General features: G+C 32.5%; 8 protein-coding genes and 1 pseudogene across 15 annotated transcripts; 7 read left to right on the top strand and 2 right to left on the bottom strand.

Moving 5' to 3' along the window:
* The first annotated feature begins 104 nt into the window (after nt 1-104).
* On the top strand, nt 105-957 carry LOC114369786. Its single transcript, XM_028327040.1, has one exon. It carries the CDS (start codon nt 237-239, stop codon nt 717-719), a length of 483 nt encoding a protein of 160 aa, XP_028182841.1. The 5' UTR covers nt 105-236; the 3' UTR covers nt 720-957.
* Nucleotides 958-7,325: 6,368 nt separating this feature from the next.
* On the top strand, nt 7,326-11,627 carry LOC114372011 (ubiquitin receptor RAD23c-like). The gene is made up of 12 exons (XM_028329378.1): nt 7,326-7,556; nt 8,479-8,640; nt 8,834-8,887; nt 9,034-9,125; nt 9,236-9,337; nt 9,480-9,657; nt 9,863-10,015; nt 10,087-10,155; nt 10,249-10,296; nt 10,379-10,488; nt 10,639-10,717; nt 11,150-11,627. The coding sequence occupies exons 1-12, from the start codon at nt 7,491-7,493 to the stop codon at nt 11,267-11,269; spliced, it is 1,233 nt and encodes a 410-aa protein (XP_028185179.1). The 5' UTR covers nt 7,326-7,490; the 3' UTR covers nt 11,270-11,627.
* Nucleotides 11,628-14,368: 2,741 nt separating this feature from the next.
* On the top strand, nt 14,369-18,097 carry LOC114370526 (ACD11 homolog protein-like). Its single transcript, XM_028327903.1, has 4 exons — nt 14,369-14,808; nt 16,226-16,398; nt 16,620-16,765; nt 17,666-18,097. Exons 1-4 carry the CDS (start codon nt 14,599-14,601, stop codon nt 17,770-17,772), a joined length of 636 nt encoding a protein of 211 aa, XP_028183704.1. The 5' UTR covers nt 14,369-14,598; the 3' UTR covers nt 17,773-18,097.
* A 4,014-nt stretch (nt 18,098-22,111) lies between these two features.
* LOC114369481 lies at nt 22,112-24,242 on the top strand. Of its 2 annotated transcripts, none has more exons than XM_028326714.1 (3): nt 22,112-22,416; nt 22,502-22,583; nt 23,799-24,242. In XM_028326714.1, exons 1-3 carry the CDS (start codon nt 22,300-22,302, stop codon nt 23,945-23,947), a joined length of 348 nt encoding a protein of 115 aa, XP_028182515.1. In that variant the 5' UTR covers nt 22,112-22,299; the 3' UTR covers nt 23,948-24,242. The 2 variants fall into 2 exon arrangements, with proteins under 2 accessions (XP_028182515.1, XP_028182514.1); XM_028326713.1 differs by having other exon boundaries at nt 22,114-22,416; nt 23,796-24,242.
* A 2,083-nt stretch (nt 24,243-26,325) lies between these two features.
* On the bottom strand, nt 26,326-35,043 carry LOC114369480 (serine/threonine-protein kinase prpf4B-like). 6 transcript variants are annotated; one of them, XR_003657641.1, is made up of 16 exons: nt 34,514-35,043; nt 32,822-33,972; nt 32,509-32,681; nt 31,959-32,125; nt 31,782-31,850; nt 31,452-31,524; nt 30,778-30,934; nt 30,385-30,676; nt 30,158-30,272; nt 29,883-30,046; nt 29,555-29,629; nt 29,035-29,439; nt 28,651-28,715; nt 28,103-28,154; nt 27,969-27,995; nt 26,326-27,783 (listed from the first exon to the last, which is right to left on the bottom strand). XR_003657641.1 is itself a non-coding variant. In XM_028326712.1 (12 exons), exons 1-12 carry the CDS (start codon nt 34,859-34,861, stop codon nt 29,251-29,253), a joined length of 2,973 nt encoding a protein of 990 aa, XP_028182513.1. In that variant the 5' UTR covers nt 34,862-35,043; the 3' UTR covers nt 28,911-29,250. The 6 variants fall into 6 exon arrangements, 1 of the variants encoding a protein (XP_028182513.1); XR_003657639.1 differs by having other exon boundaries at nt 26,326-27,995; XR_003657640.1 differs by having other exon boundaries at nt 28,103-28,715.
* Nucleotides 34,935-41,532, top strand: LOC114371862 (annotated as a pseudogene).
* A 1,234-nt stretch (nt 41,533-42,766) lies between these two features.
* Nucleotides 42,767-46,349, top strand: LOC114370947 (aluminum-activated malate transporter 4-like). Its single transcript, XM_028328351.1, has 6 exons — nt 42,767-43,315; nt 43,685-43,825; nt 43,924-44,193; nt 44,460-44,596; nt 44,672-44,818; nt 45,279-46,349. Exons 1-6 carry the CDS (start codon nt 42,937-42,939, stop codon nt 45,888-45,890), a joined length of 1,686 nt encoding a protein of 561 aa, XP_028184152.1. The 5' UTR covers nt 42,767-42,936; the 3' UTR covers nt 45,891-46,349.
* Nucleotides 46,350-47,659: 1,310 nt separating this feature from the next.
* LOC114371203 (serine/threonine-protein phosphatase 2A 65 kDa regulatory subunit A beta isoform-like) lies at nt 47,660-53,447 on the top strand. Of its 2 annotated transcripts, none has more exons than XM_028328646.1 (13): nt 47,660-47,899; nt 48,407-48,820; nt 49,230-49,476; nt 49,624-49,736; nt 50,391-50,470; nt 50,732-50,873; nt 51,012-51,092; nt 51,770-51,874; nt 52,087-52,269; nt 52,363-52,455; nt 52,632-52,771; nt 52,865-52,931; nt 53,013-53,447. In XM_028328646.1, the coding sequence occupies exons 2-13, from the start codon at nt 48,434-48,436 to the stop codon at nt 53,130-53,132; spliced, it is 1,758 nt and encodes a 585-aa protein (XP_028184447.1). In that variant the 5' UTR covers nt 47,660-47,899; nt 48,407-48,433; the 3' UTR covers nt 53,133-53,447. The 2 variants fall into 2 exon arrangements, with proteins under 2 accessions (XP_028184447.1, XP_028184448.1); XM_028328647.1 differs by having other exon boundaries at nt 48,410-48,820.
* Nucleotides 53,448-58,140: 4,693 nt separating this feature from the next.
* Nucleotides 58,141-59,429, bottom strand: LOC114370467 (probable carboxylesterase 6). The gene has a single exon (XM_028327828.1). It carries the CDS (start codon nt 59,356-59,358, stop codon nt 58,309-58,311), a length of 1,050 nt encoding a protein of 349 aa, XP_028183629.1. The 5' UTR covers nt 59,359-59,429; the 3' UTR covers nt 58,141-58,308.
* Between the last annotated feature and the right edge of the window lie 1,519 nt (nt 59,430-60,948).

Raw genomic sequence — 60,948 nt, forward strand, 5'->3', positions numbered from 1 at the left:
GTATCTGATGGGCTAAGAATTGGGTCCCACGCGCCTGCGACGTCAGCATCATTACACCGTACTCTCTCTCTCTCTCCATTGTCCCCCTTTATATATAAGCCTCACCAGATCTCTTCGCCACCACAACCCACCGTGTCAACTCTCCTTCAAACACCAGCGATTAAACTTGTCTCTCTTTAATCTCTTAATACCAAAACGCTACCGTTTTGCTCTTTTATTTCTCTCTCTCTCTCTCTATGGATTGCAAGAAGCGAGTTCGGGATGACTCGGACGAATCAATTCTGGAATCGCCCGAGGCGAAACGACTCAGGGACGATTTACTCGAGTTCTTCGACGACGCCGATGATGCAGCTTCCACTCAGGACCTTGACTCCGTCATGAAGAGCTTGCAGGAGGAGATTTCCGGCGTGACGTCAGATTACGGCGAGTCTCAGGCGCAGATCGGATACCTCCTGGAGGCCTCCGACGACGATCTTGGGCTTCCTCCCGCCGGAAACTCGTCGGCGCCACAGGAGAAGAACGTGGAGGCCGAGTTGGTCCGAGTCGCGTCTGACTCGTCCGGAATCGGCGAGTTGTGGGAGTTTGAGGACCAGATTCCGAGATATGACTCGTTCGATTTGGGAATGGGGTTCGGTTATGAGTGCGATGCTACCGAATACGCTGCGTTTGGTGAACTTTTCGATCATTCTGATGTGTATTATGACTCGTGGCGGCAATAGAGATTTAATGAAAACTAATGGGAAAAAAGGGTTTTAGAGATGTAAATGTTTCTTCTCAGCTTTTTTATTCTTTTAGATGAAGGGAATTACAGAAGAGAGATTATAAAGCAGGACTTGGGATAACAAGATGCAAAGGAAATTGCTTCGTTATATTTTTTTATATTTTAGTAAGGGAATGCTTCTGGCTACAAACAATTTCTGCCTATGGTACTTGAAAAATTAATTTTGGTATATTGAACACCGGAGTCTGAACATAATTTTGGTCTCTTAAAATCTATCTAATTATCAAGGAGACAACCGGCCCAACAGAGGACCTAAAGTGAATTATTTACTTTTAAAAGAGAATAATATGCAGTCTTTTTTTTTAATATATATGACTTTTTTTTATCTATATATGTGATTTTTTTAATAAAAATCCAGTAATAATTATTCTTTTTAGATTTAAAGTATGTTTTAGTTGTTTTATTTTTGTATAGGTCTTGCAAGGAGATTGTGTATGTAATTTTTTTAATAAAATATTAATTTTTAGTTTTGTAAATTAAAAATAAGTATTAAAAAGTTTTACACTTTTATTAGCTTGAACGAGGTTATGTAAGGCTAAATAAATCCTCCTTATAAAATTTGTAATGGAGTTTTAGGGTGTTTGAGTGTCTAGTTTTGATGTTGAAGAATTGATTTCAAATTTATAATTTATTTTGAATAAATTTTTATATGTTTCATTTTATGTTGGAGAATAATTTCAATTTGATTCTAGGTTTGAGTAATTTTAAATAATTTAAGTGTTAAATCTAAAAATTTGTACTAAATTTATCTCTTAATTTGACTTTATAATAAAAATATTCAAAAGTATATTATTTTGAAATTAATTATAACCAAAATCAATTTTATTTGAAATTAATTATGTCAACTTTCATCCAAAATATGTATTGAAATTGGAGGTGAGTTAAACTCATGATTTTTTAAGAGTACTGAAATTGGAGGTGAGTTGAACTCATATGATTTTTAAAGAATTAAAGAGTTGTTTTGTGGTGAATTCTTGGCGATTTTCTATGTGTTTGCGGATGCATAAAATTAAACACAATGAAAAAACAATATTCAAGTTGATTTGGCGTTTTTGCATTGAAATGTGTGATTTTTAGCATGTTTGACTAAATGTTGGTGAGACTAAGCATAATTTTGTCCACAGATCAAAATTCTTCCTTTTTGTTTCATTTTGTATTGAATCGTTTGATTATTTTTTTTGGGTGAATAATGGATTGTTGGATTTATCTCAAAATTCGCGCGACAACAATTTAGTTGGAGAATCGAACATGCACTTTCTTATTCGTCTCAGGTGTAATGTTTTTTCAAATATTACCTTTATCTGTTTATTGCCTTAAAAAATCATGATAAGTTTAACTCTATCAATCCAAACACACACTTACTTCATTGTTAAAATTGATGGACAATATTTTTATATAAGCAAGGGAGAAAAAAGGGATAGACATTGGTCTTAAATTTTAAAAATAAAATAAAACTAGTCCATGTGATTTGATCTGATATCTTAAATTTTAATATTTTATTATGATATTAATTTGATCATTTTCCCCCTAATATTTAACACAATTATATATCAAATACTCTAATATCTTTGATTAAACTATAACAACCCAAACCAGTTGATGAAATTGCTCGACAAATTGTGAAAAATATTATAATTTATGGGTATTTGACATGTTTTTTTTAAAGAGAATGTGCTAATAAAATTTAATGTTGTCAGTGTAAAAAAAATAAAACAAAGAACATATAATATTAAAATAAAAGCTTTTAAACTAAAATAATAAAATAAGATAAAATTTACCGCAAATGTTTAACTAAATAAATCTCTCAAAGTCATGTTTAATTATATATTTTTTTAACTTTTAATTTAATTTTTAATAACAAAAATATGTATAATATACTGTAAATGAAATAAATTTATTTAATGTTTACTTTTTATTTTTGTAGTTATTTTTATCTTTATTCACTTTTTTTTTTAATTATACAAGTATCTCTGTGGCTAACTACTTTCTCCCATCCTCACCAATCACCATTGCTCTCTCTCTCTTTCCAACCATGTCACTCCTTCCTTCCCTTTTAGACTAAAACGGCTCTTGAATGCTTATCTTCTCTTCTCCTCTAACCTCCCTTTAGGTTTTAAAACAAAAACTACTTCATTATTTTCTTTTTTCTTTTTAACGGTTAGATTGGGCGGTAGGTTTGGTGAGGGTGGTTGTAGACAGTCATTCATTGACAAGAAAGAAGGCTGGTGGATTTTGGGCCTAACTTGTGCTGTGTTGGTTCAGTTTCTGCTTGTTGCTGAATCGTACAATTTGGGCCAGTTTTTGGTAAGTAAGCCACTGTAGCTTCTATTAGTAGGCTCACACCTCACCGCACTTAAACTCGTATCCAATTGAAGGGTTACTCAAAAATAGTGCAAAAGAGAGTTGAATTGTACAAAATAACAAAAAAATAAAAATAGTATTGTTCTTGCAAAGCACAGATAAAAAAAAAAATTCTAATTGGGGCGGAGAAGTACATGGTATTTAGTTTTCTTTTCTGTTCCATGTAATCTTTCTTATGGGAATATGGCTGGGGAAGAGAGTAAAGGTAGGCACACACGACAGGTAAACCTAACTCTTTGAATTCGACCCTATGCCAAAATAGAAGAAAATGAATTAGTTTGGGTAATCCAGTTGAGGAAAATGACGCCGAATACTGCAAAAGAAAAATATAAATATAATAAATAATATGATGTAATAAAGAAATAATAAATATTAATGGGTTGTTTGGAATCATCACATTAAAATATCATTATAGACGAGTTAAATTACCTTCATTTAGTTAAAAAAGTTAGTTTAAGATCTCAATTTTTTTTACCATAAGTCACTAGTTCTTAACATTGCAAAATACTTCCTCTAAAAAAAAAACATTACGAAATACCCTCTCCAAAAAAAAAAAAAACATTGCAAAATATATCTTCTACTTCCACGGACACCTTTAATTTGTCTTGTTATCAATCAATTGCTAACGAAAAATTTGAATCCTTAATTCTTTGATAACCACGATTCTGATTCTTGAATTTGAGCCTTCCCCATTGTTACACCTTTGGACTTATTGAACATTTGCATATGCATACATGTTAGAGTTGTTAAAACTTAGGAGTGTTCACGATCCATCTCGTCCAACCAATCAAATCCAACTCAAAAAGGATTTTTTTATGAGACTGGGCTTAAGAAAATGGTAATTGTAAAAATGAATCAATTACATAAAATTTACAATTAACTATACAATCTGAACTGGTAATTTTGATTTAATATTTATAATTAAACATTTTTTATTTTTCACATTAACTTAAGATTCTTACACAATATATTTATAATGGATGCAATTGATGAAAACAAAATAAATATTTTTTTTTCTTTTTTTAAAAAAAATACTTTCATGATGCAAAAGAAAATGTTAATTGAACTTTCATAGCAAATTGTTTTATTATTTTTTCAACGCTACGTTAAAAATTATAAAGAAGGCAAAAGAAAATAGTAACTAACGAGAGTCGAGGAATAAATATTTCAAATTCTCATATTATAAGTTAATAAAAAAATATTCAAAAAATCTGGGCAATACGTTGTAAAATAATACTTATTAGTTTTTAATAAAAATATATTACTTATTTGATTGAAAGTAAAAAAAAAAATAGTACATAACATTTTTTTTACCTTATTGATTAAAAAAATAAAAATCAATAATACTTGAATTAAGATTTTTTTAACATAAAATTGGGAAAATTTTGTTCCTTTTCATTTGGATGTACAACTTTAGATGTATATACATTTGTTTGTATTATGGATTTCTCAGATCATAATACAAACAAACGTATTATGGACTGCTTAATTTATAATATATTTGTATTATATATTACTCGGTCCATAATTGTATAAGACTAGCGCGACATAATAGTGGTTTGATGCAGCGTGGATGTCCATGGGTCATAGTAATGCATGTGGCGGTGGTTGGTGATTGGGTGGCACTGAGTGGTTGCGGTGGTGGTGTTTGGGTGGAAGTGGGGTGCTGTGACCATGGAGGTTTGGGGAGAGGTGGTCATGGATGTTTGCTTGGGACAAAATCAAGAGGGGATTTTTAGGGTGCTCCCTCAAGAAATGAGGTGCATTAAGTAATTGCCTTATTTTGCTGTTTTTATAATTGGTTTTATTTTGTTGGCCTGCTCAAAGATCGAAATTGAGGGAATTACAACATTATGGGTTTTATTTTGTTGCCTTGTTCCATTTGAAATATCTAAACTTTTGTTATATCAATAGGAATGAGTTGGATACTCTAGTCAATATCATCAGCATTTGCAATAACTTTATTGGAAGATGTTTTATTTCTTAAAAGATTTAAGTTGTGAGTCTGATTAACTAGTGTTCTAAAAATAATAATTAAAAAATTAAAAGATAATAATTTATAATAAAAATCACGTGAAAATACATCTAAACGTCATAAGAGAATGTATTTGCCTGGTTCTCAATAAAATATATTTTTTCTGCCTTGAGAGCACTGATTAACCTTTATCTTAAAGTATTTTTGTAGAAGAAATGCAATATTGAATTTTTCTTAAGCTTGGAAATGGTAAAAGTTGATGCTTCCACCTACTGTTGAAAAATAAAAGAAAATAGGTCAATAGCTCCCAATATATCAACATTTGAATTTCAAATTTCATCCAATACCAAATAAGTATCGAAGAAAAAAACTAAAGACATTCTTATCATTAGCTTATTGGATAGCATTTACGTTGGATGAAGATTTTTCGGGAAAAAAATTGACAAAAGATTTTTCGAAAAATTGGACCTAACATTTATGTGATTGAAATAAATATGTAAATGATTTTTCGGAAATTGGACCTAGCATTTGCATGATTAATTTAGATGAAATATTTACAGAAGGATGATAGAAAGTTTGGAGTAATGTACGCATTTAATGCACATATTGGAAGAAAGATGGATTATTTTTAATTATGGTTTTAATCAAACTTCTCCCAGACTTGCAAGAATATTAACAAAATTATTACATATTTCTATTCCAGTGTGTAGGCCATATTTGTCATGCAAAATGTACGGGAAAAATATATGCAGAATTTATCGCGTTAATAATAAGAGATATGGTAAAAAAATATATTTATTATTATTATGTAACATTTTTAAACATCTTAACTAAAATAATTAGTAGAAAATTATATTTAATTAAATGTTTTTTTACAAATATGTATACGTTATTTCATTTTTTTTATTTATTTTCATTTGATTGGATTTGGTCGTAAACATCCTTGTAGAATTAGCCCTGAATCTTAATGTGTTTTAAGTAATCATTATTTTCTTATCTTATATGCAAAAGAACAAAGCTACCATTAATAATTTTTTATCATTGATGAATTTTCATAAATATTCCTTTTTTTTTTTATCTATAAGAATTGAATATGGTATCAAATATTTTACAATACTCACACATATCCTCCTCGCATTTAGACCACTTAGTTCATAAATATTTATTTTATACAACTGATTTTTTTTAGTTCATAATAAATAAATAATTTTAATATTTAAATTATATTTTAGATTTATAATAAATAACTTATGTCGTGGTACATTGTTTTTTTTTCAAAATTATTGATAATTTATTTTAAGAGACATTTGAAATTAAAGTTAAAACTAAAGATAATAGAATGATAAATTGAAAGAGATAAGAAATTAAGTTAAAATGTTAAATTGATATTAAAAATATAAAATAATATATCATATGGAAGTTCGAAATATATTTAAATTTTAAATATCAAATTTATATATATTTGAAATTAATTTTTAATATTCAGTTACAATTTATTAAACTATTTCGTTGATATTAAAATTTATAAAGTATAAGAAGAGAGGATTCGACTCATATTAAAACACTTTTTTTTGTGATAATAATTAATAAAGAGAAAAAAACTAATGAGTTTGGTATCTTTAACTTTTTTATTTCTCATACTTTCTCTCCTCTCTAGTTTATTTTTGCTTTACCAAACAAATATAAGTAATATAGATATAGAAGCCCCTCACAATGTCTTCCACATTTTCTTTTGAGAATGCATATAGCCACATATCCCATACATGAAATGGTATTACTAGTCGACATATAATTTACCCTATTTTAACCCCTTATTTGTGAGTGCTAGCCATTGTTTAGGCCCACCATTTTCTTTTATCTAAGGATTAAACACATTTAATCTTTAAAAAATAGAAATAGTGGCCATCTTTATTTTTTATCTGAAAAAAAAAAACAAACACACGATCCAAAAAATTTGATAAAAAGGTTTCAAGTGCGGAGGCGCAACAGCGCAGGATAGATAAACACCGCCCCCCATGTCAGACACATAAATCCAGCTAGTTCTCCACTTCAATTCCCATCCATCTTTCATCTCCACCGTCCACGTGGCCACCAAAATCCCATCGAAGGAGCGCGTTCAAGCACCCCCCCGTAAGCGCGTGAGGCTCATCAGTCAAATACTGCCAACATAAACTAGTATATTTTCGGGTATATCTCCTTTTATTTCAGAAAAAAAAGAGGTTTTTTTCTTTACACTTCGCCTCACTCTCTTTTATTTCGTTCCTCTATTCGCTACGTCGTCGTTAGGGTCGTCTTCGGATCGGTGGAACTTGACTGCGCCGGCGTGAATTCCGACGCTGCGAGTGGCACCGAATTGCGATAGCGGTGACGAATATGAAGGTTTTCGTTAAGACTCTCAAAGGCACTCACTTCGAAATCGAAGTGACGCCGCAAGACACGGTTTGGCCCTCGAAACTTCTTCCGATTGGTTTTTGTTCCGTTTTTTCTTATTTTCTTTGTGTAGCCAATCGGATTGTCTCGGAAGTTTCGCCTCCTTCCAAGAGCCCTGAAATTGACTGTTAATTAGGGTTTGTTTGGTGTTTCGCTTGTTCGAATTGTTATTGAATTTTGATGGCAATTTGGATTTTCTTTATTACTTAAATGTTAAATTCTGGTTTTCAAAGTGATGACTGATTTGGTGCGTGGAATATGCTGTGGAGCGAATGAATGAACTGTATTATTCTCGGCGGAACATTTTCTCTGGCTAGATGGCTTTTTCTTTTAAATAACTTTAATCTTCCGATTCATTGCTTGTGGGAACTAATGACAAAGTGTTTGCTGATACTCCTCTGGATTCTAATCATTAGTGGGAATTATGTTTTCGGAGGTTTGGGATTCTTGGCACATGATAGTGAATAAGTTCCACATTACACCCTTTGGCGCATTACTTCATAGGACCATCAAACCAGTTTGTGCTATGAGAAAAATCTGGACAGATACTAGTTCTAAATTCTGATTGCTATTTCATATTCATGGGAATTTCAATAATTGAGCATATCTATCTTTATATACTGCTACAGTTGGATCAATAACCATGTTATCACTGGTTTGTCAGAATTGGCACTGTCTTAACAACGAAAACTGTACTTTATATCTGAGTAATGTGTGCTTTTTGTCTTTTTAAAGGTTGCATGTTTCTAACAATTGAGATTTTCCTAAATGCTTTATATGACCCAAATTTGGAGTTTTATTTCAACAAATGCGTCAATGCTTCATCCTTTAGTCAAGTGGATTTCGTGATCTGTTTCTGCCATCCTCTGGTTTTCCTGAACTTCAATAATCAGTCTGTTACATTTGTTGTAATTGCTGCTATTCTTTTCAGGTTTCTGAAGTGAAGAAAAATATAGAAACTGTTCAGGGTGCAGATGTCTATCCTGCTGCACAGCAAATGCTAATTCATCAAGGGAAAGTTCTTAGGGATGCTTCTACCTTGGAGGAGAATAAAGTAGTTGAAAATACTTTCATTGTAATTATGCTATCAAAGGTAATTTTTTCTTTTATTTCTTTCTTTTTTAAAAACTACTACACATTGGCCTTTTGAAGTTATCGAAATATATTCCATTATTTTGTTGCATATATTATGTTGTTGTTTAAATTTTATGAACTACTACTGGTTTGCAATAATTATATTCATTTATTCTGCTCTAAATTAGAATTATGTGCTTAAAATATGCTAGAGTAAGAGCCCATCCGGTGAAGGATCTACTACTTCAACTGCACCATCAACCAAGGTGAGAACAGTTTGCTATGTTATGAATATTTTTAATGTTACTATCATTTTGGCTTTTTCCTTTTTTGGGATATGGTAAGACAAAAAAGCTTAATCCATCTTTAGGGGTTATGTAAACGTTATCTAACAATTATGCATTCATTGCAGGCCCCACAGACAAGTACAGTTCCTGCTTCAACCCCTCCAGCGTCAGTAGTTCCTCAAGCTTCTGCTCCTGCTCCTGCTGCAACTGGGGCACTGTGAGTGACTGATTCATCATGAGATTTTCTTGATTTGTTTTGTTAAATTTCAGTTCCATATATTTTGAAATGTATAGTATGCTATCTAAAGCTTCCTTTCAATTTGACAGGCCTGCATCAGTTACTGCACCTATATCTTCACCTTCTCCTGCTCCAGCCCCAACTCCTGCTCCAGCCCCAACTCCTGCTCCTATATCTTCAGGAAATGCTGTGTAAGTATTTTGTTACCTGTGATTTTTGGAATGTGGAGTTTGAAATACCTGTTAATTCTGTATCCTGAAAGATGGAAAACACTCCAACTTGATTGATTCTTCCTTTTAAATTTTGTTGTTAAAAGAGACTTTTATGAACCAGGGAAGGGTCTGATATCTATGGGCAGGCTGCATCCAATCTGGTTGCTGGAAGCAACTTGGAGGGAACAATTCAGCAAATTCTTGATATGGGTGGAGGGAGCTGGGACAGGGATACCGTTGTCCGTGCTCTTCGAGCTGCCTACAACAACCCTGAGAGAGCTGTTGAATATTTGTATACAGTATGTGGATTTTAGATGTTAAATTCCTTGCTTAATGATTTTTATCTGCTGTATTTCAGTTTATTTTATTTTTCAAATCAGTTCAGCGTTATAGTTATTTGGGTGGAGGTTTATGTTTAGATAGGTGGTTTTTTTTCTTATTTGATATTTTGATTCTTGCTTCTTTTTTTTTTTTTTTTAACTTAATATCATTCATAAATGTTAGGGTATCCCCGAGCAAGCTGAAGCTCCACTTGTAGCCCAAGTGCCTGCAAGTGCTCAACCTACAAATCCTCCTGCTGATGCTCCACAAACAGCACAACCTGCTCCAGTTACCTCAGCTGGACCTAATGCTAATCCATTAGACCTTTTTCCCCAGGTAGCTATTACATTGTTTATTATTGAAGAGAATGAAACCTTCTGGGTGGTTCACTTAACTTTGTGTAACAGGGTCTCCCTAACGTGGGTTCTGGTGCTGCTGGTGCTGGTTCATTAGACTTTTTACGCAATAGTCAACAAGTAATCACTATCTTTCTCAGCATTTACCCCGAATTTCTTACTTCATAGATATGTTTTAAATAGACTCTTGAATTTTGTTCATTTGCATTTCAGTTCCAAGCCTTGCGAGCTATGGTGCAGGCTAATCCACAAATATTGCAGGTTTTCTTCTTTGCCTTAGTTTATCATGGTGTCCTATATTATCTTCTTCAGGGTTCCCTGATTTTTGTTCTTGCTACTGCAGCCTATGCTACAAGAGCTTGGCAAACAAAATCCCCATCTAATGAGATTGATTCGAGACCATCAAGCTGACTTCCTTCGCCTGATAAATGAACCTGCAGAAGGTGCTGAAGGGTAAGGGATCATCTTTTGCTGTTCTTTGCTAATATTTTGTGCATTTGTGTGTGGTGAGGGGGTGGGGAGGTGGGAGGGGGAGGTCTTGTTATCCTTTTTACCTATCAGCCTCTGTCCACTGGCTTATTTTTTGCTGTTAATATGCTTCAGGAACATATTGGGGCAGATGGCTTCTGCGATGCCACAAGCAGTAACCGTCACTCCTGAGGAGCGGCAGGCAATTGAACGTGTAAGTTTGACTTGGCTATATAAAGACTTAAATGATAGATGTTTTCTTGCTCAAGTATTTTTTAGGACTATGAAAACACCAGTTTAATTATTAAGTTAAAACTACATACATCTTTCTAGTGCCTTGCCACTATGTATCATGGTTCCTTGGTAGGATGTGATACATAATTTACATATGTTGATTGAGTCTGTCAAGAATAATGATAGTTGTAGTATTAGCATTACACATTTCTAAAGCTGGATTTAAGCATAATTAGATCAAATTTAGCCCTGTTCCTTTTCCTCAGAAACATCATGGATATTGTTTTAAAATTGAGTCTATGCCTTTTTCCGTAAGTATTTTTAGATAGACCCATGCTGTTTCTGAGGAACACCAGGGGTTAACTAGTTCCTCTGTAATTTCTCTGTTTTGCAATGTTGTGTTTAACCCCAGCTTGAAGCAATGGGTTTTGATCGTGCAATCGTATTGGAGGTGTACTTCGCTTGTAACAAAAATGAGGAATTGGCTGCCAACTACCTTTTGGATCACATGCATGAGTTCGAGGAACAATAGATCTCCTTTCGAATTTGCCAAATTATTTCGTGTCATCTTTTTTCTCGATGGGTCTTTGTTACACACTATGTTTAATGAGGTAATGCTTTTGATAATGTCAAATCTCAAGTGGATAAGGGATGTTTTATTCTCCTCCATATTATTGCCCATGTATTTATCATTTCCAGCCCGTCGAGGGTTTCTTAGTATTTCATATACATAGTTGTTTGCCTTGTATTACTGGTATTGTGCATCCTTTTAACGTGTGTAATTGTGCATGCTTGTTCATTCGCAAGTCGATAGATGTGTAATTCGTTTGACACAGACTGTTTCTGGGTTCAGTTCATGTTTTTGGAAATATAATGACTTTTTGCTGTCAGTTTTATATAAAATAGTTCTGTTTTTAAAGTAGAAGGGCATTAAACTTGTTTTGACAAGACTAGTTTTTTGCTTTTGTTTTCCGAAAACCTTACATTCAGACCTCTTCCCCTATTGTTGTGTCTTTAGATCATTTCACCAATTCCAACTTGATGCACGACTGCACATCTGAGCAGCTGAAACCGGCAACCAGGTTCCGCTGCGTTTCACTATTTTCGTTTTTAACAACTGTCGTCCCATGTTCTTAGAACCAATCATTGTTATCTGCTCGAACCACCACACCTCATTCTCATTCACCGCCGTATGGGCTCGTACATAATTCGGTGAAATAGCTGAGCAAAGAGAAGAACTTGTCAAACACGTCTTACTTTTTTTTCTTTTAAAAACATTATATATATATATATATATATATATATATATATATATATTTTAAAATTAAATAAAAAACAGAATCAGTCAAGATCATAGTCGCATTTAAATTTTGAAGTGAGAATTTCGCTGCTTAGTCATATTCACTTTGACTAAAATTAATTGAATATCTAATATATTTTTTATCCATAGATTAAAGATATGTATCATAGTTTATAATAATAATTTATGCACTTTTATCAATCAATTAAATTAGTCTCCTTTAGTAATTGAATGTCTAATATGATGTCTGGATTCTAATTATTTCAAACAAAATGCAGACATTCAAGAAAATAAGACAGGATCATGATAACTACAGAACGTTGTATCTGCTATAATTTTCAAATGATAAATAAAAATAAAAATATTGATTGTAAGATAGCATGTGATAATCTTAATCTACATCCACAAAGTGATGCTCCTAATGTATGAAGTAAGGTTAGTATTCCAGCTTCAAACGAGAAAAATGCGCATGTCCTTTTTTTCGTGGGACATAAATTTTGTTTGAGAAATGATCAATTATTTTATACATGATGTTTAAAATAATTGTTACACAATTCAGCTGTCTTGCATGATAATCTACCATTGAGGGCAAAAACACCAAAAGGGGGTACTTTTACAAATTATTTACCAAAAAGGGGCTCTTTTGCAATTATTTTCGAGGGGGGTCTATTTTTTTATTGCAAAGCGTCCCCCACCCAGGCGCCTCCACTGTGCACGTGACACGTGGCACAGGGAGGTAGCGCCCCTGACGCAGGCGCCTTTGGTAGTACCCAGGGGTCAGGCACTACTGGTGGCGCCCCTGCTGGCGCTACGGCTAGCGCAGGGCAGCCAGGCGCCTGCCCCCCAGCCTCTTCTTCTCACACCCCCCAGTCTCTTCTCACACCCCCCCACCCCAAAATTTTATATTTTTTATATTATTTATCAAAAATTTAAATTTTGTTTCATCTTTCTTATTAGTATTATTTGTTATTTTTTTATATTCCCACACCCCCCACCCCAAAATTTCAATAAGATTATTTTTTATACACTCTAAATTGTATATTTTTTGATTTGTTTATCAAAAATTTAAATTTTTTTCATTTTTATTATTAGTATTATTTGTTATTTTTTTATGTTTTATTATTCTCTCTTTTTGAAGTATATATAAGTACATTTTCAATAAAATACATTTTCACCTAAAATACATTTTGAAATCCTAAAATGTTTTAAAATGCTTTTTGATTTGGTCAATTCTTTTTTGATTTGGCCATTAAATTACGTTAGAGATCATTTTTATTTATTTTTATTTATTTGTCGTCTCAATCTTATTGTGCAATGCTTTTAAAATAAATAAAAATAAATAACCATAATGTTAATGACACATAAATCAAAAGTGATCTCTAACGTAATTTAATGGCCAAATCAAAAAAGAATTGACCCAATCAAAAAGCATTTTAAAACATTTTAGGATTTTAAAATGTATTTTATTGAAAATGTACTTATATATACTTCAAAAAGAGAGAATAATAAAACATAAAAAAATAACAAATAATACTAATAATAAAAATGAAAAAAAAATTAAATTTTTGATAAACAAATTAAAAAATATACAATTTAGAGTGTATAAAAAATAATCTTATTGAAATTTTGGGGTGGGGGTGTGGGAATATGAAAAAATAATAAATAATACTAATAAGAAAGATGAAACAAAATTTTAATTTTTGATAAACAATATAAAAAATATAAAATTTTGGGGTGGGGGGAGTGTGGGAAGAGACTGGGGGGTGTGAGAAGAAGAGGTTGAGGGGGGGGCAGGCGCCTGGCTGCCCTGCGCTAGCCGTAGCGCCTGCAGCAGGGGCGCCACCAGTAGTGTCTGACCCCTGGGCACTACCAAAGGCGCCTGCGTCAGGGGCGCTACCTCCTTGTGCCACGTGTCACGTGCACAGTGGAGGCGCCTGGGTAGGGGGCGCTTTGCAATAAAAAAACAAACCCCCCCGAAAATAATTGCAAAAGAGCCCCTTTTTGGTAAATAATTTGTAAAAGTGCCCCCTTTTGGTGTTTTTGCCACCATTGAGTGACCATAAAAAAATGTTACACTTCAAGTGTATTTAAATTAATTTTAAAGTTTAATAAAAAAAATATTTTAAAATAAACATAAGAGTTCTTTTTTACTTAATCTTTGAAATATTTTTTATTAAATTTAATTTCTAAAATCTAAAAAAAATGTGAAGAGAAAAGAGAGAGATGGAAATAGAAATTCCAACAACATACGCATGGTCATAATGGGCTGGGCTATGGGCCCAATGGTTGCAGTTAAGTAGCGTGATAAGGAAGTAATGTAAAAGGCGCGAAGGTTGAATCGTAAAGCTCCACGAAGTTAGCAGCGGTGGACGTTTCTCTTTATGATGTGTTTCGAGGAAACGAATCGCTTAGTTATAGAATTTGGAACCTTTGGCACACCGCATTTGTAGGGAATGTTCCAACGCAATACAAAAACCCTTCCCATCTCACGCGTCTTAGACATTTCAACGATTATCAAATCAAATTTTGATATTAAAGGATTCGATCGAAGAGAGTGAAGGATGCCCGAGATGGATGAGCGCGTGGTTATACAGCAACCTCTTTCAGCCATAGCAGAGGCGTTTGAGAAACTGTCCAAGAGGGTGAAGGAGAGGAACAACGGCAACGATATTCGCTTGGACACGTTCTGCGAGGCAGCGTCTCTCGTCTCCGTTCTCTTCCGTTCTCTTGGCCTCGCCTTCAAATTCGCTGAATTGGAATACGTCGCCAAGGTTCCCTTTTCTTTCTTTTGGCGCACAATTTAGATTTCTTGTTGAGTATTGTCATTAAGGTTTTAAATATCATGAAATCATGGCTGTTGATATCGTGACAAATTACATACCAATGTCGTCCCAATTGCAGTCGCGTTATAGTTCATTTTTTAAAACCTTGCTGATCGCAGTTTTTATCATTCAAACTTCAAATTTAGATTATTGAAATCGTGATTAAATAGATAGATGTATATAACGAATTGTGTTGTTATTTAAATTTTAATCAATGTTTTCTTTTCTATTTTTTTTTTGGAAAAATTACGCTAACACTTCCTGATTCACATGATATCTTGTGAATTTCGAAGAAACCATGTGGAATATCATTGTAATTCCCTTTCCTTCTTGTTTTTCTTAATCTAACTATAACTTTTGTTTTATCAGCACAAGGATTGGGTTTGGTGCAAAAAAGTTAGTTCTTCACAGCGTAATCAATTAAGGTTTGAAATGTTTAATATCTGATTATGCATCGAATAAGATTGACTTGAAAGGAAGATATGTTTAGGAAACTATGTTTTTTTTCATCTTATATTTTAAAATTAATTCTTCACTTCATAAGAATTAAATTCTAGATTTCAATGGTTGAACGAACGCTAAGCACAAACAAGTAAATTTTTGTTTTGGTAGTGCAAGTGGAAAATTTAAACAAGAAGATTCAAAATTGGAGGCTCGTACGGGCGGGCAATAAACAATTATGATTACAATTTATACACAGTTTCGATATTTTCATTTTCTTTAAAATTTTTAATTCCTCCGGTTGCTCCTTGTGATCAAAATCATCTTTGCTTTTTTTTTTTTATAATTTTTTCCAATTTGAAATTTGTGACTTTTGTTGAAATTGGATTATGTATAAGCAATTGAATAGTGAGCCAGCACTAAGTTTGCTACCAAATGTGGTAATGTACACGAAGAAAGTCAGATGTTGTGGTCAATGTGGTGTTACTAAACTTGACTCCATCTTCTGCTCAGTTGTTACTAATTGAATTAATAATAACTTTACAAATAATATACAAGTTTGATGTATATGTATTTAAGTATGTGATGAATTTAATAATAAGAACATTACAAATAACATACAAGTTTGATGTAAGTAGGTTTCATGTTGGATGGATAATGGGTGGTAATATACAAGGCTTTAGATATATTATTCCTAAAGCTTCTATGCACGGTTTTATGACGCTTCATGATGCTGATTGTTTTCTTGATCATTAGTTTATTCGGAGTTACTTTTCCTTCACCCAATTCCTGTCTAGTATTCAGGGCATCGTGTTTGCTTTACTTCCCAAATTTTTTTCTTTACTTCACTGTTTTCTGGGCTCTATATTTTGAACTTCTAACCTTGTTCTAATGGTATGAATATGTGTGATGTTGATATGGTCAGCTACATGGACTATTGGAAGCATCAAAGACATGTTCCACTCTACCGGATATTCTTAACCTTGATGTCGCCAGTGACACAGTGAAAACATCTGGAAGCTTTTCACGTAATCTGCGCAGAGTTCGGCAGGGTCTTGATCTTGTCAGAGCTATATTTGAACAACTTTTGTCAACCGAGTAAGAAACCTTTTTTGTTTATAACAACTCAAATATGATGCTGAATTTTCTGTGATATACAAATAGCAAAAGAGAGTACCGTTTTCCTGTCTGTTCAGTTTCAGCTGCGTTGAACCTCTGTTCCATAATTCTATCGTTTACTTTCTTATAACATCTAATTAATTCAAGTGCCTAGTGGGTAGTGGGGACATCTCTGATTTGTTATTTTTTGACATTTTCAGCGATAGTTCTCTAAAAGAAGTGGCTTCAACAGCTTATGGACAGGTTTGTGCACCGTATCACACATGGGCGGTAAGAACAGCTGTGTATGCTGGGATGTATACACTTCCAACGAGAGACCAACTTTTGATGAAGCTCAATGAAACAGGTAACTTACATTGTTTAATTTTGTTCGGTGAAGGGGGCTTATTAAAATTTATAGAATCAAATATATGATGTGTTTATATAGATATTAGTGATGAAAATAAGCTGGATCGAACAAGGTTTTGCTTAAATAATTCTGGCCTATTAAACTCAAGACCCAACTAGGTCTGTTATAGACTTTTTTCAGACCTTATCTAGCCTTTTAAGTTTGTCTTGACTTGTTAGCTTACTTAAAGGTCTATTTCATGCTAAATTAAGTATGAGATATTTAAAAATAGGCTTATGAACTAATAGGTCAATAGAGACATATTTTATGTAAAACCAAATATAAGCAAATGTGAATTAAAATCATTATTTAGTTAAGGCCAATGACTGATTATTTTTTAAAAAAAGTATTTAGCCTGACCTGATATAGTCTAGGCCATACACTCTTGTTGGGTGACTTGACCTATTTCTACTCCTAACAGAGATGAATTTTAAAAATCGATTTCATATGTTGGCAGTTATTAGTTAATTCCTAACATGCGAGACCACCTAGTCGTCCTATGAATTTTCTATTTGACAACTCCATACGTAACAACTTATCTATTCCTTTGTTGTATGCTTAAATTAATTCTTGGTTTAGAGTTTGGGGTTTAAACGGCTTACCTTTTTCTTTGTATCTTCTATTTAATTATTTTCAATTTTGCCAGAAGTTTATTTACATCAATTTCGGCGTGAACAAAGAAAATTAACCGATCTTATTAAACAAATTAATGTAAATAAATTGGCCGATGTAAATATTCTCATATTTTCAATTTTTTTAAACAAGATTTTAATCTTTAGGAAATTGGCCGATTTTGATACGATTTTCTTGCACCAATCCATCTTACATACCTAAACTCTATCTTAAATGTTTTTGCAGAGCAATCAGCTGATAAGAAGATGAGAAGGTACATTGCTGCCTCGCTTCCAATTATAGAATACATTGATAAACTGTACCTTGCTCGAAATATTACGTTGGACTGGTGAATTTATGAAAAGAAAAACGAGAAAATCTAAGAAGTTGAATGCCCTTTCTGTCTGTTAGAAGGCAATGCTGTGGCTCCATTGTTTATCAGCAACCTTAGTACACATGCTTCAATTTTTGTACTATATATAAGATGTAATTGTGTTAGTTTTTCTCAACGGCTCTTGGCCCCTTAGGGGGAGATGCACCAAACAACCGAATAGGTTTGTACTAAATTGCTAACGAAATGCATGTGAAATTTTTAGTTCCATTTTGATTCGTAATTTTGTATACCTGTATATACATGTACATCATTTGTTTTGAATGACAGAAATCGTGATATTTTAATTCTGTGAGAGTACTAGTAATGAAATGCGGATGCAAGACATTCGGGGCATTATTAGATTATTACCGAATATCAAATCAGTTTTCTATCACTAAAATGATATATGTAGGTTTTATTGGCGGTTTGAATTGATATATATTATTCGTATTTCAGTATGCTTTTTGCTCATCTATGATTTGAAACAAAAAGATTTCTGAAAATGCAAATAACAAAAGGTTGACACAAGGCATTCAGTTCATATTGGAACATGACGCCCTACCACGGTTCTGGACTTGCCTTGGACTTAGGTCGTACTTGTATAATTTTTGAGTGTATAATTTGATTTTAATTTTTTCTTATTTTCTTTCCAAACAAAACCTTAATCCTATGACTTATCATTTATGACTTTTAGTTATTTCGTAACCTTTTTACATCATTTTTCTATTTACTCCAAACTCCTAAACAAGAATTTTATGGTAATAAAATCAATGGGAGAGAGGGTCGATACCAAAAAAAAAAAACAATGGGAGAGAACTCCAATAAATTATAATTGAGTTAGTTAAGTCATGAAACAAAAAATAATGTGCAAAAAACAATGTTACACAATATCTTTCATTTTTTTTTATTTTATCTCCTCTTGCACTCACCGATCTACCGTGACTTTCTTTTTAGACTAAAAAATCAATAAATAATTGAGATTTTTCACTCTGATCCAACAGGGTAACAAACTTCGATTCTTCTTAGACTGTATGAATGAAGACTACCAGTTAAACCAATCAATAAATATACCATTTAAATTATCTGCTTTCTTTATGCCCCTGTTCCTTTTCTTTGACTATTCGGGGGTAATTACTTTGGTAATGAAAGCTAAGATATGAATGTAGGTGCCAACGGACTTGAGAGAATCCAATACCAAATGATGAAATGAAGGACTAAAAAGTAAAAAGATTTTTATGGAAAAATCCAATGTTTAAAATTAAAACTGCTTATTGCTTACAGGTAGATTCTCAACATAATTGCCGTTTACAACATCCCTAACTGCAAACAATTTTAAAGCTGTTTCTCCCTGTAAAAAAAATTAGTCAATGGTCCTCAGGATAGCTCCTAAATGATAAAACACAATGAAAGTTAAGGGGCAAAAATCACAAGATGTTCGGCCTTGAGCCAAGCAGCTCCTAAACAAACACTATCGATTCGTAATATGGTGGTGGACATAATTTTACGTTGGAAGTACAAAATGACTACAATGCCAGGCTTTCTGGGTTTTCAATTATTTTTGAGAATGTCTGGAGGAAAGCGGCCAACTGAGCTCCATAAATAATTCGATGATCAGCTGTTACATTCACCTGAAAAAGGAAGTTTAGACCCAATTAATTCGATCAGAGATATTTTAAAAACAATTCTGATCCCATATATGGTCCTAACTCCTAACTATAACTGACATAAGAGTTATATCTGAAGCGTGTATTTGTCCTTGTGCTTCTTAAGAGAAGTCAATGACATGCATTAATCAAGAGTCGTATGATCATATCCATCTCTCCATATGATGCATGCAAGTTGAAGACTAGACAAATCCCTTTTTCAACAAACTAATGCATATGATCATTGTGATGTAGTAAATTTATAAAAAAAAAATTAGGATCAGTTCGTTCTAATTCCAGAATATATTTCTCTCACTGTGCACAAATTCCAATGCAAAATCATTTAAACACACATTCTAGTTACATTTAAATGGTTCAAAATCAATTCTACCCAACTTCATAACAAAAAATTTAGTAACTACTCACTGTATACAAGATTGTGTCGCTAATACTCAGTCAACAGTATATAAGATAAACAAGTCCGTTCCTTTAAAGGGCCATGGAATGTAGCAGAATGTCAGAGTACAGTACCTAGTCACTACTCACTATATAGTATAGTAACTGATATTGTAGCTTGCTTATCTTCTCAATCTGTTAAACAATTGTGGACAGTTGGCAGTCATACACGTAGTGCTCAGTCTGCACCTAAATACTTTCTGTGTCTAATTGAGACTTTTTTTACCTTCCTCTATATTAGGGCTGGGCAAAAACCCATGAGCTGAACCTAACATTGTATTAGTCATCAATTTTCTTGAGTGTACACCAGTAATTTCCTGACATGTGGTTTGAGTTGGCCCAAGAGTAACGGTCCAACTGCAACTTTTGTTAGCCCGAATTGGAGTTCCCACACCTTTTCCTGCCTAAAGATCAGAGGCTCCGCGGCAATTGAACGTTAGGTGACTCACCAACGTGCTAATTTTATAAACCCAACGACCACGATATTTATATTCACAGTTTAATTTCGTCGGATCAAAAGTATACTAATAAAAATGGCCTTAGTATTTGTACTGAAAAAAAATTAGTCGTAGTGGAATGCTAGCTTTAACGTAGAATAGTTTGTGGTATTCTTGTCATTGAAAATGTTCCTACATAATTTAAAACTTGCTCCAATAATAGAATTCCTCATAGAAATTTCACCACCCATGGAAGGCGATGGTTCGAGATGGAAAGCAAGTTTTGGTAATTTTGTCCTTCCGTGGAAGGATGTATTCATTTATTTAAGAAATAGGTGTTAAATCCAAGTTAACACTATGTGCGTTTCTCGTGGAAGAACATAAAGAAAATTAGACAAGTATTTGAAATTCTTTGAGATATCGTTCCATACTTCGATTCGTCAAATAAGCTAAAGTGCCTTTAAAAGAAATGGAATACAAAAGTAGAAAGAATTTTCATTGATTTGTATGGTAATGGATTTTTTTTAATGATTATGAATGTTTAAAATATCTATTATGGACTGGGCTTATTATTAGACAAAAATAGGATGAAACTTGAAAGGCGTTCGGATGCTTTTTATCCCCTGTAGGCTGTAGGCCGTAGGTATTCGCGTCTTATATACAGTATATGTTATGATTGATATTTGGATATAAATTCTCGTTATATATATATATATATATATATATATATATATATTTAAAAAAAATGTGTATTTTATAGATATTTTGTTAATGAAAAAGTTTAAAACACGTACATATAGTACTAGATAATAATTTTTTTTATTAAGGCAAAATCTTACATATTTTTAAACGTACGACTAATTAAAATTGTGCGCAATTTTTTTTGTTTTATCTGTTTCATGATTTCGCCTTTTCTTTTTGGTTTAAGGATTCCTTTAGGTGTGATGATTGATTGAAATGAGGGTACTAAATTTCATCAGGTTTAATCATGTTTATGTTCCTAAAAAATAGATAAAGTTTAAATAATAACTATAATTAGTGGCAATTAATGTTTTCTCCACAAAACGATTGTATCGTTAGTCCAAATCACCTCACCTCAATCGATAGTTCGAGACACCCAAGACAAAAACATAAACAAGATAATACTTGTGTTGTTCGTACATCTATTCATACATAGATCAGTCACTGTTTTCCCATTGGCGTGTTGAGTTTGATCGTCTAGACTACATGACTTTTGAAAGTAGAATGAATACCAGAACGTCAATCCATTCTACCCTGGAATGGACCCTGCTGGAGCCAATTGTTTGACTTTAGTTATACACGAGGACCTACGATAATGAATCCAATGCTTGTAATCTTTTGGATAATAATAACTATGTTACCATGATAGGTTAAATAATAAATACTCAAACATCTACCCGGCCTTTAATTTACTCTCTCACTCCAGAAATTATTATATGGTAGAATAGAACTATCATATTTTTTACTAATCTCTACATTGCATGATCAAATCTTATTAATTTTTTCTTATAATTGGTTCACTCTTCCTATTGGCTTAAGCCAAGGCACAGTGAAGGAACCACCCACTAGAAGCTTGGCCGAGTCAACTAAGCGCACCATCAGTGTAGTTGATCCATTCAATTAATTTAGTGCCGGGTTTACTAAGCAAACATGAAAAAATAATTCATAGTTAGAAAAAAATCAACCAAGCACTATATGTGGGGCCAGGTCCAGTACATAAGTGAAAGAATAATCTCCGTTAACATAGGCATAAAACCTTACCTTTTTCTCTTTCTTTTATATTCATGCTTTCTCCATTTTCTGCCCACCAAAAACAAGCATCCCAAACTGCTCTATCATCGTAGAAAGTGATTTTCATAGTCATAGATCATTTTCTGCACATTTCTGCAGGATGAAGTTGATCCTGCAAGCTTATTAGACATACCTAGGCTTTGCTAAGTTAATGCTGTTATGGCTTTTGAAAATGGTTCCAAAAAGGAGCTTCAGAAAGTTGGTCTAAAAATCTCCAAGAGCTTTCCTCTTACTAGGACTACTCTGGCATCTATGGAGTCTTTGTCCCTGCCAGTGGTACTGTGAACACCTTACTGTATTTTCAGTTTTGAGATTGGTCATGACTTTGTGTGTGATGTTTGGGTTCTTTTGCTGAGAACAGGTTCAGGAAATTGTTCTTTCTGCTGATATGCAATGTGAGAAGTGCCAGAAGAGGGTTGCTGATATTATTACTAAAATGAATGGTAAGTAAGTTGCACATGATTGTGAAATTCAGACATTGTTCATTGATTGGTTTTGGAGCTCTATAGAGAAATAAGAGATCTTACTGTTTTTTGATGAGGTTAGTATGTTGCACATGATTGATTGCATATGATTGTGAAATTCAGAATCACACACTCACTAGCTTCTCCCCTATGAAGAGGTTAGAGAGAAAAAGCGCAGTTGGCCCGTACTGTTTTTGTTGTCACTTTTGATTAGGGTAGCATGTGTTTTGGCTGCTAAACTGGGGAACAGTTATTTATAGCTGTACTATGTACTAAAACACTCTGTTTTTGGTCCTTTTCTTTTTGAAACTTTCTTATGTTTAGCTTGCTTCAACTACGATCTCCATTCCATATGTGTTAGCCACCCACACCACAATTAATCTCCTTTTCTATTTATATTCTTATTTAACAATTGATATAATAATTTATTACAAGTAATGATGAGATATTAGATAAAAATATTTTAATTTAAATACGATAGTACTATATTTTACATCCATTAATGTAACCAAAAATAAGTTTACGCCCATTAAATGTTACTAGGTCTGCGTGTGTTATGGAATGGAGGTTGTAACTTTTTACCTGTCATCTTTTAGGTAGTCTGAACTTACCTTCTTCAGATGGCTAATATCTTAAACCTCTTGGCTTCTTCGGTACAAAAGACACAAAAAAGAACAAAACCGTCTTTAAGCTTTATCTTTTAGTCAAGCAAAAATCACCAAAAAAAAAATATATGTTCGTAAAATTAGCATTCCAAAATAGTATCATAAAGAATGTTATTTAAGTATATTCTTTATTACTGTGAAAAAAAGTACCACCTTTATTACAGCTTTTTTTGCATTATTTTCTTTTTGGATAACAAAATAAAAGAGATGCACATTTCGAAACTCTTTTTTTCTTTAACTTTTTCTCTCTAAATTAAGTGTTAAAAACGGTGTGGTAGTAACATTTTCTTTTATTATACCTTCACGGTGGTTTGCTTACTTGTGTCATCAGAAAATTATAGCCGCGGTTTTATGAGTTAATACCCTTTCGGTGGTTTGCTTACGTAGATTTCAGTATTTTACCTTTAAAACCGAAACAATCAGTAATGCTTTCTATTTGATGAATTTTGAGATGCAATTGTAATGGTATTTCGTTACTTTCTCTTGCTAGCTCTTATAGTTATACCACATGTTATTGATTTTTCAGCAGAGACCGAGTCAGTGGTGGTGAATGTGTTGGAAAAGAAGGTGGTACTTACTTTTAGATTACCAACTATTGGTAAAGTAATCTCACAGCAAATTACTCCTGTCCCTAAAGTTGCCATTATTAGACGGATATTTCGATCTTCACGGAGTTAACAATGACTTACAACGGATCCACACGTGCATAAGATTCGGTAAACTGATTATCCAATGTACAGCTGAAAGTGTATTTGTATTCATTTGAATTTGTTTTGTAATTGCCTTCTGAATTAGCCACTCCAAGTGTCCAAGTGATTTTACGTCTGTTTATTTTAAAGGAAAATAGAATTAATTTTGACAAAAAATAAGTTTGAGGAATGTGTAACCAAATTAATCTTTTGAAAAGTAAGTGTATTAAAATGTGTGCGGTGAGACAAATTGATGCCAAGCAGGCATGGGATTATGTATTAAACAATAATTTCTTTCCACTAGAGTTTGGACCACACAACGCACAATCCGGTGGCAAATTTCGTTCATAGAAATGGGAAAGTAACCCACCTTTCCCCTGCTCAACTGAAATTAGAATACTTAATTTTGTGCATTGAGGTTCCCTTAAGGCTGCTTATAGACTTTAAACTTAAGTGATGCTTCGGTTTTTCAGTGTTGCCATAGGTTAAGGCAATGCAAATCGTGGGCATCAAGAGATTATTCCCTCCCCACTCTGTAATTATGTTCTCGAGTGAATTAAGCGTTGAGGTAAAGGTAAGGAAGGATAGGAAGACTTGAGTGAAAAACAACTTCCATTTCTTAGTTTAGTCAAAGTAGAATCAGATTTTAAAAGGAAGAGAATATTTTTGCACGGGTAAGACGATACACGAGAAAAATCGTCGTTTGGTCACATTCCAATTCTCAAAAAGTCAAACCCCCAAGATATCATTCTTCTATGCCTCTTTTGCTTATCCAAAATAAAACCAATCAACGGTTCTGTGACTTCTGTCACTACAAGCTCCATGTCAGAAAAGTGTTAACTATTAACTTCTCAATTCTCACAAATAAAATAAATTTATGAATTTTTTCCGAAATTATTTACAGTGTGTATTAGAATTTTTTTTAATAGACAAGTAATTACTATCTCTGGTCCCATGAACTGACAAATTTGGATATCGGTTAAATAGGATAAGAAAAATCAATTAAATACGAATAGTGTCAAGTGACTGCGAGTTAGAGATGAAAAAGATCTACCAAAACCCGCGACGGGAGAAAGGAAACAATATGACCATTCAAGTTTATGATAGATGCATTCAGAATGCGGACTTACTTACATTTTCTGCTCCAAATTTACATTTAGAAAGCTAATTTTTACAAATTTCCAAAGTTGTACCATTAAGAGCCATTGTCTCAGAAATGTTGCACATCACGCTAAGTTGTTTCATCCCGTTGTAGAGCCTCACCAGCCTCATGATTAAATATTTGAAATAACTATAACCATTTTTTTTATGGAAAATAACTACAACAATTAACAGATACCAAACTAATAAAAAAAACTATTTTTTCATTTTGTGTCGTAAACGCTCGTGATATTAAATTTCCATGTCATTTCAAACTTACGTCTAGTATTTTCATGACTAAATTTTATGTATTAAGTTTAAATTTATAATATTTGCTTGTCTTTTATTTATACTTTTTTTTTTCAAATACTGCCATAGTATAAACATCTTCATATAAATTATCAAACACGTTGTTTTATAAATAAATAAAAATAATAAACTTAAATAGCTATCAATTTTGATTTAAAACAACTAAAGGCAAAATTGGAAAGTTGAGTAAAAAATAAGTGAAGAGAATAGTTCTCCCTTCAAATTTCGATGCATGTTTAACAGCAGTCAGGATAACCATAAGGCTGGTCGAAAAATAGGGAGGGGGGCAGGGGGGTGTCACTAATTTGGCTTGCAAGTTTAACCATAAGGTCGTGCTCTAAGAATGCTGATCATAGCCTACTTCTCAAAAAGCGCACAAAAATGGCATAAAACACTCGACTTCGTAAAAATAGCTATAGAGCTTCTTCATCAGCAAGGCAAACACGAATGGGTGTATTTGATTTATATTTTCAGAACTGTTTAGTTTTTAAAAACTGAAAATAGAAGAAAAAAGTGTTTGATGGATTAAAATGGAAATAGCTACTGGGTTTCAACTGTGGACTCCCGCATACTTGTGTCATTCCATGAGCCTGGCTTGTTGCCAATGCCTATTTTTTTCTTGTAAGCTAATCCGAAACAGCTTCACAAAGGCAGAAATACACTTATCAACCTAACTCAAACCCCGCAAATATTTCAACCCGTCTGCTGTAATTAAGAAGTGGAAAGGAAAACATCTTTCATCTGTTTCTGTTTTTTTAGTTTTTAAAACACTTTTTTTTGAACAATTTTTAAAACTAATTGATTGATGAGTAAAGGAGAACTGTTTTAGAAAACAGTTTTCGAAACAAGCATGAAAAGCAAATAAAACAAGGCCTAAATTTCTACAACCAAAACTAAATACCCCACAGCATCAGACCATTTATAAAAGGACTACCAACTCCACCAGATCGTATTTTCATTTCCATATCTCGATCTAACTTACACACGTACATCGTACATTTGTGTTTGGGTACTGCCCTGCCCAAACTATTAGTTTTTGAGAAAGTGGAATAACAATCATTTATTTATATACAAGTCTTCATAGAGTGGGGAATCAGAGACAAGTCCACGTGGGTTTCAGGGGTGAGGATATCATAGTTACATTCTTTTGCAACCCAGGTTGTTCCTCAGAGGAGGAAAGCTAATAACACATGCAATACCATGTGTAGAAGCTGGACCGGCAGGGTCAGAGAATTCTGAGAATAAAACTGAGGCCTAGGCCTACCATGCAATACCGCACTACCCTGTGTAATTGCCACTTCATTTCCACTATTCTCTATATGTTCAATCTCCGTTAGCTGACTCAAAAAATATTCACTCCAAACTACCAGTCTTGCAGTATTTCTTACCCATGAAAATTGGTACTCTGGAAATCGACATTCTTTTTGGAATACTTTACAAAAATGCTTTACTTGTGGAAAATGCTATTTACAACATTACACAGCAGAAGAGATCAGGGTATTAAATGAATAAACGTGACATATATCAAGCAAAACAGAGTTTTCTAGATAATCAGGTAGAAACTACCCACATCCAAGGACAACCCCGTTTTGAAAGGTTTCCATTAATCACAACATTTGAGACAAATCTTATTTGTTTCTCCAAGATACAAGATTTATCCATAAAATAGGAAGTGGTGGTCATTAGGTAGTTGTTTCCAATTATAGAACTCAGAAATTAGTAAAGCTATGGCTATCAAGTAAATCTTCTCCCACTGGGTGAGGTTGACTTAGATCAATTGATATCATAAGCTACGGCTAATGATTATTTTATTTAAAATTTTAAAGCTATTTTATTTTCTCTTCATTCTCAAAATTGAAAATATAAAAAAAGGTAGATTAACATAATGTAAATGCCATGATGCCCAATACACTGAAGGCTACCAAAAGAATTTGGCTCACCTTGTCACCCTCTGCCCATGATGAACACTGAAGGCTACCAAAAAAATTGAGTTTTGAATCCGGAGGTGGGTTATTTGCAAGTCCCCTGTAAGGCTCTATCCCAAACCTAGACTGGGCTAACCTCCCCTCCCCCTAAATTTAGAAATACCCAAAACTCACATTAACGGAAGTGTGATTAAGAGTGTGTACGTGTATTGCGTTACTTCAAGAAATGAATTTTACCAAAAAAAATAAAACTCCGTTCCATTCTCTAAAATAAATAAAACGGAATCAACATGCTCGCCAACGAGTGTCAAGAAAAAGCACAAAACTGATCAAACAATGTTAGGGGTTTAGGAGAGCATGAAACAGAAGCATAGCCAAGAACAGCATGTTTAATCAGAAGAAACAACACTGGCACAGAACCCTACCACAAAAATGATGACCTAAACCCCATCTACATTAAACATCCGAAACACACAACAGGTAAGTTTTAACACAATTGGAAACTTGATATTCATAAAATTTAGAAACAGAATCAAGAACTTGGTGTGAAATTTCTACGAAACTGGATGCCAAGGACCATCAATGCAATCAACATTGACAAAAGATGAGAGAGGAATTGGACTTGAATATACTTACAAAAATTGCAGGGCCAAGATGCACGACCTAAAAAGATTTTAAAATGGAAAACAAATCAGATCCATTAAAATTTTGAAATTTTAATCTATACCACATACTTAACAGAGCAATAGTGTCTGAATGAAATTGCTCACCATGAAATGAATTCGCTTCAAGAACACAGCGAAACACATCCAGTGGAATTGCCTCCAGAATGACCGACCATGGATAAGATGCAACACAAGTTCATTAGGATATACATATAGGTAAATTTAAGAAAATAAATGTTAACAAAAGAATTCAAGACATCAGATGGAAAGAGATGCTCAAGTACATTTGAAGAAATAAGATATCTACACACCCAACTCAAGTTACATAACTGAAAAGAATAAAAAGGAAGCAGAAAAGGCAGTGCTTGGGATTCCATCATTTATACTGAAATGATTTAAAGGCAGTAGCAGCTAGGCAAATGTATCTGGATGAGGAAGCAGGTTCGATACTAACCATTTCCCCTCCCCCTAACCCATGTACCTAGCTAACAACATAAACAATTAATGTGCTCAGATGTGCTCAAACATTATCAACAATAAACTCCCACTCAAATGTGGCAGTTATTCTATTGGCACTGCCAATGAATTTTAATGGAAACCATAATTCATTCCAGCACAGTGAAATTAATCTCCCAATAAACAAGCCAAGGTACCTTCTCCTGGGTTGCTTTTAAGCATCTAAGCATGGAAGGGATGCCTCAAACCAGTGATATGTCTCCTGAATGAGAAATTAAATTAGAATCTCCAGAATCCAAGGAATATATATGAATTGGTGAAATATGAATTGGCAGTAATAATGAAAACCAAGGGCGATAAGAATATAATCTATGCAAATAATACTAACCAAACACAACAAGAGTTACATAATATTGCAAGCAGAAATAGATAATAGAAAAAGAGTAAATAAAGAATCTATCAAAGGAATACAAAATTGAACTTCTCATAATAAAATTTTCCGAGAATTTAATTGGAAGAGCAATGTTTGAAGTACAAATACAGCTACACTAAGGGAAACTGCCATTGGCAAGTTGTCTTACAATAGAAACAGTACATTCCACTGAAAGAACCGCCAGTAAAGTGTACGCCTGTAGCAAAATCACCATATTTCACTTCAACATGCCGACAACTGTGATGACACTCCTTGGGCCATACACAGAAGATAAATAGTACCAAATAATTAGAACCTCAATATCAATTGGATCATTATGTACAAATATCAGTATCATTTTGGGAGTCAAGTTCAGCAGCATTATTCACTTGCCAGTGATGAATGGGTGGTTCAGAGCTTGTGACACTGTCAGCCTCTTGTCTGGATCCAAGACAAAAACTTTTTCCAGAAGATCCTTAAAGTTGGCTAACATTTTTGGATCCTCCCCAGGAGAGCCAGTAATGAGTGTCCCAATATCTTTTGGCTTAATGTTGAGTATCAGCCGCTTTATGGTCTAGTAAGGAATTAAGGAATAATATTAGCACCATTACTCAAACTCTTCAAAAAAATCCATTCATTCTAACATTGACAATAGAATTCCTTGAAATACAATCTAGAGTCTAGCTTACCTTTTTTGTTACAGGATCCTCCTCAGTAGCAAGAAAATTCAGATCCTGATCAAAATGCTGTTCAGTAAATGCTCCCTGAAAGGAAGATAGTAAATAAGTAGATATCATTAACAACATAACAAATTTATTTACACCAAAAATTGAATTGAAGGTCCAGCCACATAAGAGGATTAATATAGGAATTAAAGTCACAACAGATACACAATTAAAAGAAACAGACTGGACAATAACAAACTTGTATCAGGTATTAAAATAATTCATACTCAACACTCAAACAGTGGCCAGACACTAATGATAAAAAAAAAAAAATGAAACAATATATGTTTACCTTACGCAGCATCTTCTTTGGAAAAGGACCCTTCAGTTCCATGTGAAGCCGTAGCATGTCATTGTTTGTAAGACCTGGGAAAAGAACCTTCCCTATATACAACTCATACAAACAACAACCTACAGACCAAATATCCAATGGATGATCATATGGCAAGCCAAGTACTGCATAGAAACATTCAAAAGCCAAAACAGTTGGCATCCATGAGGCATTCAACAAGAAAAAAACAGTTTGGGATTATGAAATCATAAATCATAGCAATGAATGGAACTTACTTATTTCCGGGGCACGATAAAAACGACTCACAAGATATGGTGTAACTTCATTTTTACCAGCAAACATGGCATTGCCAAAGTCACAAAGCTTCAAAACATTTTTAGACTCATTTACCTTATCAAAAGAGGAAATTGAAGAACTAAATGTTAGATAATAGATATTTCTTCTTGAAATTAACAAAACTAGGAAAAGAAACAATCTAAACACAACAGTAATTTAGGCATACCAACATATTATCTGGCTTTATATCACAATGAAGAACACCACAGTTCCGGAGATGCTTCAGAGCAATAAAAAGCTGTTTTGCGTATGCTCTCACAGCTGTTAGCCTAAGGCCAATATTGCGACCAAACTTCTTTAAAACCTCTCGCAGATTCATATTTAGAGATTCAAAAACTAAACAAAGATGATTCCTGTATCTAAAACTTGAAAGGAAACGAACACAATGACGCTTATCATCTGGATCTGCACCTACTAATTTCTTCAATATGACCAATTCATCCATACCAGCCTTGTACCTATGCCACATTAAACATATATAACAGTGAGCAAAAAAATAAAACACTACCCAAAAGCAAAAAAGTTTACTGAGGATTCCCAAGAAAGAAACATCACTCACATGGTGTCATTACTACGAATAATTTTTATGGCTACTTCTTCTGGCTCACCATTTCCCATCTTTAGATTCTTTCCGCGAACAACTGTTGAAAAGACACCCCTCCCATGTGCAGCAGTGACTTCATATCGGCCATCAAGTATTTCACCAATACGATAGCCTGCACAACAATATCACAGCATAATATCATGAACAGAAAAACAAATGTATCCAGAGATTTTCCAACAATTGCAACAAAGATCAGATAGCCCCCAAAGGTTTTCCACATCATAATGACAGGTTTCGCCAGCAGATTCACATGAAATGCCTCATAACCAAAGATGTGATTGTCAAAATTAATAACTGAGTCTTAAGTGTCACCATTTAAGTAAAAACTAAAAAAGTTAGTTAAGGGTATTTAAATTGAGGGGAAAACTAGCATTTATGTTTTAATTGTTTTCCAGTCATCCCTTCCAAAACATCAAAAGTAATGTAACAATTTTGATGGAAAATCCGTGCTAGTCACATTTTAAAGAACAAATACAAAAACAATTTAACAATGGCCACCAAATAAAGAAGTTACATAAACAACTTAAAATATTTCTGACCAAGACATGGCCCAAAAGTTAGTCAAGCTTCCAGGCCTCAACTCAACAATCAAAAGAAAATGATCAAAGCAGCTAGATACAATTACTTACTATAATAACCCTCTGCATCGTCCCAATTGTCATGTAGGCCAGCCCTCTCAATCAGTAAACCATCTCCTTTTCCCTGAAAAGAAGGTAGGAAATCTTAATAGTTAATCTAAGAGCAAATAAATAAATAAACGAAAAATCAACTATTACCCTAAAAGGCAAGCTTGACAGAGAGGCTGTCGAAATTGTATCAAAGAATGTATACGATGAAAAGGATGCAGAAACAGGTGCTTTAAATTCATCCATAATCAGAAATGATAACATAACATACTACTAAGTCATGATATTATAAAATTAAGCAGGCACATAATTAGAATATAACCAAATACTTACTGATTTCCGAACTCCCGTTGGCGTCTCACCAAATATATCATCACAAAACTTGTCCTCTGACCTTTCACTCTGCAAGTGTAACAAATGAGATTCAAAATTAAATAGATGTAAATATATAAATTCTAACTTATAGAGTAATTTTTACTTCAATTTTAAAAAAAAAAATTAAGGACAAACCTTTGGAGTACCCTCTCCCAGACCTCCAGCAGGAGACATCTTCTTAGAAGCAACATTCACATTTTCAGGAGATTTCCCAACAGCAAATGATGGCTCCAAATAATCAGCATCATCATTTTTACCATCACGAGCTTCAGAGATGTCATTAGGAATGGCTGCCTTCTTGTCTAATAAGAGTACATTACAAAGTTACTAAAAGCAGTCCAGGTAGGAAGATAACAAGGGAGAAATGGTACAATGATTATCAATTTACCACATTATTCAACAGTTAGATTGATAAAATTTACTTATTGTCAAGTGTTATAAAAGTTTTAATTTTACACAATTTGACAGTTTGTACGGATTGACAATATCACATTTCAAGAAAAATTTAAAGGGGAGGAGGAGGGGAAGTTTCTTATGTAAGATATCGAGTAATCATTTGAAAATCAAAGTGCTGACAAGAATACTACAGATAAAGACAATGAATTATAACTTGTAACTAATGGTCATTTTAACTAATACTATGAGCCCACATTACAGATCGTTAATGAAATGGGGAAAATAATACCGTTTCCTTCATTTCCAACCGCTTCTTCTACTTGCTGATGCTGCTTCTTGTATTTCTCCATTATTGCTTCCCTTCTTCTTCTACTCTCTTCTTTGATCCTGTTGAGATCTTCCTCTTCTTGCTCAGGTAATTGTAATGTATCCTCCTCTAAGTCATCTGGTTCAACCTCACTGCTGTAATCAATATACATAAAAATAAAATAAGTATGTTATTCCAGAAGGAACTTAAAAGGGATAGAAAGGAAGAAAAAAAGAAATGGATAGAAGAAAACTCGGATGTTTAAGAAATTTATAATATAGTTAATGAAACATACCTTGTTAGTTTGCTTTCACCCACTTCTGCAGTACTTCCCATTGAGCTATAAACCTTTACAGGATTATCAGAATTTCTTTTTCTTTCCCAACGATATTCATTTTCTTCATGCCTTGAATGTTTTCTATATCTATCTCCATTGTCGTCACCATCCTCATGATGCAGATGCCTATTCTTACCATTAGCAGTGTCTCTATCTTTGTGCCTATATTTATCATCATGTCTTTCCCTCTTCTTAATATTATCTCTTGCCCGATGCTTATCATCCCTTTCATTCTCTGGGTCTTTATCTCTCTTGCCACCTCTTATTCTGTCCCTACTTCTATCTCTTTCCTTTTCCCTTCTCCTATCCCTCTCCATCACTGTATCCCAGCTCCTATCTCTTTCCTTTTCTTGTCTCCTGTCCCTATCCTCCTCCCTCTCCCTGCTCCTATCTTTTTCTATATCCCTTCTATACCTATCACGGCTCCTTTCACGTTCCTTTCCCCTTTTGTGTTCCCACTCAATCTCTTTACCCCTGCTAGTTTCCTCTTGCTTCTTTTCTCCGTGCAAGTCTCTATCCACATCTCTATCCCTGGCCTCTCGATTGTGATATCTGATACCGTATTCCCTTCTATCATCTATCACACTGCCATGACCATGCTCCCTTCCACGTGCCCTCACTCTTTCCTCATCATGGTCATAGTCAAAGCGCCTTCTCTTAGAATGAGGATATTCGTCTATGATACTACGAGAGCGAGACCTGTCTCTAGTATGACCAATTGATCTTGATCGACTTCTATATCTACCATGAGAAGGAGAACTTCCTGACATTCTATACTTTTCTCCTCCACTTTCGGAGGATGAATTCCTATGGTAATGTGCTTTCCTCACGTTAGCCTCCAGTGTTGGGTCATGAAAGTCACCTTTTAGTTTCTCATTACCTTTAAAATGTCCAAGTTCCCCATTCTGCCACTTATCCCCTTTGGAAGATTTAGGATCCAAATAACCATTGCCCACACCATCTGTACGAGCTTGAGCATGCTTTCCATCTCGAGTCTCAGAACTTGAACGATTAGGAGAGACATCATCTTGTGCATCAATTGCAGGACTAATAAATTTATCATCCCTAATGTCTTCATTTCTAGTTTCTGAAATTTTAGTGAGGGGTTCCTGTCCAACACAAAGAAGAAATTGAGTGCAGATGCAGAGAATCACAGTGCTTGAGGTGATGCTAAATGAATTAAACAGTGCATTAAATCAGTCCATGAGCAAAAATAAATTTACAAAACTCATAACCAGCTCTTACAAATTAACTGTAAGCCACCAGTCTTCACTGAAACGCCTAGAGAGACTTCTTTTGCAATTCACTCATGTTCGTGTAGTGCAACCAGGTTCTTACATATCTATGAAACACTGACAGGGTACTATACCAAAGCTCTCAAGGATAAAAAAAAAACTCATTATACCGTCCGAAAACAAAGAATCACAGTGCTCTGCTTGGTCACCAAGAGGAAGTGAGATACACTGAAACACCTAAAATACTGATACAAAAATCGCAACCAAAACAACACAATTACGAAAGCAAAAATTTCTTTCAAATCCATTTCAACGGCCTCTACTTTCTCCGCAACCAAACAGATGTCACGTGTAGCAATCCACAAAATTTAAATTAAATCAAATAAATAAACAAACAAATTCAATCGTAACATACCGAATTTTGATTATCAGATCGAACATCTCGATCTCCTGTCACCTTGATTTCACCGGGTTCAACATCAGATTCCGTCTCCTTTTTTTCAACCTCACCGTCGAGAGCCTCATCTTCAAGGATCTCTCCCTCCTCCACATCGTCGTCAGGGAGATATCTGTGCGGAGTTGGAGAAGGAACCGCAGCAATTGTTCGATCATCGAATTCAACCTCTTCGTCGCGCTTTTTGCTCCCGTGGCGGTGGCGATGGCTGTTATGGCGGTGCTTGTGACGCTTCGAGGATCTGTCCACGTCCTCTGGAGAGGAAGATCGGTGATGCTTGCGACGCGAGTCACGGGCATCGGTGGCCATGATCGGATAAGGGGGTTTCGATTAGGGTTAGGGTTAGGGTTTGTTTGTTTTTGTGCTTGAATACGAAGGTACAATGGCAGAGGAGCGAACGGTTGTAGCACGCGCGGAGGTTTCGTATGGGATCAGATTCAAGGCCGGACCGGACCTGACCTACAAGTACAGCTACGGAATATCGCACGTGCCTTACAAGCGTGCCCACGTATAAGCATTCCCAAATAGCTGGGTTTTGTTTTTAACAGTTACATTTTTTTTGTGATTTTTTTTCTTTGTGGTTACGATTTTTTTTTATTCTGTGTAACTTGAATCATGTAATATTCTGTTTATATTATTACATCAGATAATTTAATTTAATTTTTTATTTTTATAAATAAAGTATATGGATCCTTTTATAAATATAACATTCTTATTTTTTATTTTTAATCGAATATTTTATTAAAATATATTTTTATCTTTAATTAATTCTTATTTTCTCTGATTCTAAACATAATCTATGCTTCTCTGCTAAGCTGGCCACGACCATTGGTTACAGAAAAACTCGTCTTCACATTTTATATGTAAAAAAGATGAGTATTATTGGTATATTTTTTTCATCTTAAAAAATAAAATATTTTAATTATATCTAATAAATTGGTCTTATCTATTATTTACTATTATAAATTTTATCCAAAATTAAAATAAGTATATTTAATAAAAAAATTGAAATATATTTTTTATATTTATCGTTAGTTTTTTAAAACAAATTAGAGAGAAACATGTTTATAATTATTTATATGTCATAGAAGTAGCTCTCGTCGTCAAAATAGAGAGCTGGGATAGAGATGGACGTATAGGGGGTAAGCACGGACTTTAGCACCCTCCTTTACAAATGCAATTAACATATATACATTAAAAAATAATTATATTAATATCAATTATAAATTTATAATTATAATAATATATTTTGTAAAAAATATGTACCTAGAATTTGTTGTAGTCAATATTTCTTGTTTAAAAGTAAATATTAGATATATTCTAAAAAGATATTGTTATCTTTTAATATATTCAAACAGTTTATAACTTAAATATTATATATACTTAAAAAAATATTATTAACTTTTACAATTTTGTAATTTTTTTGTAACGTAGAACACTAAAAAAATTTTGCCAATTGATTTCCTTTTTCAGTACTATTATTTTCTCAATTGTTACACACTCGATTCTTCTTCGTTACAGATTTTCAAAAATATATATGGTGTTTAATTTAGATTTGTTTTAAGTTTTTTTTTTGTGATTGATTATAGAGAGCATCATGAGAAAATCTATTCTTCATGCGTAGTTAAATAAAAAGTACGATACATTTAAATTGTTAGTCTATTGTACTAGTTAAAATTTTGGTTGATATTTATTATTAATTTTTCAGTTCCGTGACTGAGTTTTGGATCCGTCCCTGGAGAGAAAAGCGAGAGCGTAACTGAGAGCTGCATCAGGCAAATTACCGATTCTATCAACCATGGTTTAGAAGGCAAGATGAATGAATGAAGCATGGAAATAATACGGTGGAAGCTAGCATGATCTCTGTACCCGTTCATATGATAGGGTTAGGGATCGGATATCTAATTCTAATTAATATTAATCAATATACATTCAATTCAATATTCAACATATATATATATATATATATATATATATATATATATATATATATATATATATATATATATATTCAATATACTTTTCTCAACATTTAAACAATTCAAAATTTTCCTTTTTTAAAAAATATCAAGATAACAATAAAAAATATATATTTCAATTTTTTATTAGATATACTCGTTGTAGTTTTGGATAAAATATAATTACAAACTCAATTTATTAGATATAATCATAGTATTTTATTTTTTAAAAGGTAAAAAAAAATATTAATAACACTCAATTTTTGTATAAGAATGCAAATACGAGATCTCTTCGTGTGCTCCACTCTTGACGACAAGGGGAGAAAAAACTAGATTTAGAATCAAAGAAAAATAGAAATTAATTAGAGATAAAAATATCATTTAATAAAACATTAAATTAAAAAAATATATATGAAATTTACGAAAAGATCTTTAGACTTCAATTATAAAAAACAAAAATTAAACTAAATTGTTTGAAATAATAATGTAAATCATGTGATATTACATGATTATTTTTTTTTTTGTTAAAATTATGATTGAATTTTTAAAGTGCAACAAACTTTTTTTTTTACTTTGTTTATTTATTTATGGTTACATTAGCATAAACACGTGCCTTCTTCTGTTGAGCCATCGCATTTTTTATTGTACTAAAATTAATACTATATTTTCAACAAAAAAAAATTAATATTATATCATAATATTTTATTTTGTTATGCATTAACTTTGTATATTGATTTTAATTTAATAGTTTTTTTTATATATAATTATTTATATGGATTTTTTTTTTACTTCTTATGCCTTTATTTTGTTATGGTAAAATTCCATAGCAATTTGGTATATTTTGAAAAACTGAAAACTTCATATGAAAATTCAAAGAAGCTATATCCAAAAAAAAAAGTTGAAGAAGTATTTTTTTAAAAAAATAATCCTTATAAAGAAGATGAAACAAACCGAGTCATAATATATTATAACAATATTTCTTATGATACATTGACATATATTAATGTGAATGTGATAGAGAGAGAGAGAGAAATAGACAAATTGATTTGTATATCTATCAATTCTATTTCTTAGGTAAGAAGTCTTTTACATTGTTATCAGATCCAAACCCTTCTTATTTGACTATTTCACATTATCTATGTGCTTTTTTCTTTGTTGGTAAAAATAGTTTTTAGTTTTGATAAATAAACTAAAGTCTGTTGTTTTTAGTAGTGAGTTCAGTAAAGTTTGAATTGCAACATAACAGACTTTATCATTTACAATTTAACTATGTTTCAAGGTAGGATTTAGTAAATTAATCCTACTTGAACATCATATCTTTTGCACTACAAATCTATATTCTCCTAGATTTACACCCAAAATTAATATATATTGTTTGTCTAAAAATATGATGTGGGAAAAAAACTATTAAGATGATCAATCAAAATCAAAAATTTTATAAAGTCAATGAATACTTTAGATTTATAACAAGAATATGAAAAAAAAATTAACACAAATGGTAGTAATTTATGTTTCATAAAAAGTGATTCAAGATTTAAATCAATACAATGGTGAAAAAAATATTAAAAAATATTTTTTCATAAATAAAAATAAAATTAAGCAATTTCATAATAGATTGTTGGTGTAATTAATTATATATTTCAAAATAATGAATACATTCTTTTAATTGCACTAATCATCTACCGTGACCATGAGATTAGTTATCCCCTTTTTACTTAGATAAATTTTTAAAAAAATCATATTATACTGTTTTATCTTATTCCAATTAACCGAGAGGAAATTAATTCACTTAAAATTAATACCACACTGCATAAAGAAGAAAACGACGGAAAACGTGAAAAATTGAACCAAATTCAGATCAAGGACTTACGTTTAAGAGAATAAAGGCTTACGTGTTAAATATAAAAAAAAATATAGTTTTTCTAAAAAAAATTAGTTTGATTTTAGTTTTTTTATAATTTTTGTGTTTTTAGATTCTACAATTTTGAAATGCACTATTTATAATTTTCCAAATAATCTAGATAACATTTTATAAAGTAATAAAAGTGATTTAGATAATGTTTAGAGGACAAAAAATTGCATTTTAAAATTAGAATCACAACAAATTTTAGAGAGACGAAAACTAAATTTAAAAAAATTTAAAGGGACAAAAAACATGTTTTATAAAAAATAAAATAAAGACTTGTGTGCTTATTTTTTGACAATGCATGATTCCATGTTGGCATAACCAATCATTATATTTTACCCAGCCACAGGTGGGCTTGGCTTGACCAAAGTGTACGTGTAACAGACCCCCACTTGGCCATGTCTGCTTCTTAAGCAAGTAAATCCATCTCCCCATGTACCTATGACAATACTAACCGTGAGGATCCATCCCAACTCACTTAGTCACTTTGATTTTGATGAAAAATATTTAAATTAACCGGATATCAGTTTGAATTTAGGGATTATCCTAATTTTTTTAATTGAGATTGGGATTGGAATGAGAATATCACTACTCGGTTCTTGATGTCCGTATTCATATTTATTTATTCCAATAATAAAATTATTAAAATGTCCTTTTGTTATTTTAGTTTAGAGTTTTCAATTTTTTGTTCATTTGTTTAGGTTCCAAGTCATAACAGGTTTCACACTTTCACTTTCATTACATAGCAATACAATGAATTTTATTTTAGAACTTTTAAATATTTTAAGATTTTTTTTATGATTTTTGTAAGTAAATATGTTATAATAAATTCATTAATATAAAAATAAATGTGTAACAATTAATTTAATTTTTTTAAAATCAAATTTTAATATAACTCAGCCATGTATTCATCACAAACTTGGGACACCTACCTCGTACCCCCTAATATATAAACATATTCGCTCTCTAATCTCACCATCCATTAAATTACATTAATTCCTAATCCTAGCTACGTTTCCCTCCTCAAAAAATGGGTCTTCAAACAAAGAAACCGCTCCTTTTCACTCTCGTAACAATATCACTTATTTCAATGACAAAACTCTTCATTCTTACTTTTCTATACCTTTTTCTCCATCCAATCTTTCCATTGCTATTGCCACCATCATTTTTGTTCTAATCACAGACAAATTTTCCTCATCCTCTAAAAAACACTCTTCCACTATGCCCCCAGGTCCTCTATCTGTTCCAATATTTGGTAACTGGTTACAAGTTGGCAATAACCTTAACCACCGTCTTCTAGCATCAATGTCACAAACCTATGGTCCTGTGTTCCTACTCAAACTAGGTTCCAAAAACTTAGTTGTTGTCTCTGATCCCGAGCCTGCCACCCAAGTGCTCCACGCACAAGGCGTGGAATTTGGGTCTCGCCCGCGAAACGTTGTGTTTGATATCTTCGCGGGGAATGGGCAAGACATGATTTTCACTGTCTACGGTGACCATTGGCGCAAAATGCGTAGAATAATGACGCTGCCATTCTTCACCAACAAGGTCGTCCACAACTACAGCAACATGTGGGAGGAGGAGATGGACTTGATGGTGCGTGACCTGAACATGAACGACAGAGTGAGGAGCGAAGGGATAGTTATCAGAAGGCGGCTTCAGTTGATGTTGTACAATATCATGTACAGGATGATGTTTGATGCCAAGTTTGAGTCTCAAGAGGACCCTTTGTTCATTCAAGCCACCAGGTTTAACTCTGAGAGAAGTCGTTTGGCACAGAGTTTTGAATACAATTACGGGGATTTTATACCATTGCTCAGGCCATTCTTGAGAGGCTACCTCAACAAGTGCAAGAACTTGCAGTCTAGGAGGCTGGCGTTTTTCAACACCCACTACGTTGAGAAAAGAAGGTATAATAATTAATATTAGCTTCAATTTTCATATACTAATTAGTAAAATTACCCTCCAAAATATACCTTATCCATCATATTTAATTAGTCAAATGGACAAATTATTAAAGAATGCTGAGAAACATATGATACTTAGTCTAAAATTTATCTGATGTTTTTAGGTGTTATTCTCCGGTTAGTATTGGAGTTTTATCTCTGTAATTTACATAATTCTTTAATGCAAATTATGTATATTGCTAGTTACACAAGTGAAACTTCAATTCTAATTGACGATAAAATCAACACCTAATGAATTGTGTAAGTTTTTTTTTTCTTGTGACCCACATTGTGACATGGACTAATTTGATTGAAGAGATGTATATTCTCGTGCCTTCAAATATTGATCATATTTAATTTTACTCTTTATTCTATTTGGTATACGTAGTTCCTTTAAATTCAATTTTTAATGTGAGTATTTGTTGGTATGTTGCTCTACAGACAAATCATGATTGCTAATGGGGAGAAGCACAAGATCGGTTGTGCAATTGATCATATCATAGATGCTCAGATGAAGGGAGAAATCAGCGAAGAGAATGGGATCTACATAGTAGAAAACATCAATGTTGCAGCAATTGAAACAACATTGTGGTCCATGGAGTGGGCAATAGCAGAGTTGGTCAATCATCCAACCATCCAAAGCAAGATTCGTGATGAGATATCAAAAGTGCTTAAAGGGGAGCCAGTAACAGAATCCAACCTACACGAGCTACCATACTTACAAGCCACTGTGAAAGAGACATTGAGACTTCACACACCAATTCCTCTTCTGGTGCCCCACATGAATCTGGAAGAAGCAAAGCTAGGAGGGCACACTATTCCAAAAGAGTCAAGGGTGGTGGTGAATGCTTGGTGGCTTGCCAACGACCCATCATGGTGGAAGAATCCAGAAGAGTTCAGGCCAGAAAAGTTCTTGGAAGAGGAATGTGCAACAGATGCAGTTGCAGGAGGAAAAGTTGACTTTAGGTTCGTGCCATTTGGCGTGGGAAGGAGGAGTTGCCCTGGGATCATACTTGCATTGCCAATATTGGGGCTGGAAAGTTGGTGACAAGTTTTGAGATGAGTGCTCCAGCTGGGACAAAGATTGATGTGAGTGAAAAAGGAGGCCAATTCAGCTTGCACATTGCCAACCACTCCATTGTGTTGTTCCATCCAATTAAGACACTATGATTAATTTGGGTCATAACGAAACAACACTTCGCTTATCAACAAGTCTTAGAGTTGAGTCTCCCGGTGTTGCTTTCCTAGATGCATTTGTTTATCTTTCTATTTCAATTGTATACATTATACTGCGTGTAATGTTTCTCCATAAGGCAGTTTGAATTAATTCTGTCGTTATCACTATTAATTCAACAGTATAAAACATAGTTTTTCTGTTTTTGCAGTTTTGTAACGAGTCATATATAAATGTCTCATGTTTTTTCATCTCTTAACAAGGTACAACATGCTACTGAAGTATAATTGACGTCTCTTGTAAAACATGGTAATGATCTCCATTTGATGCATGGACCGTATAGATGTGCTTGGTGGATTGTAAGAACAACACACTTGTACCATGCACATAAGTACTTAACATGCCACATAAGAACATGACAACACTTCATTAAGCAAGTTGGGAGTTTACTCTTTACTTTAACGTGTATTCAACTTTTTTAAAAATTTAATTTGGTCTGTAGATTTTTTTCAAATTATACTTTTGTAAATAATGATTTGTAAGTAAATCTATATACTTACATCTAAACAAGTTAGTTAAACAAAATTTATTTCAAATTAAATATAATATAAAAATTTCGGAAAGGGGTATGTTTCGAAATATTCCATGTTGCAGATGGTATACGTGTGCAGTTGCGGATCAAGAATGAAGAAAAGAACAATAAATTGGACTTATGCAGATAACGTGGCTGCGGTTGAGTATGGATGCTAATTAAGAAGAGGTTTCAATAAAAAGGTACGGTACCAAGGGAGTTCGTGAATGCGTAATCCTTTTCAACAATCAACGTATCTGTGCCTCTCTGCTAAATTACTTTTAGACATTTGTGGTGAAGTCAGATAGTGCGCCAAAGTCATATACAAGCCCAGATTTTGTGGTCCTCAACATTTTGTTTCAACCATGAACTTAATTATGTTCTTTCACTAGTTCCCTTTATACAAAGTCTGTAAGTTTCTCGTGACTTCAATAGCCAAAAGGATGAAAAAGTTTTTATTTCGTGACTTGACTTCAAGTTTGTTTGTTGATTATTTCAGTGAATTTTAATTGATCTATTTGAAAGTTTTTGTATCAGTTAGAATTTTAAGTGTTTATAAATAAGTTATCGAAAATAGGAGGTTAAAAAAAATGAAGAATGGAGAAATAATAATATAAAAAAAACATTTGAAGACAATTTCAAAAGATGATATTGTTTGTTTCCAAAAATAACAATAACGGAAAACGGTGTCAGTTGGCGGGTTCGTGTGCTCTTCCTTCGCCACAGCAAGAGGCAACAGTCCCTTCATTCTCTCCTTCAACTATGTTCCACTGTTCCATCCAAAAATGCTCTTTGCCTCATCATCTCCATCATTCCCTCCTTCTTCGCAATGAATAACCAGCAGCAATCAGAGAGAATGCCCGCGAGAGTGGGGTCATTCAGACACAGTTTCTTGGAGAAAAGCAAAGAGAGGCTCCTCTCTAAGAAGGATTGTAAAGACTTTGACGATGACGACAATGCCGCCCCCAAGCGTTCCTTCCTCGACGCGCTCTCTGATGGCGTCATTAGCTTCCACAACTGGTCCAGAGACGTTGCCTCCAAATTGTACGAGATGGGTCGCTCTGACCGACGCAAAGTTATCTTCGCTGTCAAAGCTGGCTTATCCTTAGCCATTGTCTCGCTTGTCATTTACATCGAGGAGGAACAATTTAGCAAGTACTCTGTCTGGGCAATCCTCACTGTTGTCGTTGTTTTCGAATTCAGCATAGGTATGATTTTGATTAATTTCTACGCCACATGTAGCCAAATTTATTAACTTTTTCTCATATATTTTAAAACTCCACTAGATGTCATGTAAAGATTCACCAGGATCATGAACACGTGGTGCTCCCAGACCATACAATAATCTCTTGACTTTTTTGTAACAAATTATTGTATAGTTAGGCCCGTGTCCATAGTCTCAATCAATCTCTTTAATTTAGTTTTATTAACTTTCACCTAATATGTGAAAATTGGTTGGGGTAAATGGTCAAATTTTGGGAATATTTAATAACTTCTTGACCCTTTTTTTGGTTTTTTAATTATGTTGCTTGATGAAAATGTTAACTTTTTTTTGTGGTGATGATGTGGGAGTATAGGTGCAACCCTTAACAAAGGTTTTAATCGTGCTTTGGGAACAATTTCTGCTGGAGTGCTTGCTCTGGGTATTGCACAGTTATCCGTGTTGGTTGGTCGAGCTTTTGAGGGGCTTATTATTGTTGTCTCAATTTTTATTGCTGGTTAGGCATTTTTCTTTAATTGATGGCAAGGCAACGCTCATGATTGATGATGATGAGGTCGTGCGTGGGTTTGATGACTGTGTTGTTGTGGTGTGCAGGATTTTGTGCGAGCTACGTGAAGTTGTACCCTGCGATGAAGCAATATGAATACGGCTTTCGTGTATTCTTGTTGACATTTTGCATTGTGTTAGTGTCTGGGAGAACCGAGTTGCAATTTTTCAGCACAGCTTTTTACAGATCGGTTCTAATTGGCATTGGTGCTGGTGTAAGTTTGTCTGTGAATATTTGCATTTATCCCATTTGGTCTGGGGAGGATCTACACAAATTGGTGGTGAAAAATTTCATAGGAGTTGCCACATCTTTAGAAGGTTTTGCTCAACTTTCCTCACATGTCACGTGGGTCCTGATTAATTAGAAAACAACATTAAATATTTAGTTTTAATTTTCATGAGCTTTTTCATCGTTAACTAATTTAAAATCACTCTATATAACAAATCTATAATTGGATAATAATAGGATAAAAGTAAATTATGTGAGTGGATTTTAATTAAATTCTTAAATATATTAGGATCTTAGAAACTTGTTCTTGTTGCTGACTTGGTAGATTTGTTGGTTCCTGTGGTACTTTGTTTAGGTTGTGTAAATGGGTACCTACAATGCGTTGCATATGAGAGGATCCCATCCAAAATACTTGTTTATCAAGCCTCTGATGACCCTCTTTACCGTGGTTATAGAACAGCAGTGCAATCGTCAACTCAAGAGGAGACTCTGGTATCCATTTTTGAAACACTTGCTAAAATGGCAAAACCATAGTGTCCACATTTTACAAGTTTTTTGCTCTTGCAGGTAGACTTTGCATTATGGGAACCACCTCATGGTCCATACAAGATGTTCAATTATCCTTGGAGAAGCTACGTCAAAGTCAGTGGAGCATTGAGGCATTGTGCTTTCATGGTCATGGCAATGCATGGATGCATACTTTCAGAAATACAGGTGAAGGGAACCTTTCCTTCTTTGATTTGTATTTTTGTTATTGTTATATGCTACCTTCTCGGCTTCTCGCTCTAGGGTGTTGTATAGGATTTGCATGTGCATGTATGAACTTTTGCCCCATTACCATTTTTATGAATTGTTCTTTCACAATGATTGTTTGCTTAATTTATCCTTTCTACTTTCAATCCTCTGCTAGCTCCCAACAACATATAAGATCATATGTCTTTCCATGAAATGATTGTTGCTAGTTTAGATTGTTGTTTGTCATTAATACATGTCAATTTTTTCTGGTACATAATTACAAATCTGACTGTATTGTGGATTACCTACATGAGTTTACATGCATTTTCAATCAGTCGTAAATCTTCTTGCTATAACTTTTAAGATAATTGATATAAAAGTTCACAAACTTATCATACATGATGATTTATTTAATCTTTATATGTTGTTTATGTAACAGTCGCCTCCGGAAAAGAGGCTGGTTTTCTATGATGAACTTCAGAAGGTTGGCATTGAAGGAGCTAAAGTATTGCGTACACTTGGAAGCAAAGTGGAAAGAATGGAAAAACTAAGCACCGGTGACATTCTCTTAGATGTTCACGAGGCAGCTGAGCAATTGCAGATGAAGATTGACCAATTGTCATTTCTCCTAGTGAATTATGAGAGCTGGGAAGCTGCAAGAGAGCATAAGGAAAAAGAACAACCTGAGAATTTGATTAATGTTAAAGACAATGGGAACAAGCCACCGGAGATCACTTCCCTCGATGAAATAGGGGATGGTCCAAAACTTAGTGTAAGAATAGAGCCTTCTATGCCAGAATCCAATCTTCTTCCACAGACTGCGTCCAAGAGCTTTCTTGGGAAGTCACATCTTTCTTTTTTCGCAGATGGTATAGTAAATGAGCCAGAATCCAAAGTGTATGAAAGTGCAAGTTCCTTGTCTTTGGGAACATTTGCTTCAAATTTAATCGAGTTTGTTGCGAGGCTTCAAAATCTTGTGGATGAATTCCAAGATCTTAGTGAGAAGGCCAAATTTAAAGACCCCTTGAACAAACTTTGCTCAAGTAGCTAGAAGTTAGTGGCAACTTGTTGGGACAGACTCTACTCTACAGTCTCCTTGTTTATAAATTGGAGGTCGTGAAAGATGTCAAACAGAAATATTTTGTTTCATTTATTAAAAATAAATTTGAAGCTGAAGATGCAATCTTTTTTCTTGGCTTCTATAAGAAAATTAAAAAATCTCTCTGGAGAAGTGGGAGGATTAAAACTTAATTACAAATTTACAATGTCCAAAATATCTTATCATCTTTATATACTCTGTATAATTTAAACAACCATCTATGATTTGTTTTACTTTGTAAAGGTGTCTCTTCAATCTGCTATAGTTCTGCAACGTGAGCTTCTATTTACAAAGATTCAACATGAGCATGAGGAAAGATTCTGCAGGAAGACAAAATGAAGCCGAGAACATGGACGGGAATTTAAACAAACTCTTGTGATAAGGATCCATCTAACCAAGTCATATATGAATTTTCCCGATCGACCAAATATTATATAGAATTTATGTAAGTATACGAAGTATAAAGGAAAATAGAATTTGATCAAAATTCAATGATAGCATACTTTTTCTTTTTTACATTCTCATTCTCCATATTGTTTTTTTGAGAGAATACTCCATATCGTTAAGTATGATAAAAATAATTTATTTTAAAAAAATGATTTCTAATTGAATAATTTTTAACTGGAAACTTTTGCAGTGAAAATGCACGGAAATTAAACTTAAGAAAATAATATATTTTTTATTGTTAAAAGATTAGTAAAAAAATTAATGTTAATTACATTGTTTATACTTTAATATAAAAATAAATCAATTCATTTTATGCAACAAGTTTAGGCTTTAACGTTGTTATTTTATTTTGACTAATCTTGAATGTAATAAATTCCAAGATTAAATTTAAAATGAAAATTAAAAGTTTATTTCAGTAACTTGGATATTAAAAATTGTTAGAAATTATTTAAGTTAAATTAAATATTGATTAAACAACATAATTATGTTGTTTAATTTCAATTATTATATTTTTATAATGTATATTCTACAATTTACTATTATACTTTTATTGTGTTGATTTGTGTAATGGTTATAATATCTTAAAATATAATAAAATCTATCTCACTTAAAAAGATGAAACACAAATCTAATAAGTATTATAAGAAATATATAAATATACTTGCTAGAATCTTAAAAGATGTAACATCTAAAATTATTATAAGTTACTAAAAAGTATTTGTTAATGAAGTACTGTTATTTATAAAATCAAACAAACTCTTTTGACATCAAATAAAAAAAAAAAGAAACTAAAAACCAACTTAAATATTCTGTAAAATATAACAATTTTATCATTTCTATTTTTTCATGCACTATTTCACTTATGATCCAAAGTGAATATAACTAACCTATGCTAGTTATTTTCAGTTTCATTTTGTGTGATGTTTTGACACAAGTAATATAATTAATATTTTAGATTTTATAAAAAAATAATATACAATTTAATGAATTTATTAATACATATTTTATCTTTTATATTATCTAGATATTCTCTTATTGAAAACTTCTTTATTATTTATCACTTCACAAAAAACAATTAAGAATATAATAAAAAAATCAATATTTGATATAGTAAAATTTCATTAAAATTAAACAAATTTTTGCTAAACACCTCAAACAGAATGGGAGGGAGGAATATTTTTAAAAAATAATTCTGATTAGAAAAAGGTAAAAAAGAAAAAAAAAAAAAGCGTGAAAGTGCTCAACGCTGCGTTTTAATGTTAAACTCGAGCAGAATAGGTGATTCGAATGCCATTTCTGTGTGTGATCACATTGTTTCCCTCTATCGTCTTCTCCCTCCTTGTTCAATGGTCTTAGGGTTTCCGGTGTCCATGCGTAGAAGCTAGCAATAATGCGTTTTTGAAACCCGTATTCATCTGTATCCAACGATTTACTAGAAGGAGATCGCAATTTCTCCATCTTCTCGTTTCGGTGGCTCGTGAAATCGAAAGTTATCGAAACTTTCGCGCGACACGGTACAGTATTTTACTCCTTCCTATCTGGATTTAAAACTCCAGGTTTTCTTTCTTGATACTTTCCTACTAAATATTTTGATGTCGAATTTTCAATTGTTTGGTTTTGTGAGCTCTTGAAGTATTTTAGATGTCGCATACGTGTCTTTTAATGTTGGAACCGTAATTAAACTTAACTGAATCCTATAGTTTGGTACGCGCACGTGCAAACTACACATACAATTGAACTACTAGCTGCTACTTTCCTGTCGTTAAACTCTTGATTTGATTTTATATGCGTTACTTTAACTAGAGCTGAAAAAAAGTGAGTTAAGTAATGTGTATGAAATTAGTTTATTAAATTGGAGTTCCAAGTTCAGCTGATTTATGCATTTAATTCATGCTGGTGTGGTTAATTAGTAGTATTTGCCGTTTGTATACTAATAATTGTACTTCTATTTTCTCATTAATTTTTGAATTGTGGTTGTGTTTGTTCTTTTAACGATTTGATTAATGTGCTGATTCTGCCAGAAGTATTGGGAACCAAGCAAAATTTCTATGGCTGACGAACCACTATATCCAATAGCAGTGCTTATAGATGAGTTGAAAAATGATGACATCCAGCTGCGGTTAAACTCAATTCGCAGGCTATCAACAATTGCGCGTGCTCTTGGGGAGGAGCGAACCCGTCGAGAATTAATTCCATTTTTGAGTGAAAATAATGACGATGATGATGAAGTACTTCTTGCAATGGCAGAAGAGTTGGGAGTGTTCATTCCTTATGTTGGGGGAGTGGAACATGCTAGTGTGTTGCTGCCACCGCTGGAGACACTTTGCACTGTTGAGGAAACCTGTGTGAGAGATAAAGCTGCGGAGTCACTTTGTAGAATTGGATCTCAAATGAGGGAGAGTGATTTGGTTGAATATTACATCCCGTTGGTGAAGGTCAGCTAACGTTTTTTTCATCAATATAAATGATTTTATTATTACTTGTGAGATTCACCATGAATGTTACATAATTTTTTTCCTTTTCACTTATGGTTTTGGGGCTTGATGTGGTTCTGATTATCATATTAATTTTACTTTATTTCCTGGAATTTGACAATTTTCTATTACTTGAACATCCTAGTACTTAATGAGATAGAGGTTAGTTAATGGATCTGGGTTAACTTGAGTGGTGCTTGAAACTTGACTCTGCAATTTATAACATTTTTGTTGTTGCTAAATGCTAAGTGATCACACATGTATTAGTGCTTGTTTGTCATTAATGGTGTGTTGTATGTATCCTGCTAGTTCCCATTGATTAAGTTGATTGAACATTCTGTCCAATTCATGCTGTGATTATTTTGTTCAGAGATTGGCAGCAGGTGAATGGTTTACTGCTCGAGTCTCTGCATGTGGACTATTTCATATTGCATACCCTAGCGCACCAGAAACATCAAAGACAGAGTTGAGATCAATATACAGTCAGTTATGTCAGGATGACATGCCTATGGTTAGAAGGTCGGCTGCATCAAATCTTGGGAAATTTGCTGCAACTGTTGAATATGCTCATTTGAAGGCTGATCTCATGTCAATTTTTGATGATCTTACTCAAGATGGTAATTGAATACATATTTCTTGTTCTTTGTAGATGGAATGTGTCTGTCATTTTTGTCTATTGCATATTTACATTGGTTGTGTGATTGTGTTGTAGAATCTCCTGAATGTACTTTCCTCTTTTAATATGTGTTGTAATCTTGGAACAGATCAAGATTCTGTCAGATTGTTGGCTGTGGAGGGCTGTGCTGCTCTTGGCAAGCTGTTGGAGCCACAAGATTGTGTTGCACATATACTCCCGGTTATTGTTAACTTCTCCCAGGTACATGATAGGAACTGGATATATATATATATATACACACACACACAGATATATACTAGCTTCTGATATTTGGAATAGGAAAACAGAATGATAAAACAGTAAAAATGACAAAGCATAAGATAGGAAAGAACCATCCCTCAAGCCAACAGGCTTGGCCAACCTTTTCCAAAATAATTCCTTACCCTCTGTTACCGTCAGCCAGGGTTCATAACCAACTCTCCATCATTCCAAAATGATTACCTGCATTACTCTTTCCCCCAGTGACATCTGTCTCCACTCTGTTATTTCCCTCTCCCTTCTCAACTGAATTGTTCCCCTCTAGCTGGATACCTCCCTCCATAGGCCATCAATGGGCCTATGGGGTTTTCTTCTTTTATACACATTAGTTATTGGCCTATCAGTACATTTTTTTTTAATTCCCTCTAGCTGGATACCTCCCTCCATAGGCCATCATTGGGCCTATGGGGTTTCTTCTTCTATACACATTAGTTATTGGCCTATCAGTACATTTAGGAGTGGACAAAAATTATAAAATAAAAAAAAAATTAAATCTCTATTTAGTTTGCCTGCATTTATATGTCTGTAGAATGTTATATGCACCATACCAAATATTCTTTTTTATTTATTTATGTGATTTAATTTCATCCTGGATAGGATAAGTCTTGGCGCGTGCGTTACATGGTTGCAAATCAATTGTATGAGCTTTGTGAAGCTGTAGGCCCTGAACCTACCAGGTATTATTATTATTATTATTACTACTATTATTTTGCTGATTATTGCACATGCTGCATATCTTTCTATGATAGTGCTATGTTGTGTGAATATATTGTATTATGACTTATAAGCTCAGGTCACTAGCTGGTGTATTGGACGTTCATGATATGCTAATAATGCTTAATCATGTGATTTTTGTATTGATTATCTCTTATGATTACTAAGGCCCAACTCTGAAGCCTAAGCAATATATTTATTTTTCTTAACTATTGTTTATGAAGAACGGAATTGGTACCTGCTTATGTGCGGTTGCTTCGAGATAATGAGGCTGAAGTGCGCATAGCAGCTGCTGGAAAAGTGACCAAGTTTTGCCGGATTTTAAATCCAGATCTTTCAATTCAGCATATTCTTTCTTGTGTGAAGGTATACATCTTTGGAAAAGAAATTATAACACATTAGTATTACTGATTATATACAGAGGCTTTTCTTGGTTTTGGTTGGTCAATTCAGTATGCTAAATTTATATTTACAGGTTTAAGTTCTTTGAAACAACTTTTGCAGGAATTGTCATCAGATTCTTCTCAGCATGTCCGGTCTGCTTTGGCTTCAGTAATAATGGGAATGGCTCCAGTGTTGGGAAAGGTATAAGTGTCAGATATCAGTTTCTGCAGTTATTGTTCTCTAGACAGGAATACACATTATCTGTATCATGAAGTTGTTTGGGGCTTGAGGGCCCTTGTACGTTAAAAGTTTGTAATTGGTCCCTGGCTAAGGTTTTGTTAGGGTTCTGTTCAAAGTATGGGGACCTATTTGAGAGGTTTCAAACAATTTAGGAATCAGGTAAAGGTTGTGGTTTAATTATTTAGTGGGTCCTTGAATTATTTAAGAATTTTCAAATAGGTACCTGTGCTTCAAGTCCTAGTTAGAACCTAATAAAAATGATATATAAGACCTAATTACAAACTTCTAAAGTATAGAGATTTAAAATTTCCAAATGATTCAGGAACTAACAGATTAATTTAGCCTGTTTTATGTTTGACTGCTTGTGCAGTTACTTTGTGGTAACTGACATTTGCCTTTTTCTGGTATGAATACTTATATTGAATTTACTAGATTGTGATACTTTAATTATGCAACTAATCTTGTATCACAAGTTTTTAACCTTTCTCCCCCTGTCTCTAGTTTCCAAGAATTTTGTACCTTCTGTCTCCATTCTCTCATAAAAGATAGTACACAAAATCTATTTTCTAGGCTAATTGTGATAGCAGTAGTTTTTTGGTGTAAATGTGAATCTCAGTTCTACCTTATCTTCATTGCAGGAAGCAACAATTGAGCAGCTTCTTCCTATTTTCCTTTCCCTTTTGAAGGATGAATTTCCCGACGTGCGCCTAAACATTATCAGCAAGCTTGATCAAGTGAATCAGGTTGTTATAGTTTCTGTAGTTAATTTAATTTTCAGAATGCTTTAGATTTCTTTTGGCAACCTTTTCTCCTTTCCTCTGCTGATATAATTAATTCGAGCATGCAGAACTGATGCTTATATTTAAGCCTTTATGTCCGCATACCACCCGATACTCACAAAATACAAAGCAAAAGAAAACTTTTGGAAGACATTTTAATCAATATATTTTTGCAGGTTATAGGAATTGATCTGTTATCTCAGTCTTTGTTACCAGCCATTGTTGAGCTTGCTGAGGATAGGCATTGGAGGGTCCGGCTTGCAATTATAGAATATATACCCTTATTGGCAAGTCAATTGGGGGTTAGTTTTTTCGATGACAAGCTTGGTGCTCTTTGCATGCAGTGGTTACAGGATAAGGTTTGTGCTCTACACTTCCTTGCTAGTGTGGGTGCATTTTGGGAACTGCATATTGCACATGACGGTTTTTGTTAACCACCTTAGTTATTGTAGGTTCATTCAATTCGTGAAGCAGCTGCTAACAACTTGAAACGCCTTGCTGAAGAATTTGGTCCTGAGTGGGCTATGCAGCACATAATTCCTCAGGTTCATCTATTTACTTAATTTATTATTAACGAAATGATACACCAACATATGTCAACATTAATTCGTCTGTGTGGGTTTTTGTGCATGTCTTGAAATATATGTTTGCTATATGCTATTACCTTTTCTATTCTCCCAAGTGTAACTTCAGAAGTATCTATATGGAATGTGTGGAACAGGTTTTGGAGATGAACAACAACCCACACTATTTGTATCGGATGACTATTCTTCGTGCTATCTCTCTGCTTGCTCCTGTGATGGGCCCTGAAATCACTTGTTCAAACTTGTTACCAGTTGTTGTTGCTGCATCAAAAGACAGGTACTTTGTATTACCTTTTGAAAGCCGGGTACATGCCATCATTTCCATACAGTTTCTTTAAGTTCCTAATTGCTGCCATTTACTCCCTTTTAGAGTGCCCAACATAAAGTTCAATGTGGCAAAGGTATTAGAGTCCATCTTCCCCATCGTTGATCAGTCTGTAAGTATCATTCTTATGTTTCCATCTTCTGTTCATCTTTCTTTGTCTTAGACTCTTACTGTGAACATCATTGTCATTCAGGTGGTGGAGAAGACTATTCGTCCATGTCTGGTTGAGCTCAGTGAGGATCCCGATGTTGACGTGCGATTTTTCTCCAACCAAGCACTGCAGGCAATTGATCATGTCATGATGTCTAGCTAGGCAGAAATGGTTCCACACGCAATTAATTAGGTTGAAGACGTCGGAAGAGATGCTAATATTTCCAACTACCATAAATAATACTGCATATTTATGTTTAGTGCTTTTCAATTATAGCTGAATGGTTATTTATTTGTGAGTAACTACTAGTCATTGACCATTGATGTGATTTAGTTCCCATTATATGCTAATTTCCGTATATTATGTGTTTTTTCTTGATTGTAGTTTTCGTAGATTCTTCGTTCCTTGTTGTAATGTTCTTCTAGGCAATGAATTGCATATTTCAAACATTATCCAAAACACCAAAGTGTCACAATAGCTCGAGCCTTCTCTTGCATTTTGATTTCAATCAGGGAACTGGCTCGCATTGATAGATTTATGGGATATGTATTATTTGTGCTTCATCATTGTCATATACTATTTTTAATCGTCGTGTTTGTATAACAAGATACTCATGTGAAAATTAACATGATTTCATACATTTTTAATATTTTTACCAAAACGAATTAAAATGAAATAAAATAGTTTTGCCCAAACATTTTAAAACAAAACATCACTGGTAAAAGAGTTTTTTTTTTTAGGCAAAGCATCTGGGTAAAAATAATTTGATAAATATTTTTATATTAAATATTCTAAGATACTAGTTAATATTTAATATTATAAGCATTAATTAAGACGTGCTAACATATCTTTATCGAGGATTTCTTTTTCCTAATTAGATCTTTATAAGTATAGTTGTGAGATTAGTCTTTTAAGTTGGGAGTGATAATTAACAATTGGCTTAATTACTGGTCCTTGAATTTAGGATTTGTGTTTTTTTGTGTTAGAAATTTAAAAATATCTTTAGTCCTTAAATTTTGATATTTTTTTCTCTTGACATAATAAATTAATACTTTATCATTTTTAATATTTTATAGTGATTTTTTAGTACTTTGCAACATTTTAAAAATATAAATTCAAATTGAACCAGTATTATGATTTAATTGGAAAAATTAATATATTTTCTAGTCAAACTAGTTTCAAAAATTTTAAAAATTGGTTTTTGGTATCAAAACTAATTTGAAACAAGACTTAATTAGTTATTTAATCTCTAAATTTAATGTGTTTTTTTTAGTCTCTAAAATTTAAAATAATTTTTTTTTCCTAAATTTTGATAAATTGTATCTTTTTAGTATATGACAATCAATTGATACTTTGTTATGATTTTTAGCTGTCATAAATTAATTTTTATTTTTTAATTATTTGAATTTGTATTTTAAAACTATCACAAAATATTAAAAAAACCTATCATAAAGTATTAAAAATTACTATAAAATGTCAACTTATTATGTTAAAAACTTTAAAAAGTAGTTTATCAAAATTCAGAAGAAAAAAAAATTCCTTAATAATTAACTAGAGTCTTTTTGACAATAATAGGGTCTCAACTTAAATCATGCACTATAAGTACAATTCTTTCGACTTGTAACTCACTTTCAATGTAATCAACAGTTCATGAATTTTCTATATATGATTTACAATCAACCATTAATTTAATTATTCTGAAGTGAGAAAGTATTGGGTAAGTGAGGGAAAGGCTGAAAGTTGTCACACATTCCAGGTGAATTCCAATTTGGAGAGCTATCTGAATTCTCAAATGTGTCTCCAATTTTTTAGAATTCATGGCTTTCCCTACCTACTTGGAAAGCATTAATCTAAAATGGAAAATGTCATTCTAAAATCTAAATTATTAACAAGTTTTAGATTAGGGTGGCAGGAGGGAATGGATCTGTCCTATCAAATATGACAAGAAGAATTTAAATTTGTGTTTATATCATCATAAATATTAACTAGGTAAGGTTATTTAATTATATTTATAAGAATCTCTTTATATATATATATATAATAATTTTTTATGACAATCAATTAGTTATTTTAATTATTCAATTATATAATTTGATTTTGACTTTTTTTTGTCCCATAAATACAAAAAAAAATTACATAAATAATACAAGTTGAAGAATATTCATGATGAGAAATCAGTCCCCTCAAACCAATTTCTTACCTTCACTTGTTTTTTTTACATTGACAAATCAGTTTTTCTCAGGAATCCATTTTTTAATGTGACATTTTTTTTCAATTATATATTTATTTATTTTGTTTTAAAAATATTTTTTAAAGAATTTTTTTATTTCCTTTTAAATTTCCATTTTATGATTTATATATTTTTTTAAAAAAATTAGTTATAGGAATTAGTTAATTCCTTTAAAAATTTTATGGAGGTGATTTTTTTGTGCTATTTCGTTCATATTTGATGTTTTATCGATTGAATAATAATTTAATCTCATAAATATAAATTGAGAATTGAATACAAATTTTATTAAAAACAAAATAATTTTAATTATTTTTATAGAAAGATTGAAATATTTTTTTCAGAAATAGAAATCCAGTCTAGAAAAAAATATCTCTGTCATACAATTGTTAAGAAATCGGTTCATGAAACCAATCTATTAACTCATGCGGAAAAAAAGATACCTGAAAGAGATCAATTCCTAGAAAATTGATTTTGAAACGCCAAAAAAAAAAAAAAAAAAAAGTTAACAAATCGGTTCCTAGAAATTGATTTTTTAACTCATGCGAAAATTATATTAAAGAAAACAAAACTGTGCAAGAGAGAAATCTCTCACTAAGCACAATAAAATGTATAATTTGGATAAATAAAAATAAAGGTGTATTATTTGAATAATTTTTTAATTTTTTTTATATTTCAGGCATAAAAAACTCACATTCTTCTGACTATAGTAAATGTTTTGAGATCAAATTTACTACTAAGATTAGAGGCTCCATAAGCACTGTGAGTGTGAGGGGAATATATATATATATATATATATATATATATATATATATATTAGAGATCATGAAATTGTCAATGTTTTTTTTTTCAAATTTATGACTGAAGTTGTAAATATATTTATTTTTTTATGTTAATTTTTTAAAATAATTGTATATACCTTTTTAAAGTTAATTTTTTATAAAAAAAAATTGTAAATCATTTTTTATTTAGTTATTAAATAAATAAATGTTTTTTATTCTTATTTTTATTTTTTATAGTTTTATTTAATATTTTGTATATATTTTTTATATAGTTTTATTTAATATTTTTTATATATTTTTTGATATTATTTTATTTGATATATTTTTATATTTAATATTTTTTTGCTAATATTAAAGAATTTTATTTATTTTTAAATGAAAAAATAATAAAAATACGTAAATTTAAAAAGAATAAAGAGAAACATAAAAAGATAACATAATACATTAATATGAATTGACTAAAATTTAAATGAAAATATTAAAATATTTTGTCACTAATATTAACTTATAATACATTAAAAAATATAAATTTTATTCTATAAATGAATTTAATATTAACAATAGATAATAATTTAGTAATATAAGTTGTTGTTAAAATAAAAATAACATAATACATTAATATAAAATGAATAATATAAATTAAAAAAATATAAAAATAATATTAGTTGTTACTAAATTAATGTATTATGTTTTTCTTTAATATGTATTGTTTATTTTATATTGATGTATTATGTTATTTTTATTTTAACAATAACTTGTATTACTAAATTATTATCTATTGTTAATATTAAATTCATTTATATTAGGATAAAAAATATATAAAATATTAAATATGAAAATTATATTAAATAAAAAAATATAGAAAATATTAAATAAAGTCATATAAAAAATTTATACAAAATATTAAATAAAACTAAAAAAGTTAAAAAATATTTATTAAATAATTAAATAAAAAAATATTTGCCATTTTTTAAAAAAATTAACTTAAAAAAATACTTACATTTTTATAAAAAAATTAACGTAAAAAAGTAAAAAAAAAAAAGACATTTATGACTTCAAAATCATAAATATATATAAAAAATAAAATTTACAACTTTAAAGTAAAAAAAAAAAAGTAATAGCAGACGACTTCTAACACAGTAACATTGAAATGATATTAAAGCCGAATAACACAAATTTATCACAAAGTTTTTCCTTATTTAATATACAAGAAAATAGGGGGAAAAAGGAAAAAAATAGTGAGGCCCATTCAAATATCCTCCTTTTTTTTTCAATTTGGAAGACAATAATAAGACAAAGTTTAAATGGATACAATAGCAAAGTTATCCCTATTTATTTACATATTTTTTATTTAAATATTTATGTCATGTTATATACATATTTTTTTCTTTCTTTCACTTTTTACACATTAAATAATAAGAATAATATAGTATTTTTCAGCATTAAAATCTTTTTCCTATCTTAAAAAAGTTAGATTTTTATCTTATGAGAATAATTTTGTGAGATAGGTTAAAAAAAATTCGGAAAGCAATATTTTTTTTGGAAAATGCATTACTTTTAATTAATAAAACATGAGAAATAAACATTCTCAATTTCTTTTTGAAAACTCAAAAACTTCTCTTTAAACAAACCACCGGTACAAAACAATTAACGATTTTTTATTGACCATTGATTTAATTAAATAATCGTGATACAAATTTCGATTGCAATTTTTCAGTGGACATAATTATATATGGATATGGCTATTTTAAAGGGAGAAAGCCTATGCAAAAATGAGTGTGTATCCACTCAAGAATTAAATTCAGGGCAACTGTGTATATACAATCTCATCCATGCATTTAATCAGGCTCTCATACCTTTGAGATTTTTTTTAGTAAGCTACTATTATTCTGTGTAATGTGTTTTCGTATTTATTGCTGAAATTATTTTTTTAAAAAATAAATTTCTAAAATTTCTAATTGTTTTATCTAAGTTTTTAACTTCACTATTTATTGTTATTTCAATCTCTAAATATACGTGGATATTATTACTTAAATTGCCATATATATTTTATTTTTAATTTTGGACTAATGTAATTAATGAATTACACTTTTAAAGTAGTACTTATTTAGACTTTATTTTAGAAACTAATGTAACAGCAAAATTGTACATTTTCAACGAATAAAATGATAATTTACTCTTTCTATTGCATTAACAGTATAACACGTACATACCTTCTCATTTCCTTGAAGATTTAGCAATTTACAATAACCAGTTTTGAGTTAATTTTAATTTTATATACACGAGAGATTCACGAAGCAAGCAAGAAGAGTATAAAATTAACAGAGAATCAGAGAGCCATGAAGGACTTAACACGAGCCATCATTTCCTTGGTTCTACTCTTTGCTACCTGAGACTTGCTCAGAATCTGAAACGCATGTCCAACACCTCTAAACACCCCATACTCAACCCTTTTCCCTGCTCTGACCAAAGCATCACAAAACTCCAAGTTCCTATCCTTCAATATGTCCATCTCCGAGATGCACACCAAGGTACGCATGAGCTTCAACTCCTCCAACTTCACCAAAGGGTTGCACCATGGATGGTCACGTTTCGCACCACACGGTAACGCCAAGCGCCAATAACTATCAGAAGCTGCCAAGTTCAAAGCAGAACCAGGTGATTGAGCCATGCCTTTCTCGGAATCTGTTCTCACTTCCCCACCAAAAAAAGGTTGTATCAAAATAAGACCCTTCAAATTCATGGGTCTTAAAGTTAAAGCCGCACCATCACATGCACATAGCCTAGTGGCAACGTTGTAGGCTATGTTAGCACCAGCACTGTCCCCACCTAAGAAAACACTAGAGAAGTTGCACTTTGAAGTCCACCATTCAGTACCACTACCCTTGTTGTTGTGTTGTTGATGTAGCCACATGATGGCCTTTAATCCATCATCATAGGGTGCTGGAAGAGGGTTCTCTGGGGCCAATCGATAGTTCACTGACATAATCACACACCCAACTTTGGTAGATAGCCTTGCAAGGAAATCATGGTAGCAACTCCATGCTGCTGATCCAACACAGAATCCTCCACCGTGAAAAAAAACGAGCAAAGGCATTTTTTTGTGTTGGGAAATTGGAACATAAAAACGTGCCCATATGTTTGTGACACTGTCGATGACCATGTCACGAGATGTCACATTTAGTTCTGGACTCATTGTACTAGCAGTGACACATGGAACAACTTGCGGTCGTTCCACGTATCCATCTTTGTGTACTCTAATAAGGCCTTGTATTTCCTCAACTACAGAACCATGTGGTGGATAGTCTTTGGGAACAGTGTATTGTTGTGGCCTAAGGTTTAGATTTGAGGTGAGAGTAGCCATTATTTTTCTTGTCATGTAAGAAGAGGCTGAAACAAGAAACAAACCAAAGAATTTGAGGAATGGTGGCTGGTTTTGCAGCCTTGTATGGTTTGCTTATATACACGGGAAGTGAGTGGAAAAAGGATGAATCAATCTTTTCATTCCACGTGGGAAGTTGCACAATTCGACACACGTTTCCACGTGAATTCACATGTGGAGGGTCATCACAATTCTCAAATAACTCATCGCTTTCTTTTCTTTCTTTCACTGCCTAATTGGGAAGCATCAACCTAAAAAAGGGACAGCGTCGTTCTGAAATTAGAATTATTTACAAGCTTCAGGAAACTGGCTGGTGTGCATGTCAGAGGTTCAAAGAGACCAATCTACTTGATAAAATGTAGGGTCTCATCACTTTAAATTTTCAACTTAAATTAAACATGAGTCCTTTTTGTTTAATCTGATTATAATTTTATAATTATTTTGATTTGAGCTTAACTCGAAAAAATCTGTAATTCTTTTTTTAAATATCAAACTTTCTTTAGATTTGAATTTTATTTTAAATAGTCAAAATTAAATCCAGACTTTTATAACTTATAATAATAACTCGTTATAATTCATAACCCGCATTTGATCGAATAATCCATTTTGATAGCTCTAATTAATGCTGTCTTATTGTTAAATTACCCAATGAGCAGCTAATTGAACAGAATGAGAATGCGTGCATTTGATGAGTCATGATTAGTGATTACGCGTCTATCGCTACTCGCTAGCCACTGATGTTTCACCTTAATCATAGACAAATTGACTTTTGTTTTATTTTATTTTATTTGTAAGATATGAAGTTCATTCTCACAATGCTTGTGGTATGTTCATGCAACTATGCTTATGTCATCTATTATTTTATTTTACTTAAATTCTCATGTTCACAGTTTATACGATTTTTGCCGTTCAAATTAAATCATTAATCGGATGGAACTTGAAAATAAATTAGATTGATCGGATTCATGTATTATCTAATTATATAATGTTACGTTTAATATAATGTCACGTGATTTATATCGTAATATCAAATAATTTAGTTTAATTTTTTTGTTTTCTTAAAATAAAGTTTAAGAATCTCTTGGAAATATGATTTTTTTTATTTTTAATTTAATATTTTATTAAAAGACATATTTATCCCTAATTAATTCTTATTCTTCTTAATTTTAAGCCTAATATTTTATTCTCTATGTATAATCTTTCTCACCGTCACCAACTGTAGAACACTTTTTATACGACACTTCCTGTGTCGTGACTTCTATCTAGCTATCGACCACCAACCGTTGCAGAAGAGCTATCGTCTTTGCATTCCTTGGGCAAAAGTTGAGTGTTGTTAATATATTTTTCTTAGCCTTTAAAAAATGCTTTAATTATATCTAATCAATTGATCTTGTAATTATCTTTTATCTAACATTAGAACAAATATGTCTTTTATCAAAAATTAGAACAAGTATATAAAATAAAATTTTAAAATATATGTTTTTTATCTTTATCTTGATTAACTTGATAATATTTATAATTTTTTCTCGCTAACTTGTTTTACAAAAATTAAGATAAAAATAAAAAATATATTTCAAAATTTTATTA

This window comes from Glycine soja, chromosome 10 (genome assembly GCF_004193775.1).
Source record: "Glycine soja cultivar W05 chromosome 10, ASM419377v2, whole genome shotgun sequence".
NCBI classification, from domain to species: Eukaryota; Viridiplantae; Streptophyta; class Magnoliopsida; order Fabales; family Fabaceae; genus Glycine; species Glycine soja.

Excerpts from the sequence above, each read along its gene's own strand:
- LOC114369786 (XM_028327040.1), top strand. The coding sequence starts at position 237 with ATGGATTGCAAGAAGCGAGTTCGGGATGACTCGGACGAATCAATTCTG.
- LOC114372011 (XM_028329378.1), top strand. The coding sequence starts at position 7,491 with ATGAAGGTTTTCGTTAAGACTCTCAAAGGCACTCACTTCGAAATCGAA. Across the intron at positions 10,489-10,638 it reads CCTGCAGAAGGTGCTGAAGG|GAACATATTGGGGCAGATGG; the intron begins GTAAGGGATCAT and ends AATATGCTTCAG. Across the intron at positions 10,718-11,149 it reads AGCGGCAGGCAATTGAACGT|CTTGAAGCAATGGGTTTTGA; the intron begins GTAAGTTTGACT and ends GTTTAACCCCAG.
- LOC114370526 (XM_028327903.1), top strand. The coding sequence starts at position 14,599 with ATGCCCGAGATGGATGAGCGCGTGGTTATACAGCAACCTCTTTCAGCC. Across the intron at positions 14,809-16,225 it reads AATTGGAATACGTCGCCAAG|CTACATGGACTATTGGAAGC; the intron begins GTTCCCTTTTCT and ends TGATATGGTCAG. Across the intron at positions 16,766-17,665 it reads GATGAAGCTCAATGAAACAG|AGCAATCAGCTGATAAGAAG; the intron begins GTAACTTACATT and ends ATGTTTTTGCAG.
- LOC114369481 (XM_028326713.1), top strand. The coding sequence starts at position 22,300 with ATGGCTTTTGAAAATGGTTCCAAAAAGGAGCTTCAGAAAGTTGGTCTA. Across the intron at positions 22,417-22,501 it reads AGTCTTTGTCCCTGCCAGTG|GTTCAGGAAATTGTTCTTTC; the intron begins GTACTGTGAACA and ends TGCTGAGAACAG. Across the intron at positions 22,584-23,795 it reads TATTATTACTAAAATGAATG|CAGAGACCGAGTCAGTGGTG; the intron begins GTAAGTAAGTTG and ends TTGATTTTTCAG.
- LOC114369480 (XM_028326712.1), bottom strand. The coding sequence starts at position 34,861 with ATGGCCACCGATGCCCGTGACTCGCGTCGCAAGCATCACCGATCTTCC. Across the intron at positions 32,682-32,821 it reads GGTGAAAGCAAACTAACAAG|CAGTGAGGTTGAACCAGATG; the intron begins GTATGTTTCATT and ends TATTGATTACAG. Across the intron at positions 31,525-31,781 it reads CAACGGGAGTTCGGAAATCA|GGAAAAGGAGATGGTTTACT; the intron begins GTAAGTATTTGG and ends CCTTCTTTTCAG.
- LOC114370947 (XM_028328351.1), top strand. The coding sequence starts at position 42,937 with ATGAATAACCAGCAGCAATCAGAGAGAATGCCCGCGAGAGTGGGGTCA. Across the intron at positions 43,316-43,684 it reads TGTTTTCGAATTCAGCATAG|GTGCAACCCTTAACAAAGGT; the intron begins GTATGATTTTGA and ends GTGGGAGTATAG. Across the intron at positions 44,819-45,278 it reads GCATACTTTCAGAAATACAG|TCGCCTCCGGAAAAGAGGCT; the intron begins GTGAAGGGAACC and ends TTTATGTAACAG.
- LOC114371203 (XM_028328646.1), top strand. The coding sequence starts at position 48,434 with ATGGCTGACGAACCACTATATCCAATAGCAGTGCTTATAGATGAGTTG. Across the intron at positions 49,477-49,623 it reads TGATGATCTTACTCAAGATG|ATCAAGATTCTGTCAGATTG; the intron begins GTAATTGAATAC and ends ATCTTGGAACAG. Across the intron at positions 52,772-52,864 it reads GTTGCTGCATCAAAAGACAG|AGTGCCCAACATAAAGTTCA; the intron begins GTACTTTGTATT and ends ACTCCCTTTTAG.
- LOC114370467 (XM_028327828.1), bottom strand. The coding sequence starts at position 59,358 with ATGACAAGAAAAATAATGGCTACTCTCACCTCAAATCTAAACCTTAGG.